At 43.0% G+C, this 72089-nt stretch overlaps 2 protein-coding genes across 2 annotated transcripts in view; one reads left to right on the top strand and one right to left on the bottom strand.

Moving 5' to 3' along the window:
- The window catches only part of LOC114556733 (uncharacterized), a 3740-nt gene extending 3319 nt beyond the window's left edge, over window positions 1-421 (top strand). The window contains exons 7-9 of the mRNA XM_028579766.1: window positions 1-5; window positions 110-241; window positions 329-421. The exon at window positions 1-5 is cut by the window's left edge and continues 105 nt beyond it. Of these exons, the coding sequence (XP_028435567.1) occupies window positions 1-5; window positions 110-241; window positions 329-421 (230 nt within the window). The remainder of the gene's footprint in view (window positions 6-109; window positions 242-328) is intronic.
- A 27546-nt stretch (window positions 422-27967) lies between these two features.
- Window positions 27968-53489, bottom strand: LOC114556707 (complement C3). Its single transcript, XM_028579744.1, has 20 exons — window positions 53414-53489; window positions 48294-48500; window positions 47006-47081; window positions 46703-46862; window positions 46012-46098; window positions 41121-41271; window positions 38762-38847; window positions 36440-36517; window positions 36176-36331; window positions 35916-35978; window positions 35684-35765; window positions 35503-35551; window positions 35288-35378; window positions 34950-35039; window positions 34761-34863; window positions 34520-34609; window positions 32343-32435; window positions 32147-32230; window positions 28395-28536; window positions 27968-28196 (listed from the first exon to the last, which is right to left on the bottom strand). Exons 2-20 carry the CDS (start codon window positions 48448-48450, stop codon window positions 28166-28168), a joined length of 1869 nt encoding a protein of 622 aa, XP_028435545.1. The 5' UTR covers window positions 48451-48500; window positions 53414-53489; the 3' UTR covers window positions 27968-28165.
- Between the last annotated feature and the right edge of the window lie 18600 nt (window positions 53490-72089).

Below are 72089 nucleotides of genomic sequence, written 5' to 3'. Positions count from 1 at the left end.
TTAAGGTAAGAAATGTATTCATGTACTGTATTTTTCATATTACTTGATCATATTCTCTTAACAGTGAATTGTTTAAGTGATCATTTTTGTTTTTTTATTTTTGTTTCAGTCAGCAGAAGACCCCAACACCTTTCTTCAAGTGAGACCACTCTCTAGCCCTGTTGTGATTGTCTGTGAAACCAACTGCATACTGGCCATTGGAACCATGCCTGTGTTGATCTTCCCAAAGGAAGACCTCTCTGTCAGTGTGATGTACATCCTTGCATGTTACTACACCTTTCATCTTACATATCCCAAGTGTATTGCCACACTCCTCTCTGTGCTGCAGACAGAAGTCCTCATGGACTCCATCCATGACCGAGACATGACTTCGTCATATAAAAAAGCTATGGCTGAGTGGAAGAAGTTCATTACTGAATAGGCCTGGACATTAATAATATGACCGGCCCCAATACATGTGTGTTTTGGAGGAGCTGTTGTTTTTTCAGCCTCTTGGAAAGTCAGACACGTTGTTTGTCAGATGCTTATAGTTTAATTTTGCCCATTCAGCTTTTCAGCCTTGACCAGTGGTCTTCATGTATACTCTGCTGAAGTGCACATACACACACACACACACACACACACAGGACATCCATCCATGACCGAGATATGACTTTGTCATATAAAAAAGCTATGGCTGAGTGGAAGAAGTTCATTACTGAATAGGCCTGGACATTAATAATATGCCCCGATACACATGTGTTTTGGAGGAGCTGTTGTTTTTTCATCCTCTTGGAAAGTCAGACAGTTGTTCTGTCAGAAAGTTGTTCTGTCAGATGCTTATAGTTTAATTTTGCCCATTCAGCTTTTCAGCCTTGACTTGACTTCATGTATGCTCTGCTGACGTGCACCTAAAAGAATAATAAAGAGGTGATGAGATATTTGACTCATATCTTTATTTTTTAGGCAAGCCTTTCACATTTTCTATTACTGTCAGGATTACTGATTTTAAGCATTAATATGAAATGTAAATTTCAGGGATTTTGCCTTATTTCAAGAATTTTGTAAAGAAGTAGATGCTAAATTCAAGCAAATTATGCTCCATATTGAGAAAAAAACACCTTAACTGCTTTTATTGTATCAATAAAATAATGCCTAATGTGTAGCTTTATGACAAGATTATGGCACTAGCATTTACTCAATTTTAGAAAATTTTCCAACATATTGAGAAAATAATTCTTATATATTTTAATTGTATTAAGGCAAATGCACTTGTTATCAGTGAGAACACACTAGTTTTAAGGTATCTGTGAGTTTGTTGAGGTTAGATATTTTTTCTTGTTTTAGAAAATCTTGGCAAGTCAAATGTTCTAGTTCTGTTGGCAGATAATTTTGCTTATTTTAAGTAATATTCACCTAATTTTTATACTTTTTTTTCTTGTTTTTTTAAGCTGGCTTTTTGCAGTGTGTATTAAGAGAACGGTCACGCCCCAACATTTACATAGGCTACACAACTGACCTGAGATCAGGTAGTCTTCCGAATCTAGGTTGCGCAGATCTCTGCTATTCCATTACAAAATTCACTTTTGAAACTTTTTCATGCTAGAAATCAACTATGTAAAGGATGGCTAACTGCAAATTTTGTCCGACTGTGTGTCAGAGTTCAGCGCCGGTGCTGCCTGTGTTGTTGCCTCGCCGCCCGACCTGCCTTCCTTCACAAACCCTGGCCTGCTGTGAGCTCGAGTGATCTCCATTACAACTGGCAGCCCACAGCACTCCATACCTGCGCAGAGTCACCGGTAACACCGCTAATGTACTACTAAACGCCGCTGCTCTGACAGAGCTCCAGGGCCTGCAGCTCCCCTCTTCCGGCTAGCTAAATGCCGGTGTGTGTGAGTGAGAGCGCGGTCAGCGAGCTTGTTACACCAGCAATCTGTTACCACAGGTTCCAGTTAATCTTTTAATGTGTGTAATTATAATGTGTTGAGTTATTTAAACAAACGATTGGAGAAATAAACGCCGCTTGTCCGTGAGTCTCATTGATAGAGCCTGCGGCTGGATGGAGCTCTATCAATGAGAGCTAGCTAGCCTCCTCTGTAATTCACAAATATTCATCAACTTGAAATCGGACACCGTTGTTAGCTTTATAAGACATTTAGTTAAATGTTGTGTAACTGGCGTGACGAAATTCAAACTGTAAATATACTTGAATTAAGGCAAAAAGGAAGCTAACTATCCGTGATTTGTAGCTAAGATTGAAGGGACAGTCACAGCTAACAAAACACTTTGTCTTCACAAATATTCATTAACTTGAAATCAGACACCGTTGTTAGCTTAATAAAACATTTAGTTAGATGTTGTATAAGTGGCGTGACGAAATTCAAACTGTAAATATACTCGAATAACGACCCAAAATGAGGCTAACTATCCGTGATTTGTAGCTACATACAGCTAGGATTGAAGGGACAGTTGCATCTAACGAAACCCTTACAGCTCACAAATATTCATTAACTTGAAATCGGACACCGTTGTTAGCTTTATAAGACCTTTAGGTATGTTGTATAGCTAAGTGGCGTGACATGTGTGTAACATGTGGTAAGATATTGCTGGTGTAACAAGCTCGCTGACCTCGCTCTCACTCTCACACAACGGGCCATTTAGCTAGCAGGAAGAGGGGAGTTACAGGACATGGAGCTCTGTCAGGGCAGCGGCGTTTGGTAGTCCATTAGCCCAAACGGTGACTTTGCGCGGGTATGAGGTGCTGTGGGCTGCAGCAGCGGTGCCGGAGCTCAATCGAGCTCACAGCAGGCCGGGATCTGTGGAGGAAATCAGGCCGGGCGGCGAGGCAGCAACACAGGCAGCTGAAGTCCGACACACAGTTTTACCAAATTTGCAATCCATTTTCGTAAAACGGCCCATATTTGAGCTTTATATAGTTCTCGCATAAAAAAAGTCTCAGAAGTGAATTTGGCTTTGGAATTTGGTAAGGAAACATTAATATGAGATTCTGTTGCGTTTCTAATGTGTGTGTATTGGCGATTCGCTCAACCAATCAGCGCGCGTCTCTACATGTGTGTACGGGGATAAGGCTCAACCAAGCAGCGCGCAGCTCATCTAAATATTCATGACCATACCATATTTGGAAGAAAAGTTCTTGTTACAAATAGGGCCAAAACACAGGGATGCATAAGGGCCAATAAAATATCAACCAGGCCACTTTCAGCCCAACTAATGTTACATACCCCATTAGGAGACCATAAGGAACAGTGTGAAATACCCTATATAATCATTCTATCACCCCTTTAAGAGAAAGGTTTTATTCTAAATTTCCAACCAGAATATGTTGTTAACATGTATCACATTCAGAGTAATAGAGGAATATAAAGTACATGTAAACTCAGTGTAGCTCCTGACTCACAACAACACAGCATGAGTCTACTATTATCCTAACTTTTCTTCTGATTAAATGTGTACGTGTCAGAAACTTTGACCTGTAACCAGTGAACTGTTTATTCTAATGTTGGTATTTGATCTGTGGGGATGTAACGCCTGAACCTGTTTCAAATTTTACCATATATGGAGATGATATTGAGCTGTTTGTTTCAGAGACAACCCCCTCTCTTTCGGAGGATATAAGACTGCAGATTATTTAGTTTCTCTGTCTGAACATTCTTCTGATTTGCATCGTGTCAGAGTTCTGCTTTTCTTCTTCTTCATCTTCAGACTTTGTGCAGTTTAGATTTTACATTTCTACATTTTTGGACCTTCGTACCTAAAACTTTCTCCACCAACTCTTCGGTAAGACGAACTCTGACTCTTCCCCAACTTTTATTATTTTGTGATAAAACATTTTCGACAGTTTTGGTGGCATTTTAAATTTTGTATCTGTTTTTGTTGTTGGTATTTGGACAATATTTGTTTACATTTTCTCCAACATTTTAGTCATTTTTTTGGGCACTTTTTTGTTGATAATTTATGTTACAAACATAAAACAAACACAGTTTATAGTCATTTTTTTGACAATTTCATTCTTTCTTTCTACATTTTAGGCACTTTTTTTGACTTTTTTGTTTTTTGCAAAACAAAAAAAAACTTGTGGTTAGGGTTACAACAGTCAAAAAAATGTCAGAAAAAACGACAGAAACGTTGAAATAAATTGTACAAACTAAAGTCATATGTTAGATATGTCAGAGTAAAGTCTCTAACAGCTTTTATATGATAATATAAAGAGATGTTAGATATGTCAGAGTAAAGTCTCTAACAGCTTTTATATGATAATATAAAGAGATGTTAGATATGTCAGAGTAAAGTCTCTAACAGCTTTTATATGATAATATAAAGTAGGGCTGTCAAAATAACTCGTTAAAAAAATAACGCAGATTAATCCATTCCATATTGACGTTTGACCCGGAGCCGTTCTAGCCACCATTCGACTGTAAAATGAAGGAGGGAGACGAGGAGGTGCTGCCTGGATCATTGATTGGAACATTTAGCTACTTGTTCCTTCTTCCTGCCAACCCTGGCTACCGAAATCTGGTGCACCTGATATGTCTGCTCTTCTCTCTGATGCTCTGAAACAGACGATACAGGCAACACAAACACCGCTGCACGTGACGCTAGTTAACACTATACTCGACAGCAGCTAACATTAGCCTACCGCTAGCTACTAGCTGGATTAAACACTGTTAAAATGCTAACAGCTAACGCTAAACGGTGTAAAGTTTGACTGTGTTTTACTGTAGAGGATTCAACACCGGTATGTAACAATCTGCTAGCCTGACAAGCCAGCTGCCACTAGTGTGCGTCTAGATTTCAAGGCTAACAATCTGCAGCTGCTGTCGGAAAAACAACACAGACGGTGCGTTCAATGAAACTGGTAAACTACAGCCTCGTGGTGCATTTTAAGTTATTGTAAATGTCCTTTTCCCATCTGGTGGTTGTTTTTGTCGTTCAACAGCAATTTACTAGTGAAATAAGTTATTGTTATAGATTATTATCAAATCATTTAATTTTGACCATATGGCCTTAGCAATAAACAAGCCCTTCTTTAGTGTCACCGACTGTTGTTTAGTACCCTTCTTTTTTCTTTTCTTTTTTTACTTTCTTAAAAAGTATCGGTTCAGGCACCGTTAATTATGTATGCGATTAATTTCGATTAATTAATCACAGAGTATGTAATTAATTTGATTACATTTTTTAATCGATTGACAGCCCTAATATAAAGATATGTTAGATATGTCAGAGTAAAGTCTCTAACAGCTTTTATATGATAATATAAAGAGATGGTAGATATGTCAGAGTAAAGTCTCTAACAGCTTTTATATGATGATGTAGGCAACGCGCACGCTTAGTCGGTATGGTAGCTAGTTCCTGTGTTAGCTCTGTCCGAACGTAAGCAGATTCCACGTGTGAAGCTAGCCTGCAGCGTTAGCTCGGGAGCTACGCGGCTAGCCTGTGGGTGTGTGTGTGTGTTAGAGAGAGAAGAAAGAGAAGAAGAATAAAGAAAAAGGGCACTCTGATCTTTAGTTATCGATAATGACCCAGTTCCCCTCAGCCACTCAGGTCTGGGCTAACGTGTAGTTTAGGACAGACTGAGACTTTTGACTTACTGAGGGAAACTTTTGTCATTATAACTAATTCAGTGACTAACAGTTGATTTTCGCGATTCTATCGCAGACAGTAACTAAACTCCTGAAAGGAGTGATTTAAGCAGGTAGCGATTACAGTTATACCCAGCTACTTAACACAACATAAATCAACGAGTATAGTGATCAATTTATACATTCACAGACAAGATTAATAATCACAAATGGACCAGTACATGATTAAATCAGATCACATTAATGGCAACAATGGTAGCGAACCCCTTTTGCTCATTAATAAACACACTACTTATCTCTGCCCAGACGTAAGCCTTCTTACGGTGTGTTCAGTACGTTTGTTTCTGTCCAGAAATGAAACGGAACGGGTCCCTGGCGCTCGTCAGCGGCCACAGAGAAACTTCCCTCCAAAAAAGCAGCAAGGGGCAAGTTTAGTCGACTTTGAGAAGAAAAACGTTGTTTCCTTCTCACTGCAGATATGAAAACACTGGTGTGTTTTCAAGGATCCACCGAAATAAAATCCACATTCTCCAGAAAATGGAAGTTTAGCACAAGCGCTTGCGCGCCTCCTTCAGCAACTGAGTTGCAACGGAAGACGGGGGAGTTTCCTAGGGTCAGGTTATTTATAGGTTAAAACCCACCTGCTGTGTTTATGGTCCCGCTGAACCAATAGGAAGACTCAAAACTCTTGAAAGGGTGAAAACTACACTTTTGTAGTCATTTGACTTCCTGCCAGTTGTGAGGAGTTTCCCTTCTGGCTGGCATTTCGCATAGAGGTGTGAATTGTCCCGGCTTTGGGGTTTACATGGAGGCCAAGATTCCTTTGTCTTGGTCACATGTTCCTTTGTCTCTGAGCACATGTGTGTCCTGTATCCAGAGGTCAGTTTAATCTGAGGCCTTTTGGTTAAAATCAGATTTAACCAAACTCTTGGTCCCCAACAATAATATAAAGAGATGTTAGATATGCATGGGGCTCCAGTGGGGGACTCCATTGTTCTGCTGGGGGACTTCAACGCACACGTGGGCAATGATGGAGACACCTGGAGAGGCGTGATTGGGAGGAACGGCCTCCCTGATCTAAACCAGAGTGGTTGTTTGTTGTTGGACTTCTGTGCTAGTCATGGATTGTCTATAACGAACACCATGTTCGAACATAGGGATGCTCATAAGTGTACCTGGTACCAGAGCACCCTAGGCCGAAGGTCAATGATCGATTTCATAATCGTTTCATCTGATCTGAGGCCGTATGTTTTGGACACTCGGGTGAAGAGAGGGGCGGAGCTGTCAACCGATCACCATCTGGTGGTGAGTTGGGTCAGAGGGTGGGGGAAGACTCTGGACAGACCTGGTAAGCCCAAACGTGTAGTGCGGGTAAATTGGGAACGTCTGGAGGAGGCCCCTGTCCAACAGACTTTCAACTCACACCTCCGGCGGAGCTTTTCGTGCATCCCTGTGGAGGCTGGGGGCATTGAACCCGAGTGGACAATGTTCAAAGTTTCCATTGCTGAAGCTGCAGCAAGGAGCTGTGGTCTTAGGGTCTTAGGTGCCTCAAGGGGCGGTAACCCACGAACACCGTGGTGGACACCGGTGGTCAGGGAAGCCGTCCGACTGAAGAAGGAGTCTTTCCAGGATATGTTATCCCGGAGGACTCCGGAGGCAGTTGCAGGGTACCGAAGGGCCCGAAGGGCTGCAGCCTCTGCCGTGAAAGTAGGCAAAGCAGCGGGTGTGGGAGAAGTTTGGAGAAGACATGGAGAAGGACTTTTGGTCGGCACCAAAGTGCTTCTGGAAAACTGTTCGCCACCTCAGGAGGGGGAAGCGGGGAACCATCCAAGCTGTGTACAGTAAGGATGGGACACTGTTGACCTCAACTGAGGAGGTAATAGGGCGGTGGAAGGAGCACTTTGAGGAACTCCTGAATCCGACTAATACGCCCTCTATGTTAGAGGCAGAGCTGGAGGATAATGGGGGATTGTCGTCGATTTCCCAGGCGGAAGTCACTGATGTAGTCAAACAACTCCACAGTGGCAAAGCCCCGGGGATTGATGAGATCCGTCCAGAAATGCTCAAGGCTCTGGGTGTGGAGGGGCTGTCCTGGTTGACACGCCTCTTCAACATTGCGTGGAAGTCTGGGACGGTGCCAAAGGAGTGGCAGACTGGGGTGGTGGTTCCCCTTTTTAAAAAGGGGGACCAGAGGGTTTGTGCCAATTACAGGGGTATCACACTTCTCAGCCTCCCTGGTAAAGTCTACTCCAAGGTGCTGGAAAGGAGGGTTTGGCCGATAGTCGAACCTCGGGTTGAGGAGGAACAATGCGGATTTCGTCCTGGTCGTGGAACAACGGACCAGCTCTTCACTCGCAAGGATCCTGGAGGGAGCCTGGGAGTATGCCCAACCGGTCTACATGTGTTTTGTGGATTTGGAGAAGGCGTATGACCGGGTCCCCGGGAGATACTGTGGGAGGTGCTGCGGGAGTATGGGGTGAGGGGTCTCTACTCAGAGCCATCCAATCTCTGTATGACCAAAGTGAGAGCTGTGTCCGGGTTCTCGGTAGTAAGTCGGACTCGTTTCAGGTGAGGGTTGGCCTCCGCCAGGGCTGCGCTTTGTCACCAATCCTGTTTGTAATATTTATGGACAGGATATCGAGGCGTAGTCGGGGTGGGGAGGGGTTGCAGTTTGGTGGGCTGGGGATCTCATCGCTGCTCTTTGCAGATGATGTGGTCCTGATGGCATCATCGGCCTGCGACCTTCAGCACTCACTGGATCGGTTCGCAACCGAGTGTGAAGCGGTTGGGATGAGGATCAGCACCTCTAAATCGGAGGCCATGGTTCTCAGCAGGAAACCGATGGAATGCCTTCTCCAGGTAGGGAATGAGTCCTTACCCCAAGTGAAGGAGTTCAAGTACCTTGGGGTTGTGTTCGCGAGTGAGGGGACAATGGAGCGGGAGATTGGTCGGAGAATCGGCGGTATTGCATTCAATCTATCGCACCGTTGTGACGAAAAGAGAGCTTAGCCGGAAGGCAAAGCTCTCAATCTACCGGTCAGTTTTCGTTCCTACCCTCACCTATGGTCATGAAGGCTGGGTCATGACCGAAAGAACGAGATCCAGGGTACAAGCGGCTGAAATGGGTTTCCTCAGGAGGGTGGCTGGCGTCTCCCTTAGAGATAGGGTGAGAAGCTCAGTCATCCGTGAGGAGCTCGGAGTAGAGCCGCTGCTCCTTTGCGTCGAAAGGAGCCAGTTGAGGTGGTTCGGGCATCTGGTAAGGATGCCCCCTGGGCGCCTCCCTAGGGAGGTGTTCCAGGCACGTCCAGCTGGGAGGAGGCCTCGGGGAAGACCCAGGACTAGGTGGAGGGATTATATCTCCAACCTGGCCTGGGAACGCCTCGGGATCCCCCAGTCGGAGCTGGTTAATGTTGCTCGGGAAAGGGAAGTTTGGGGTCCCCTGCTGGAGCTGCTCCCCCCGCGACCCGACACCGGATAAGCGGACGAAGATGGATGGATGGATGGATGGATGTTAGATATGTCAGAGTAAAGTCTCTAACAGCTTTTATATGATAATATAAAGAGATGGTAGATATGTCAGAGTAAAGTCTCTAACAGCTTTTATATGATAATATAAAGAGATGTTAGATATGTCAGAGTAAAGTCTCTAACAGCTTTTATATAATAATATAAAGAGATGGTAGATATGTCAGAGTAAAGTCTCTAACAGCTTTTATAACTCTGTGTTCTCCAGATCAACATGAAGATCTCTATCTTTGCTGGTGTTCTGCTGCTCTCTGCTGCTGTCATGTTCCTGGGACCAGAATCTGCAGATGCAGCATATATATTTATATCATTTGAACATAAACATATTGTCTTGGCGATGATTCCTGATGAATGTACCGGTGTGATGAGAAGGATTAACAACAACAACAACTGTAAGCCCTTCAATACCTTCATCATAGGGGATTTCAAGAACATCAAAGCCGCCTGTAAGAATAATATAGTGAATGGAACTAAAAGAACAACCAGAAAGCGTTTCAATGTTGTTGATTGCACCCTTGACCAAACCAGGCCTTTGTGTAATTATACTGGTGCGACTCACAACGGGACAATTGAAGTCCTTTGTAACAACCGTGGCATTCCTTATCACCTTGTTAAGGTTATTCCTCAGTAATTATCACCTGATGAACCAGAGTAACTTGTGTCTCTTGTTGAATAAAACACAGTTTAACTCTGGGTCTGTTTTTAATGTCGTCATGTCATTTTAATGTAAGTCCGGCTATGTATCAAAAAAGAGAATTTGTGAAATGGAGTAAAAGTAGAAAAGTTTATAAAAAGAAAAAGACTAATTTATACAAAAACAAAACAAGACACTTTCCTGTGAGTTAACCCTCCTGTTGACCCCTTTTCTGTTGTAGTTTTTCTATTTCAGTAATTGCCCAAAAATAACACGGATGGTTCAATGCAGCGCTATTCACATTTAAAATGAATGTCGACAAAAATGACAAAAGTGACAAAATCAGAGTAATCTATTGCTAGCTGATATTTCAGAGTAATCTATTACTACCCGATGAATCAGATTAATCTGTTACTATGCCATGAATCAGAGTAATCTATTACTACTTGATGAGTAACTTGTGTCTCCTGTTGAATAAAACATGTGACAGTTTAACTCTGGGTCTGTTTTTAATGTTGTGATGTTCACTCATTCATAAAGTAGATGTAGGTAAAACTACAGAGCAAAATAATAATAACTGTTTTAGTTTTAACTGTAAGAAACCATCTGATTCTCTGAAGACAAGAAGTTTGAAAAATGCTGATGTTAAACATACAATATGTAACTTTCTGCCACTAGAGGTCTCTCAACCTAAACACTGGATGGTAATTCAGACTTCTGATGATGTTGGGAAGTTGAGTGGAATTATGGGAGTTGTAGTTTTTATTGTTAAACACCGTCGCTGATTAGAATCTGTTCACGGACAAGTTTACCCTTTCAAGTTTTTTCATGTTATGTTTAGTAACGTTTACTCACGTTATTCTAATAAAATAGCTGCAGTTTGCGAAAATAATTATAATTTTCTTGATTTGAGTCGTATTCACACACACACACACACACACACACACACACACACACACACACACACATACACACAAACACACACACACCTTGTAGAAAAAGGAAACAATGAAGAGTGACAATTCTGTGGACACATAGACTTCGTCTACACACACAGACACACATATACACACACACACAGACACACTCACACTCTTACAGACACACACACATACACAGACACACTCACTCACCGTAAAGCTCACTTTTTCTTGCCTAAACTTAACAGTAATTTTGGGCTTCTTTGTTGTAAGCCCTCTTCTTTAATACATCTTCTAATCTTCCACTAATCTTCTGCACTTTTGGGTCCAAGCCTGCGTCCTAGTCCTAGTCCCTAGACCAGTGCTCTGCTCTGAAGCCCCGGCTAAAAGTTCAAGCACTTTATTGTCATTGTGTAGCTCGACAAGATTACTTTGTGACAGCCCAATGGTGTGCTAAAAGTGATAAAATACATGTACGATAGTACTGAAACTATTTAAATAAATCTAATAATTATCAAATTAATGTAAGTTTATCTAGAATACCCAACCCAGTCTCACATCAGTTCGTGGTGGCATTACGAAATTAAATCTATTAGAACGTGATACCCTCACGTTATTGTGAAGATTTACGTGTTGGGGTCACGTTTTTTAAACTAATGTATTTCAAATACAAAATTTTACTATTTCGGCCAGGGAAGCTGGATTGCTATTGATTATTGTTGATTTTTAAAACTATAACGCTACATCTGTCAACATGTATTTAGCTGTTATCATGGTATGCATTTCTTTATTTTAATTATATTTTTTTCGGTCTTATTACCGGTGAAATATTACTGTAAATAAGACAGAACAGTAAGCTACGATATGAGTAAAGCTGAGCGCATTGAAAGCCGATGTCCCACGATGCAATGCGGGCATTCATTCACAGAATCAGACAGCGATCAGCGGGTCTATAACGCCAGTATCGCTTCAAGAAAACAACAGACCACATTCTACATTAGAATATAGGCAAGCCATGTAATAAATAGTGGTTTAGTCACCAGTGTGTTCCCCATCCTAAAAAAACCCAGGCTGTATCCAGAATTCTACACTACCACCTTCTACTTATGAGAAATATACCAATATATTTAAAAACTACAACTCCCACTATAGACGCGGCCCAGAATCTGTTACAAAGCTTGAGCCCTTGTAGTTCTTCCGGGGTGGGTGGGAGGACGTGTTCGGCTTCATTCTGTTTCAGATTGATGCCGCCCGCCGGCCGGCCGAGCACACAATACATGAGACAAATACATGAAACTGTATTTTATTATTGATGCTATCTTTATTGTTTAACTCCTCAAATACAACGTTAGAAAAAACATCAATGTTACGAATATTATGTATTTGTATCTTTCCTATTTCACTTCGGAGTCTTCAGCTGATTTTTTTTAAATGTTATTACGATGCATAACTTACTGGAACAAAACTGAGCAACGTGTTGTTGCTGGGGACAAAACTACTGATTATATATATTTATTCTACTTTGTTTAAGAATGCTTGATTCTGATTGAATGCTGGGAGGAGGGAATTAACCCGGCATATTGCCTGCTGACTGAGCACAGCGTCATCAAATAGTAGATCATTACGCCGCTTGTATTTTTTTTCCAATCACAGAAATTTCAAACATGAGGTCCATTGTAAAAATAAACCTTGTTTAAAAAAGTTTCTAAAACGTGTCTGAAATCTATTGGAGGGTCAGTCGATACATAGTTTTGCAAGCGAGATACAATGTAGCAACTACCTTATTAAACTAACGTTAGTGATCAGATGCAGCCTTGTGTGGTTGCTATAGAAACTATTAACGTAAGCTACAGTTGAGCTAACATTATTCACTGTAGGCTAGTTCTAAATATTACAGTGTCTTTAAAATGGACAAAGTCATTGTCAATTTTAATATATTTGGAGTAGGGAAGACATTTGAGGACTGGTTGAAGAGTGACGAGGATGACATGACAAAAGAAAAAGACAAGGCCCAGGGTAGATCTGACAGATGAGGAGCTGCTTACAACTGAAGACGGGGCCCTGGAATCAAACACAAAAAAGGCAACTGCCTTTGCTATGAAGGTTTTCACCGAGTAGAAGAGCCAGCAGAAAGATAGACTGACAGTGACAACTGACCCGGACACCTGCAGCGCCGAAGAACTAAACCATTTGTTAAGAGGTTTTTATGCAACAGTTCAAAGCGCAGTAGGCAAGCCGTACAGTGTGGCAACGATGACCGGCATCAGAGCCTCACTGAACCGTCATTTCTCAAGGTTCAATTTCTATGCGGACAGTGAGTTTACCACCAGCAACAGGGTGTTCAAATCCATAATAAAAACACATCGAAAGAATGGCCAAGACAAGGCGAAACACCATCCCCACGTCACCGAGGCTGAGCTGAAATTGCTGCGTGAATCCACAGCTCTCTCCCGGGACACCCCGTTAGGTCTAGTCTCCAAAGTTTGGTTTGACCTCCAGCTTTGCTTGGCGAGGCGAGGCAGGGAGGGCACTCGGGAACTGACTGCCTCCTCATTCGCCATAAAAGTGGATGACGCCGGGGATGAAGACGTTAGTTTGTCGTTCAATCCGGAGACGAAGAACCACAAACGTTCAAATGACCCAAACAAGGAAAACCTCCGAGGCGCAATGTATGCGGAGCCAGGCTACCCCAGATGTCCAGTCCTTCTACCTCCATCCACTGAAGGACCCCAAACCACATCTCCGGTACTCCACACAGCCGATGGGGACGAACTACCTGGGGGACATGCTTCCACGATTGTCCAAAGCAGCTGGTCTGACCACCAGATACACCAACCACAGTGTAGAAGCACGGCTGGAGTCCAGACAGATCAGGTCTGTTACGGGACACAGGTGAGCCTAAGTCTAGGTTATGAATTCATTGTGGTAATAATAACCTGAAGCCTAGGCATACTGCAAATGTAAGTTTTTATTTTTTTTTTTTGAAAAGCCTTTTTCCAGCCTCAAAAGCTACTGGGCCCCATCCAACACGGAAAAAAAGTTTGGAGTCGGGTGTTGTCCTCCGCAGCATCTCTCCCCCCCAATCCTCTCAGCCTAACTCGTCCGATTCATCTTTCCCTATGCCCTTCAATATGTCCCATTTTACAATCAGTGGGAATGTCCAGTTTATTACACATAAATGAAACAATAATTTTGTTATACATTTACTGCAAATAAAAATTATTTGGAATAAGGAATGCATGTTTGATGTGTGGTTGCTATAGAAACTGAGCTGAGCTAACGTTATTCACCGTAGTTCTAAAGGGGACTACTTTTTTTTTTTTTGAGGGAGATGAACTCAAAAGCATGCAACACGAATAAGAAAAAGCATAATTATTAAAGTATTTGAATTGTTTTATTATGTTGGCAAGCAAGAAGTAGAATAAACGGGATAATCACCGAGAGACAGGGCAATAAACAGTTTGATCTGCCCGGCTTGTGGACGGCTTACCACCCGAGACGAAGTCGAGGCATATCAAACTGTTTATTGCCCTGTCTCTCGGTGATTATCCCTTACTTATTACATGGCTTGCTTATATTCTAATGTAGAATGCGGTCTGTTATTTTCTTGATAACACACCGTTGCCATGCATAGCAGAGCGTTGCCATGGACGCAGTTCTGTTCCCTCTGGAGGAGAGCTATCAATAAACCCGCTAGAAGAAGATTGGCGTCGGGGTCCTGATCCCCCCGTCGTTGTTGTATTCGCTATAACAACGCTCTACATGATCCCTTACAATACTGCCGTTATAGACCCGCTGATCTCCGTCTGAATGCCCGCATTGCATCGTGGGACATCGGCTTTGAATGCGCCCAGCTCGGCTCATATCGTAGCTTACTGTTCTGTCTTATTTACTGTAATATTTCACCGGTAATAAGACCGAAATAATATAATTAAAATAAAGAAATGCATACCATAATAACAGCTAAATACATGTTGAAAGATGTAGCGTTATAGTTTTAAAAATATCAATAAACAACAAAGCAATCCAGCTTCCCTTGCCGAAATAGACCGAAATAATAACATTAAAAGAAATACATATAAACCATGATAAGATCTGGTGAATAAATGTTGATTAAAACAGCGATTATTGGGCTAAAAATACCAATAATATCAAAGCTGTATCCAGCTTCTCTGCTGCAGCCGAGTGGCAGAAAGTTTTGTGATGTGATTACGTAAGATGCTTCTCATTGAAATATATTAGTTTAAAAAACGTGACCCCAACACGTAAATCTTCACAATAACGTGATGGTATCACGTTCTAATAGATTTAATTTGACGTGAGACTGGGTTGAGGTTTGGGTTGAGCTTTCTCCCATACAGTTTGGTCGACATAAAACCGCAAAAAGTTTCTTAGCCATCGTAGAATTTACCAAGTCATGAAAAATTAACCATTTCCACATACATTTCTAAAAGCATCTGCTAGCCAGCTGACTCCCCACAACCTGTTTCACATCCTTCTCGGGAGGCGGGGGGGTTCAGAGACTCAAAGTCAGCAAATCTGTCAAATTCTGCACGGAAGTGTCTCATAATTACAGAATGAAAAACAGCTTCCTGTTTTTTTTGGTGTGGTGCAAATAGTTGGGACAAAATGTGCTGTGAACCTAAATTGATATGCGAGCCAGATCAAAATTTTAGCTTTTAGCGTGTATAGAGCCAGCATATCTCCACCAGACTCCATGTAAATAATCAGGACTTTTAGCGTGTATAGAGCCAGCATATCTCCATCAGACTCCATGTAAATAATCAGGACTTTTAGCGTGTATAGAGCCAGCATATCTCCACCAGACTCCATGTAAATAATCAGGACTTTTAGTGTGTATAGAGCCAGCATATCTCCACCAGACTCCATGTAAATAATCAGGACTTTTAGCGTGTATAGAGCCAGCATATCTCCACCAGACTCCATGTAAATAATCAGGACTTTTAGCGTGTATAGAGCCAGCATATCTCCACCAGACTCCATGTAAATAATCAGGACTTTTAGCGTGTATAGAGCCAGCATATCTCCACCAGACTCCATGTAAATAATCAGGAATTTTAGCTGTGGTGTGTGTGTGTGTGTGTGTGTGTGTCCCCTGCATTCCCTCCCAAATCTACGCCTACGATGTGTTTACTGACAGTTTGTACGTTGTATGTCTCAGATGATTTTGTGTTGTGACGGACGATAAAGTTTTGTGAATCTGAATCAATAACGTGTCAGAGCAGCAGACTGTTTGGGTCAAAACCATTTATTACAAACAGCTGATCAGATCAGCCAATCAGACACCGTAGGGATCATGTCAGACAGGAAGTGATGTCAGCGGCCTGCGGGAGGAGACACAGTGTAATCAAACAACAGTCATGTTCACAGTTACACACACAGACACACACACAGACACACACACAGAAAGACAACCAAAAGGTTTTTAATAAGAGACTAATATTGCTCACACTAGAGGAGTTTTAGGCCGATTTATGCCCGATTTACCCCTCTGAGAAAAAATCTTGTTGAGGACCTTGATCGGTTCCGATGTTCGGCGCAGATTATCTGGTAATGTGAAATAGACTGAAAAAATAACATTAAAAGAAATACATATAAACCGTGATGAGATCTGGTGAATAAATGTTGATTAAAACAGTGATTATTGGGCTAAAAATACCAATAATATCAAAGCTGTATCCAGCTTCTCTGCTGCAGCCGAGTGGCAGAAAGTTTCGTGCTGTGATTACGTAAAATGCTTCTCATTGAAATACATTAGTATAAAAAACGTGACCCCAACACGTAAATAACTGACCTCAGATCAGTTAGTGGCCTATGTACAGGCATGAAAATGGGTCAGGGGTGAAAAAGGTGAGAAGGATATTACCCCTCTGGGGGGGTCCGGGGGCATGCTCCCACGGAAGAAAATTTTAAATATTCCATATTTTAAAGCATCAATCTGATGCATTTTGAGATGCATTTTTTGCCAACCAACAGTGTAATATTTCAATATGCACTCATTACAGTTAAAGTCCTTCTGACATTACACAATTATAAAAGTCATAATTTTTAAAGACTAAAAAGTTTTGGATCAATTTTTACTTTTTCCAACCATATGTTAAATAAAGGGTCAATGTGGATTTAGGCTACATATTGCAATAATATCATAATCCTACAATGAATCATTGTGAAAACTAAAATGTACTACTTTGGCCAGGTCATCATCAAATAAGAGAATTAGTACATTCATGAGTTTGTCCATGTTGATATTAGCTGCTTTATTTACATTTATTAAAAACGTGGCATTGTTTATCTTTTCATATAGCTAGACGTCTAGACTCTGGGACAAGGCCGTTATGTTTAAATACCTGCCATGCTGACTCCAAACAGACAGCTTTGTCAAGGCAGTTTGGGCTTCACATAGCTTTTACAAATCATGTTCCGCTATGAACGTGCACACACGTATTGTTTATATCACAGTCGGTCAGTAAAGTTGCAGTCTTAACGGTAGCCGCCGTTGCCGGTAACGTACTCATATGACAGAGAGCACGGACCGAAGCTTTGTTACTAGCATCTAATGACTAGCAAGCACCGTCTTACCACTGCTGGCGTCCGAAACATGCGCTGCAGAAGCACCCGGCTCCCTCAGTTTGAGACACCAAGTGCTGATAACAGCTTCCCGTCTCCATCCTTCTCCTCTTGTCCTCTATTCATGCCCAGCGCCATTTGTTTTAACTCCTTTCTCAACTAAAGCTTCCTGTAGCTACATGTTCCAAGTTTGATAAACTTTGCCTCCATTTTTTTTAGCCACGTTACCACGGAGACCACACCGGCACCGCACTGACATTTGTTAAATCCATAGACAGTATGGTTAAATCCAACGCATCAAAACAAATCCCATGTGGACTTTTTAATTAATTTATATTTCTAAAATAGTCATACGCCAGAAATCGGGCACCAGGCCCAAGTATTTACATGATTAAACATTTAATTTAATGATTAAATAAGGTAATGTCTCCAAACTTACCTCAATTACAACTTGTCTCCTGCTAGTTATACTACAGCACTTACTTAAAAAAAAAAGTTAAATAAAAAAATATTGTTGTTGCATCTCTTTTCGGTGTTTGTTGTAATTTGTAGACGTCCCTAAGCACTCGTCTTACAGCAACAACAACAGCAGAGAGCAGAAGCCAGCAGGCAAGTGTTATTAACATAAACTTCTGGTGTACTTACAAACTTTACAATCCATCGTTTTATGAGTACATAACCTATTTGTACTACTGTAGACGTTTGGTATCATTTCGGGCATTATTAGTGGGGTAATGTTAAGAGACACTTCGGATCCATTAGCCCCTGCGCTAAGCTATTCAGCTGATAGCACTACTCTACGCTAACTCTCCCAATGTTAGACCCAGGTGAAAAAAGCTTCTGGGGGGGTGTTTGGCTCGAGGTCATGGTGCAAAGGACCCTAGGGTGAAATTACTCCCAACCATCACTTTAAACATTTTCTCATCGAATCTACACGATTCACGTAGGTCACCTATTTTGGTTTCAAAGCGGCAAATTTCACCGAAAGGTGAGTGATTTTCATGTCTGTATGTAAATTTTGTGGTGTTACAAAGATAGAAGGTTTAGGCTGAATCCGAATCCTCCCCTTATCCCTTACACTTTGTCTTATTCCTAACCCTAGGCCCTACACGCAGAGTGCTAAGGGCTAGGGGAGGAAACCTATCCCTAAGAAATCGGACACTACTTGGTTACGGTTACGTCATCAAGCATTGTCGCTAGCTGATTGTTACGTCACCAGAGGCGACAAGTTGATCACAAACACACAAGATGCCGTCTGCAAGTGTGCGCATGTCGATTGCATTGGTTATAGTGATTCTTTTGCGATTGTCTGCAACAAATAGAAGAAATCATGCGAGGAGAAGAAGACGTCTACAACGCCTACGAATGCTGGTGGATCAGTTTATGGTATATATGGATTCGCTGCAAACAACGTTATGGTGTAGCTAGCCGAGATGGACTCGTGTACCTTACATTTTATTGTATTATATTGTAATACGAACCCATTACATATCTATGTGTATAAGTATTATTTTCTCGATTATTTTTCTGTACCAGTCCAGCCCTAATATGTGCTTTGTTCTGGGGGGAGACAACTCTAGTCACGATGTGTTTTATTTTAGGGGGGGCGTGTAGCCACTAGCTAGCTAGCTATGTACTTTGTTGTGGGGAAGGGGGGACGTTATTTTGTCGGGTTTTTTTGTCGGGTTTTTTTGTACAAGTCCAGTCCTGCTACGTGCTTTGTTCTGGGGGAGACAACTGTAGTCACGATGTGTTTTATTTTTGGGTGGAGACGTAATTGTAGCCACTATGTGCTTTGTTCTGGTCACAATGTTGTTGTTTTTTGGGGTGGGGGGGGTGGGACGTAACTGTAGCCACTATGTGCTATTGTTGTGGCAAAGGGGAGACGGTTTAAAAGTAGTTTGAAGGTTTTGAAAGTTAGATTTTTCCAACTCAGCCCATTAATGGTGTGAAATGGTTTTCTTTTCCAGACTGGTGAGCCAACAACATACTGTGCCATACACCACAACATGCCTTTACTGCGCCTGTGGTTCGATGTGGAGACTGAGCTGAGGCAGGATTTCCGCCTCACCAGAAGAGCGATGCACAGCTTACAGAGACTTTTGCACAGGGAGCAGGACCATGGCTGGGGTAATGAGCTTGAGGTACTCATATACACCTATTGGCTGGCACATGGACTCTCTAATTGGCTAGTGGCCCGTGTCTTTAATGTGCCAAAGGCCACAGTTCATGACATCATCCACAGAGTGGCCCAGAACATATGGGACAATCTGAGGAGAGCAATCGACTTCCCTCAAACCGTGGACCTGCCTGCAGTGGGTCAGGGATTTGTCAACATTTCTGGAACCCCTGCATTCCACAATGTGGTTGGAGCAATCGATGGCAGCCACATACGGATAAAACCACCACAGCGTCACAGATTGGACTATTTGAATTATAAAGGCTTTTACTCAGTCAACATGCAGGCAATATGTGACTCAAATGGCAGGTTTATGGACATTTTTGTGGGGTATCCGGGGTCTGTCCATGACACACGGATACTGAAAAACAGCAGTTTTTACACCACAAGACGGTATCCCCCAACAGGCTACATCCTCCTGGGTGATGGTGGGTATCAGGGGCAGATCTACAGGGGGGCAAAGGAGGGCAGCTGACCCCCCACTGTAGGGCCTTGCCCCCCCAGCTGCCCCCCTAGCTTTGGTGCTCAAAAAACTTTGCTTGTAAAAACAAACTGCCACTATGTGCACAGGCTTCTTAAAACATTGAAACAAACAATTAATTTATATTAATTCATAATAAATAATAACTGTAGATGTAATCTTAGCCCCCTGCCCCTCAAATACTCAGCTACGTCCCTGCATCAAACGTGCAGAGCAGCGTTCGCACATTCTGGCTCGCACACAGCGAGTCTGCTGCGGTGTGGTGGCCCTGCATCCCTGCAAAGACTGGAGCGACCGAGCTCAGTTTCCCCAGGTGAAGTTAAAACACAGGTTTCATCTAAAGTTAAATTAGTAATAAATGTAATGTCTGCTAAAGGCGAGTCAGCATCAACAACAGCGCGTCCATCACGTTAGCCAAAAGTCAAATCGCTCCCTCCTGGTTTGTAAGCGCATTCTGCTGTTTGATTGGTTTGATTTCAGTAAAGACAAGAAGAGCATAATACAAAATATTACAAACTGGCATGTTTGAATTCATAACGTTTACAGAGCGTTTCGGTGGCGTTACGTTACAACACACTACACAGTGCTTGCTGAGACCGATCATTTGTATATGATTAGTTAAGGAGTATTATAAAATCCACTTCCTCTCACATATCACGACAATAACGCTGCACAAATTAAACCAGGCAACATCATTTAGTTTAAAACTGGGAAAACAACAAATACAACGGGGTTAAGAAGGCTAGTCTAAACATCATGATGTGTGCATGTAATAAATCTCGTCTGATGTTATGTATTTTAGGCTACTTATATTAGCTACAGGGCCATACAGTGTAATGTAATAGAAGAATAACAAGAGCTTTTCACATCTTGACTTTTGCAGGCCAGAGTAGCTGGAGATATTAGCTGAAGACTAAAAGTGGGGATATTGCCAGCCATGAAAATCCTGAGATGTGCACAGGAGGAAGAGGAGGAGGGAAATGAAGAAGGAGAAGACAGGAAACTGGAGAGACCAGGCAGGTCAGAGCAGGAGAAGACCACAGAAGGAGATGCAGAAATGAGTGAAAGAGAAGAGGGAAAGAAAGAATTGACAGTAAGGGATGAAGAGGAGGCTGCAGGTTCAGAGAGAGGGACAGAGGCAGAGAGAGATCAGGAGGAGGCAGATGAAGATGACAGAGAGGAAGAGGAGGCTGCAGTTACCCCTGGACCATATGGTTGGTTTATATTCTCCTTACATATACATTGCAGTACAGTAACATAACATGTCGTGACATGACGTGTTTTCAGTTTTTGGCTATTTCCATTCTCTATTGTATATGTTATAGGGTTAGATATGTAAATATTTACATATACAGAAACAGTTCACTCTTCTCAAGACACTTTACAGATAGAGTAGGTCTAGACCACACTCTTTAAGTTACAAAGACCCAACAATTCTCCAAAGAGCAAGCATTTGGTGCAACAGTGGCGAGGAAAAACTTCCTTTTGGGCAGAAACATCAGACAGATCCAGGGTCTTGGTGGCCACTGCCAGTTAGATACAGATTGATACAGATATACAGATATAGAGAATTATGATTCATAATAATGGCAATTATAGTAACAAAAAAGATAATGGAACTATGACTAGAAATAATAGTTGTAGCAGTTTAGGGCGTAGCAGGGCGTCGCGGAGCGTAGTAGGGCATAGCAGTTTACATATGGGGGTTCCCATGTACCGTCTTCCCCTGGTGCAACCGTTGTCCCCTGCCACCCTACCAAGATCTCTCGCTACCCCTTTGCCCCCCCATGTAAAATTTTCTAGATCCGCCACTGGTGGGTATCCCTGTTTGGAAATTCCGATTTGCCTCATCACCCCATTCAAGGAGCCAGTGCATGGAGAAGTACAACAGCGATTCAACTACTACCAGTCAAGGGGGCGCAGCATAATTGAAAGGGCGTTCGGCATGATGAAGACCAGATGGAGGTCAACGCTTTTCAGAGCTTTGGAGGTGAAGCCCACATTTGCACCCCAAGTAATTGCTTCATGTGCCTTTTTGCACAATGTGTGTATGGACAATGGTGACACACTGGTTCCGGATGAAGACATTTTAATGGATGACGCCTAACCTCCCCGTGGACACATGGCATACAATGAAACCTCTGGGAGTGATGCAAGAAACAGACTGGCTGCCTTAGTTTCAGGCAATGTGCAAGCCCCATGATCATGAACAGTGTATACATTTTATAGTTTATGTTCTTTTATGTATGTGTACTACTTATTTCTGTTTGCAATAAACATTTGTATACACAATGCATGGTGTTTTGTATATCTGTGTCAGTTATCATGGTTTTGAATGTTACACGTTGAGAAGACATTGATTTATTTGACTATTGACTCAGATTTATTCAACTACTAAGTTATGGTTAGTCTCTGTGGTTGTTGTAACCACTGCTTCATTTAAATGTGCTTAAGTAATAAGAAAAAACGTGTTCTGTTGGCATGATTCTATTGAATGCTTTTATGAAAGGCTCATGATACGCCTTCACACAATATGATTGAAAAGATTCACAAGTTTTTTGGTTCCCTAGCTCAACACAAGCTCAGGTATTTTTATTTTATTTGAAGCAGAAAAAAAAAAAAAAGCTAAATCGAAACAAAATGAAAATGAAGTCCCGAACCAAGTAGGTTCGATGAATAATTCCTATGAATGCTGAGGTACTGAGATCCTTGCGTCCGAAGCACTAGGTGCCCTAACTCTATTTCCTCCCCTATTTATGTACTGTTTTTGGTTCACTCCTCAGGCGCAGCAAGGTTCATTTCACCATTTTTATGTCCTTATAGGGTGACACAAGCTAATGCAAATACAAGTCAGGAGGCACGTACAGGAAATTTCACATGTGACCATGTTCCGTCTCTATGCATTACACAAGCTAACAGCCCAGTTCAGGGTCAGGTTAAGGTGAGACACAGCAGGCAAACATTTTTTTTATTAGACCCATTATCTTCACACTGTCAGAGATATGAAGAAGAGACGGATCCTGACTAAACACAGGCTCAGTGACCACCAATTGGGTCAGACAGAGATCCACTTCCTCCTCCACTTGGAAAAGTATCTTCACTAAGAGATTTACACCTTGGAAAAATAGCCAAAACACCAGAAAAGAAGCTGGTAGTTCTCCTAGGAGAGGGGACAGCAGCTCTACTGACAGCTAAACATGGATCTGTCTGCCACAGCCTGAGGGACTCACAACCACTTAGGATCCCAGAATTACAGATTTGTTTAGCATCTTATTATAATTATAGTAGAAGAGTATATATGTGACACCTACATATTTAATATGACAGGTAGGCTATGACTTTCTGAAAACTGCTTTGAGAGAGAGAGACAGAGAGAGAGAGAGAGAGAGAGAGTCTGATTTCTGAACGACAGTTGACACATCAACGTACTATAATCCCCTGGGTCTTCTTGCTAAGGACAATTGGTTTTGTCTTCTCTGAGGTGACATTGGACCGTTTTCGATGCACTTCTTTCGACCATAGACAGTATGCTTTCGACATTCTGAACTACTGCAGAAATGTCAGAGCGCGTCACGTGATGATTCTAAGCGAATCACGTCAGAAATTGCAATCCGCCAATGAGATTGCGTATTTAGAGTTAAATTCCCCCCTTTTACTTTCACGATTGGTTGCTTATAAAAAGGAAATGACCATATTTGGATCCAACAGCATTGTACAGGAGAGAGGGAGCTTTCTAATGGTATATGTGATGACAGGGTGCAGACAGCGATTGCGGAGCAGCGCGATAATTTATAACGCCAACTTTTGTTGAATTTAGGTGAAATCTACCAACGCAAACAAAGTGTAGTAAAATAAAGACCTAAATGTGTATTTTTGACTTTTTTTTCACCACAATTCTGAAAGAATACATGTTATTGAAGACAAATAGCCCAAAATCTCAAAATTGACCAGTGAAAAAAAAACGATGTTTTTGCCTGGCGTGTCTTGCCTTAATGTAAGTAATCAACTGGGAGAGTTTCATGGTGATATCTGCTAGTTAAAATTGTTACCCTGTTCACCTGTAGTGTCTCGCCTTAATACAAATACATCTCTACGCATTACACAAACTAACGATAATACAGCTCAATCATGTATGACTGCCCGACTCCCTTTTCCAAGCTAATGCAAATACAAGTCAGTTTTACAACTGCACATGTTTACATTCGGCCTCATCCTCCTTTCTCAGTGCTCCACACATGAACTCTCCTCTTCCAGCAGCAGTCTCCTACTCTGGCAGACCAATACACACCAATACATGTCCATCCATCCATCCATCCATCCATCCATCCATCCATCTTCGTCCGCTTATCCGGTGTCGGGTCGCGGGGGGAGCAGCTCCAGCAGGGGACCCCAAACTTCCCTTTCCCGAGCAACATTAACCAGCTCCGACTGGGGATCGGCGTTCCCAGGCCAGGTTGGAGATATAATCCCTCCACCTAGTCCTGGGTCTTCCCGAGGCCTCCTCCCAGCTGGGCGTGCCTGGAACACCTCCCAGGGGGAGGCGCCCAGGGGGCATCCTTACCAGATGCCCGAACCACCTCAACTGGCTCCTTTCGACGCAAAGGAGCAGCGGCTCTCCGAGCTCCTCACGGATGAGTGAGCTTCTCACCCTATCTCTAAGGGAGACGCCAGCCACCCTCCTGAGGAAACCCATTTCAGCCGCTTGTACCCTGGATCTCGTTCTTTCGGTCATGACCCAGCCTTCATGACCATAGGTGAGGGTAGGAACGAAAACTGACGGTAGATCGAGAGCTTTGCCTTCTGGCTAAGCTCTCTTTTCGTCCAACGGTGCGATAGATTGAATGCAATACCGCACCGCTGCGCCCGATTCTCCGACCAATCTCCCGCTCCATTGTCCCCTCACTCGCGAACACAACCCCAAGATACTTGAACTCCTTCACTTGGGGTAAGGACTCATTCCCTACCTGGAGAAGGCATTCCATCGGTTTCCTGCTGAGAACCATGGCCTCAGATTTAGAGGTGCTGATCCTCATCCCAACCGCTTCACACTCGGTTGCGAACCGATCCAGTGAGTGCTGAAGGTCGCAGGCCGATGATGCCATCAGGACCACATCATCTGCAAAGAGCAGCGATGAGATCCCCAGCCCACCAAACTGCAACCCCTCCCACCCCGACTACGCCTCGATATCCTGTCCATAAATACTACAAACAGGATTGGTGACAAAGCGCAGCCCTGGCGGAGGCCAACCCTCACCTGAAAAGAGTCCGACTTACTACCGAGAACCCGGACACAGCTCTCGCTTTGGTTGTACAGAGATTGGATGGCCCTGAGAAGAGACCCCTCACCCCATACTCCCGCAGCACCTCCCACAGTATCTCCCGGGGGACCCGGTCATACGCCTTCTCCAAATCCACAAAACACATGTAGACCCGGTTGGGCATACTCCCAGGCTCCCTCCAGGATCCTTGCGAGAGTGAAGAGCTGGTCCGTTGTTCCGACCAGGACGGAATCCGCATTGTTCCTCCTCAACCAGAGGTTCGACTATTGGCGAACCCTCCTTTCCAGCACCTTGGAGTAGACTTTACCAGGAGGCTGAGAAGTGTGATACCCTATAATTGGCACACCCTCTGGTCCCCCTTTTAAAAAAGGGGAACCACCACCCCAGTCTGCCACTCCTTTGGCACCGTCCCAGACTTCCACGCAATGTTGAAAAGGCGTGTCAACCAGGACAGCCCCTCCACACCCAGAGCCTTGAGCATTTCTGGACGGATCTCATCAATCCCGGGGCTTTGCCACTGTGTAGTTGTTTGACTACATCAGTGACTTCCGCCTGGGAAATCGACGACAATCCCCCATTATCCTCCAGCTCTGCCTCTAACATAGAGGGCGTATTAGTCGGATTCAGGAGTTCTGCAAAGTGCTCCTTCCACCGCCCTATTACCTCCTCAGTTGAGGTCAACAGTGTCCCATCCTTACTGTACACAGCTTGGATGGTTCCCCGCTTCCCCTCCTGAGGTGGCGAACAGTTTTCCAGAAGCACTTGGGTGCCGACCGAAAGTCCTTCTCCATGTCTTCTCCAAACTTCTCCCACACCCGCTGCTTTGCCTCTTTCACGGCAGAGGCTGCAGCCCGCCAGGCCCTTCGGTACCCTGCAACTGCCTCCGGAGTCCTCCGGGATAACATATCCCGGAAAGACTCCTTCTTCAGTCGGACGGCTTCCCTGACCACCGTTGTCCACCACGGTGTTCGTGGGTTACCGCCCCTTGAGGCACCTAAGACCCTAAGACCACAGCTCCTCGCTGCAGCTTCAGCAATGGAAACTTTGAACATTGTCCACTCGGGTTCAATGCCCCCAGCCTCCACAGGGATGCACGAAAAGCTCCGCCGGAGGTGTGAGTTGAAAGTCTGTTGGACAGGGGCCTCCTCCAGACGTTCCCAATTTACCCGCACTACACGTTTGGGCTTACCAGGTCTGTCCAGAGTCTTCCCCCACCCTCTGACCCAACTCACCACCAGATGGTGATCGGTTGACAGCTCTGCCCCTCTCTTCACCCGAGTGTCCAAAACATACGGCCTCAGATCAGATGAAACGATTATGAAATCGATCATTGACCTTCGGCCTAGGGTGCTCTGGTACCAGGTACACTTATGAGCATCCCTATGTTCGAACATGGTGTTCGTTATAGACAATCCATGACTAGCACAGAAGTCCAACAACAAACAACCACTCTGGTTTAGATCAGGAGGCCGTTCCTCCCAATCACGCCTCCAGGTGTCTCCATCATTGCCCACGTGTGCGTTGAAGTCCCCCAGCAGAACAATGGAGTCCCCCACTGGAGCCCCATGCAGGACTCCAGTCAAGGTCTCCAAGAAGGCCGAATACTCCGAACTCCTGTTTGGTGCATATGCACAAACAACAGTCAGAGTTTTCCCCCACAACCCGCAGGCGTAGGGAGGCGACCCTCTCGTCCACTGGGGTAAACTCCAACACAGCGGCGCTCAGCCGGGGACTTGTGAGTATCCCCACACCCGCCCGGCGCCTCACACCCTGGGCAACTCCGGAGAAGAAAAGAGTCCAACCCCTATCCAGGAGTATGGTTCCAGAACCAAGACTGTGCGTGAGAGGTAAGCCCCACCAGATCTAACCGGTAGCGCTCCACCTCCCGCACCAGTTCCGGCTCCTTCCCCACAGAGAGGTGACGTTCCCGTCCCCAGAGCCAGCGTCTGCTGCCCGGGTCTGGTCCGTCGAGGCCCCTGACCTTCACTGCCACCCATGTGGCATCGCACCCGACCCCAACGGTTCCTCCCACAGGTGGTGGGCCCATGGGATGGAGAGGGAGTTGCCACGTAGCTTGTTCGGGCTGTGCCCGGCCGGGCTCCGTGGCAAACCCGGCCACCAGGCGCTCGCCGACGAGCCCACCGTCTGGGCCTGGCTCCAGACGGGGGCCCCGGGCTTCCTCCGGGCAGGGTCACTCCATCTCTGCTTAGCTTTTTCATTGGGGTTTTTGAACCATTCTTTGTCTGGCCCCTCACCTGAGACCACTTTGCCTTGGGAGACCCTACCAGGAGCACAAAGCTCCAGACAACACAGCCCTCAGGTTCACAGAGACACACAAACCTCTCCACCACGATAAGGTGATGGTTCACGGAGAGGCCAATACATGTTTAAGCAGTAATATAGTTTTAGCTGTTTTGGGGTTAATACATTTATAAGCAGTAATATAGTTTTAACTGTTTATGGATTTCCAACTGAACCTCTGTTCAACACCCTCACAAAGGAGAATGAGTGCGAGTGCATGTGCAGTGATTGACACGCAGTTAGACACCTCCCCCGGCCCTGATTAGTGCATCTGAACAAGGAGAGGTGGATTTTTGCAAATCTCACTACAGGCTGTAGATGGTGCCAGAGGAGAGATTTTTTTTTTTTTTAAATGACCTGCTTCATGTAGTTCTACTGGAACACAGGGTCAGTTTCAGCAAATATGACAGAAAGTTAGTTTTATAAAGATTTGCTACTGCACCTTTAAGACCATTACATTTTAATCAATACAGTGCAACATTGTAAGCCATCATAATCCATAGCAGGGAATGTTTTACATAATAAGAATGATGCAAAATCAAAAACAATTTTCTTTTCTTGAGTTTCACTACTGCTGACACCCAAAGATCTCGTACAGTTGAACCATCTCCTCTATGCCCAAACAGGTGATTCTGTGTTCCTCAGTTTGACACTCAGCTTCTGTGGGCCAGTACTCGATCTAGGTTCTCTCTCCAAGCACATACTGATACCTGAGGAGACCACAGTGAAAAATACACATTTGTAACACTGTTACACAACATTAAAAGCCTCTTGATCTCTTCCCACAATCACTATCAATAGTGACAGTAACACTTAAGCTAGAGTACAAGAAAGGCTTTGATTCACAAAAAAACAGTAAAATGTTGAAATGCAAACTCGACACACATCCACACAAAGAACAAACTTACGATTGATGGTCATCTCTGTGAATATCTTTGGACGTGCCCATGATAAGGTAGGTTTTGCCCGTCTCCAGAAGTAAAGACTCCCTGCATTGGGGATACCGGAGGAATGTGCGCTGTTTATTCTTAGGACCCACATCAGTACTTCCTGTAATTCAAGTATAGGAGAACAGAGAAAAGGTAAGGATTAAATGCATAGCTAAAGGTGCAGTACAAAATATTTGTGTTGTATTCTCATATTCCCAGTGAAATCATTCTTAAAGAAATAGTTGGACATTTGGAGAAATACTTATTTGCCTTATTGCCGAGAGTTAGATTGATACCTCTAATGAAACCACTCTTATGACTGTGTAGCTTACATGGAAGTTAGTTTAGCATGAAGACTGCAAACAAGGGAAAATGGCTAGCATGGCTCTGCACAAAGAACAAAATCCAATTACCAATAGATATATAAATATATATATATATATATAGATTAATAGATTAATCGCAATTAATCACACATTTTTATCTATTTTAAATGTCCCTTGACTTCTTTTTGTCCCATTATATTTTCTCATTTTAATGCTCTTATCAACATGGAAAAGTGGATTGGCTTGCTTTGTGCAAATAATTTTTTTATTGAAATGGAAATGGAATGGAAATTGATTTATTTGAAACAGGGACAATGCACAAATATCCCATGACCAAACTGGTTAAACAAGAGAATATGTCTTGGGCCAGGTTATAGCAACAATTGCTAATTTCCACCTGTAGTCCCTGAGCAGGTAAACAACAAGGTAAAACCAGGTAAAACAACATTGGCATTAGTGTTCAATTTCACACTAACATTCACACTTGGAACTAATAATCTGTCACACAGTGTAACACTGTTACCTCCATTTTCCATTGCAGATAGTACTGCCTCATGCCTGAGGTGAGCATGGCTGGTTGTCATAGTGACTGGCGTGGGTGTAGTTTGGTAGCGTTGCATTTCCCCATAGACAGTTTCCCCCGACTCATTTCCTGGTTGTCCTTCTCCATATACTCAAGGAGGGGGGTAAGTTCTCCTGCAGAGGAGACTCTTTGGTTCTCTCACTGACTGTAGTGTCACTACTCGCTCTGAAGCTAATCGCTGTGACCAGCCTACTAGCTACGCGGCTCACAAGCCCAAACAAGTGTGTGCGGGCGCGGCGTGTGTCTGTTTTGTTTCCGGTCTGCGAAATACCGGCCCTTCAATCACTACTATTGGCCAGGCGTCCAAGGTAACGTAACCCCATTGGTTCAGGTCCTGTCCCCTGACCAATCGGCTATCCTAGCCTTAACCACTCAAGGTGAAATGCCTAATTGCAACCAATCGAGCTGCTTCGTATGGCAGGTCTTGGCGTGGCCATAGTGGGATTCGTAATTTTGCTTCTGGTCTAGCTAGATCCGAAAGAACGTTAATCTCGCGATAAAAAAATTGACGGCGTTAAAATTAGTTTTTTGGTTAACGCTGTTAATAACGCGTTAAACTGACAGCCCTGATATATATATATATATATATATATATATATATATATATATATAAATATATATGTATGTATATGTGTTTATATATATATATATATATATATATATATATGTATATATATATATATATATATATATATATATATATATATATATATATATATATATATATGTATATATGTATGTGTATATATATATATATATGTGTATATATGTGTGTATATATATATATATATATATATGTGTATATATATGTATATATGTATATATGTATATATATGTATATATGTATGTGTATGTATGTACAGTGAGGAAAATAAGTATTTGAATACCCTGCTATTTTGCAAGTTCTCCCACTTGGAAGTCATGGAGGGGTCTGAAATTGTCATTGTAGGTGCATGTCCACTGTGAGAGACATAATCTAAAAAGAAAATATCCAGAAATCACAATATATGATTTTTTAACTATTTATTTGTATGATACAGCTGCAAATAAGTATTTGAACACCTGTCTATCAACTAGAATTCTGACCCTCAAAGACCTGTTAGTCTGCCTTTAAAATGTCCACCTCCACTCCATTTATTATCCTAAATTAGATGCACCTGTTTGAGGTTGTTAGCTGCATAAAGACACCTGTCCACCCCATACAATCAGTAAGAATCCAACTACTAACATGGCCAAGACCAAAGAGCTGTCCAAAGACACTAGAGACAAAATTGTACACCTCCACAAGGCTGGAAAGGGCTACGGGGAAATTGCCAAGCAGCTTGGTGAAAAAAGGTCCACTGTTGGAGCAATCATTAGAAAATGGAAGAAGCTAAACATGACTGTTAATCTCCCTCGGACTGGGGCTCCATGCAAGATCTCACCTCATGGGGTCTCAATGATCCTAAGAAAGGTGAGAAATCAGCCCAGAACTACACGGGAGGAGCTGGTCAATGACCTGAAAAGAGCTGGGACCACCGTTTCCAAAGTTACTGTTGGTAATACACTAAGACGTCATGGTTTGAAATCATGCATGTCACGGAAGGTTCCCCTGCTTAAACCAGCACATGTCCAGGCCCGTCTTAAGTATGACCATCTGGATGATCCAGAGGAGTCATGGGAGAAAGTCATGTGGTCAGATGAGACCAAAATAGAACTTTTTGGTCATAATTCCACTAACCGTGTTTGGAGGAAGAAGAATGATGAGTACCATCCCAAGAACACCATCCCTACTGTGAAGCATGGGGGTGGTAGCATCATGCTTTGGGGTGTTTTTCTGCACATGGGACAGGGCGACTACACTGTATTAAGGAGAGGTTGACCGGGGCCATGTATTGCGAGATTTTGGGGAACAACCTCCTTCCCTCAGTTAAAGCATTGAAGATGGGTCGAGGCTGGGTCTTCCAACATGACAATGACCCGAAGCACACAGCCAGAATAACCAAGGAGTGGCTCTGTAAGAAGCATATCAAGGTTCTGGCATGGCCTAGCCAGTCTCCAGACCTAAACCCAATAGAGAATCTTTGGAGGGAGCTCAAACTCCGTGTTTCTCAGCGACAGCCCAGAAACCTGACTGATCTAGAGAAGATCTGTGTGGAGGAGTGGGCCAAAATCCCTCCTGCAGTGTGTGCAAACCTGGTGAAAAACTACAGGAAACGTTTGACCTCTGTACTTGCAAACAAAGGCTACTGTACCAAATATAAATATTGATTTTCTCAGGTGTTCAAATACTTATTTGCAGCTGTATCATACAAATAAATAGTTAAAAAATCATACATTGTGATTTCTGGATTTTTTTTTAGATTATGTCTCTCACAGTGGACATGCACCTACGATGACAATTTCAGACCCGTCCATGATTTCTAAGTGGGAGAATTTGCAAAATAGCAGGGTGTTCAAATACTTATTTTCCTCACTGTATGTATATGTGTATGTATGTATATGTATATGTGTGTAATTTGCATTTTTAAGGGGGTCAACTGGTCAATTTCTTGGCAAGGCCAATAACGTCTGGAGTGTCCGCTGGTTGCTTGACAATACAAGCTAACTTAGCTGGCTGCTAGAGGTAGCTTCATTCTCATCTAACTCTCTGCAAGAAAGCATTTAAGTGCATTTTAAACAATATTTTTTCTGTCTGATTGGAAACACCATTGAGATTCAATATATATTTGTGCCCAAACCATTTCAGAAAGAGGAAAACAAATGATGTCACTATCACCTTTTAAGGGACCTTGGAAAACCATCAGTGTCTTGTACATTTCAGGCAGTTCAAAGATAAATACCTTCTTTGAAGACTTCCAGTACCTTCCCTTTGTAAATGTCAGTGGACAAAGCTTCTTCAAAACTTTCCAGTCTCACTTTGTACGCTGAGGACAGACAAGTTGTTAGCAGATTGTAAGGTCACTTACTCACACTAACATACAATCATTTGTTGGGATAAAAGTGCTTTATAAATACAATCCATTCACACTCTCTTACCAAAATCTATTATGCTGGTCTGTGTACTCTCACAGATCTTAGCTGTTCGCTCCTCATTGGTGATTTTCTCCTTGTTCTGCATACTGCAGTTCTCTGGAAATACACAATAGGCACAACGTAAATACACAACTGATCAAAAAAGCACACGTGGATGTGTGTGGATGGGTTGATGGGTGAGTGCAACTGTATCTGATACACAATTTAAGTACGTTAGTGAGTTGTTTTTTGTTTTAAGTATTATAATGAGCTATTCTTTAGCTAGCCCGCTGACAATACTTGATCCTGCAGGTTCCTTTTGCCTTAATGGAACATTGTGATGATTATTTAACAATTTACAATCTGGTAATTTACTAAAAACCATTTTATTCCACAGCCATCTCCTTCACCTCCTTGAAAAAGGCATTCTACTGGAGTTACAGTATACTGTACCATCTCAAGTAGTACTACTCAGCCTAAGAAAATGCTTATACGTTGTCCTCTGTAGCCCCATTGGTTCAGTACTCTGAAAGAACAATCCTGATGATGTCATCATGGTTTGAGCATCATTTTTAGCAAAGTTTGCAACTAATAGTGACCATGTCTGTCTGTCGGTCAGTGATCCCACAACTTTGGTCCAGATGGAAGAATCTCAACAACTAATGGATTGATTTCCATAATATCCGGTAGAGATACGAAAGGTGCCCAGAGGATAAATTTGAATGACTTTGGTGATTCCCTGACTTTTCTTGTAGGGCCACCAGCAGGTTTACATTTTTAGCTTTTAGTAACACGTCTCAACAACTATTTGATGGATTGCCATTAAATTAGATTCAGACATTTGAATTTTCCTAGGTACATTGTCATCACTTGTGTGATGTTCTGAATTTTTTTTCTTTTATTGAAATGCTTTTTTAAAAATCTTAATTTGTGCAATGTTCATGTTCAAGACCCTACTACTGCAAAATTAATGACATTTCCAACTAACCAACAACCAATATGTGACATCATTGTCATTTTGAGCATATTAGCATTTAGCCCAAAAGTGCTGCTGTTCATAGGTACAGCCCAGTGGTGTAGTCTAATGGCGTAAATTCTTGCAGTAAGACTTCTTAACTTAATCACATTTCTCTCTCTTCTAAAACTGAACAGCTGTTAAAGGCGTTCACTTTTATCTAACCAATCAGAAGCAGCCTTGAATTTCACGAGCCAATCACAGCATGACATCCCTGTTTTAAACCTGTCTCTCTCTGCTGCTCAGTTGTCATTCAGGCTAAGAGCACAACCCTCCTCCCCTCGCTCCTCCGGTCTCCTCTCACACAGCTCCTGGTTCATCCTCCGGCAAGACTGCCATCGGCTCCTTGGTTTGGTATTCGGGTTCCTCACACCACCATCAGTCTCTAGACTCCATCGGGGGATCAGCTTCTGGCTTTCTAACCCCCTAAATATATATCGTTTCATAATGATGGAGTCTAATGTCCAAAGTCTGTACATGTTTTATCACACATTTGTACAACAAATCTTTGCACATCTGCAACAAAGTCTCTCCTGATTGAAATGTATTGTCTTGGGTATACTTTACTGTATATAGAGGCTATATTGGCCAGAATCTGCCTTTGGGGGAGGGAGAGGGGGGCAAATCATAGTGGGGGGTCTGGGTGCCTCCCCAGGGCTATTTTGAGCGTCAAAGACTTCTTTTCCTGCATTCGGATACACTTTTATGCACCAATTTACGGTGGAAATACCTTTATTTAGCCTATGTGAAGAAGAAAAAAGAACATAAACAAAAATGACAATTCAAAATATATCAAACATATAATGGAAAGTATGTTTCTGCGTGTCATTGGGCATGTTTAAGTGGGTATATGGAAATCCTGGAGATTTTTCTTAGTGGGTATACTGCGCATACCTGTGTATCACGTAGACTACACCACTGGTACAGCCTCTAAGAGCCACTAGCATGACTGTAGACTCTTAATCTTGTTAAATCTTCTCTTGGCCTTAAGTCCCCCAACTTTATTGAGGTATAATAATAAATTGCTGCAGTTTACAGACAATGTAGGATGATACGCCCCACATAATCGATCAAAGCTTTATCTATGAAGCACCATGTTAGTGTTAACAAATATATATATATATATATATAACAAATATATGTTTTCAAACAACGGATTAGGTCACTTTGACATCATCCTGGTTACCTTCTGCACATCTGCATGCATCACTTGTACAGAGCTGCAGTAGCTCTCCAGCTTTCCTCTCTGGATGGTAGAATTTGACACAATGTCTTTCTGCAATGGGAAAGAAAGATTTCACAAAATGTACATTACATTTTTTTAAAAGGTAATAATGCTAGCTTATCCCATTGTATCTACTCTGACATCTATTGGCAGCAATACACATGAAGGCATCATATGTGTTCAAAGTGTCTCTGAGACTCACGGTCATAGTAATCATAGATAGACACAGCAGCTGGTTGTGTGAATCCCACTTTCATCTCCTGATGGATCCTAAAAGCAATCTCCTCTGTGTGTGTGTGAGAAACCTGTGGACCAATGGGAGACCGAGATAATGAAAGGAAGAACAAGGCAGAGAGAAAAAGTACAGAGGAAGGAAACAGTGATGTCTCACCTTGTCCAGGTAGATGATGAGTGAGCCTCTTTCTGACAGCAGTGTGTTCATCTCATATTTTGCAATATTGCGGGCTTTTCCTTTAGACAACTACACACACACACACACACACACACACACACACACACACACAGAGTCAGATAACTTTGTAACCTTTCTAAAACATCTTGTTCCTCCCAATATATATATATATACTGTATATATATATATATATATACTATATATATATATATATATATATATATATATATATATATATATATATGTATATATATGTGTGTGTGTATATATGTATGTATGTGGATGTGGATACATAACAAGTATCTGGATGTTCTTACTAAGTCCAGGTCAGCTGTGTTAACGGTGAAGCCAGTTGGTAAGCCAATATCCAGGACTGACATGGTTGCATCCCTCTCTTTGTCCTTATACCTGTAAATAGGATGGATGGAATAATTGAATAACAGCATAAAAAAGATGGAGATAAAAAAATATAAAATCCTTTAAGATTTTAAAATTATGCGAACAACACTCATGACTTCTTGATTATACTCACAAAAACTCTATTTTCAGCTTGTATGTTTTCTTATCCTCCTCCATTTTCTCTGCAAGAGCAAAATAATGTATATAGTAATTGAGTATTTTGTTTATTCGTTTCTCATAAGGTAAGGTACCTTATGTTGTTTGTACCTAAACAACACATAATGATGAATAAAGAAAGAGGGAACCAAAATTACCTGGCAGGAGCTCCACTGACAAGTTAAACTTCTGACAGTCACTTTCCTTTTCTTTAGGCAGAGCGTAATACAGAGACACCATCTGACAGACAGATACAATCTTTATATGTGATGAACTCATAGACATCTGTTTTAAAAATGTATGATTAAACAAATCTTTGGGCTCTTCTGAGATTCAAAAGAGATATCAATAATCAACTGAGGATAAAACTCAGTAATAACGTCTACTTACTTTCATTGTTGCTTCTCCTGTACCCGTGGCAATTACCGTCACATTCCTGTTTATATCATTGATCTGTGGGGGACACACACGTTCACACACACACACACACACACACACACACACAGTCAGGGATCAGTAGCCCGAGGGGGCATGTGAACCGCGTGTTGCAAGGCAACGCGGTTCCCATCCCCAGCGGAGCAGCCAGAGAACATCAGGAATGATGATATTAATGAGCCACTAAGTGCGTGTGTGTTTGTGAGTTTTCTGACTTTAGATGTTCTGGTGGCGTAGTGGTTGTCCCTGTTGAAGTTGAACTTGTCAGGCTTTGACTTGCCCTCGATAAAGATGTCCACACTCAGATTATACTCTGGTTCTTTAGCACTAGTCCAGTACTCTGCTATAGCCTGGTACACCATTATAGTAGCCTAGAGAGAGAGAAAGAGTGAAGGACGGGAACAAGATTTAGAAGAAAAATAGGTTATGAGCTAACATAAGCTGCAGGATAATAAGATGGAGAGAGCAGTCTGTGTTACCTGAGTTGATCCAAAGCCTCCGCCCACCTTCTGCTGCTTGTTGAACCATCTCACAACAGGTCTGGCTTCTTCAAATGCCTTTATTAACAGAAGACAAGTCAATGGTTGAAATTCTCTGTTTGACATTAATGTCTGTGTGTTGAGTTATTTTGAGGGGACAGCACATTTACACTGTTATACAAGCTGGACACTTAATATTTTACATTGCAGCAAAGTGTAATTTCTTCAGTGTCTATCTAAGTAATGTTTATAGATGTTTTAAAAATGGTTTCTTAAAAGGTTTACAAACATTTTTTTAAATAATTAACCGATACCTAATATAGTATATGATGAATATAATGTGTTTAACAATTAACTGTTAATTTACAGCACTGCTAATAGTTAGTAAACATTATTCTTTATAATTTCATTGTTAGTTAACAGTAAAATGACTGTTTGCTAACAGTTAAATGACAAACTTAAGATTAATTAACTATCAATTTACCATCTATTAATGATGGTTATTATAAAGTGTTACCTTAAAAGATACATTCTTTGTTCGTTCATCTCAATTCAACTTTATTGCTGCAATAACAAAGCCAAATCATCAACTATCAGCCTATGAAAAAGCGCAGCAGCGCAAATATCAGACTGAATCTGTGTATCTGTTCAGTGCACCATCTGCTATTGCCTGTTACACGTTGTGGAGTTTGTTTTGTCTTAAGGTGCCAGTAAAAAATTTATTGCAAAAAATGGGATTGGCAAGCAGACAAACTGACCAACACATATATAATAACAGATCCATACTTGGCGTCTTTGTATCGACAGTAACTGTTTTGGCACAGGCAAACCGGGCCGCCGCCTGGGGTGGAATTTTTTCATGTTCACATGGGGGGCGGCACGAGAACTTAAAAAAAAAAAAAATCCTCTGCGCCGCAAAGTGGTTTTCTGTTATCTATCATTTCACTGTGTGGGGAATTGGCAAATTGGCGTCCTGTGCAGCTGCAGGCGCCCTGCTTGCTGAGAGAGGAGAATCTCGCTGCAGCCCGCAGGTAGGCGGGGACAACCGCCTCCTGCGGGCTGCAGCGAGACGTAGCCTACTTGTGCACAGAAGCCGTGTGAAAAAGGAAAAGGGGAGGGGGGCGCAGGGGACAGTTCACCTCAGGGTCTTGCAAATGGAAGAAATGGGGGAACGGGAGACCACAGGGGACCATGAACCTCCTTGAGCTCATCACTTTTCAATTCAATTCAATTCAATTTCAATTCAATTTTATTTATAGTATCAAATCATAACAAGAGTTATCTCGAGACACTTTACAGATAGAGTAGGTCTAGACCACACTCTACTTTTATGCATGATAAGGATCTATTGGAGATCTCCTCCAACTTTTGGACTGCTCTCATGATTGCACTTACTCTGCCAGTCACTGTGGCTCCAGCAGAGAGGAGCTTTTCAAAACTAAAGATGATCAAGTCATACCTGAGGTCACCATGTCCCAGGAACAGCTCACTGGCCTCGCCGTCATCAATATCAATCACTCAATAGGGGAGCAGATTTCATATGATGACATCATTGATGATTTTGCATAAAGGAAGGCCAGAAAGGTCAGGTTTAAGTTTTAGTTTGTGTTTTTTTTATTCTTAGTGCTATAGTGTAATAATTAGATTATCTTTAGTGCATTTTCCCATTTGTGTGATGAAGGATTTGTGCTATTTAGAATAGTTATTCTATATTTTATTTGTATATTATTCTTAATATTTTACATTATTTTTGCTCTCTGCTCTTGTACATTTTTTTATAATTGTATATATTTTTGGCATATTTATGTATATACTGTATATTTATTTTAAGTTCTGATAACTTGTCATATTTTCTGCAGAATTGTGTTCATTGTCTTTTGGCAATGTTGGAGGTGGAGATTGTGCACATTAAAGTATGTTTCATGTTGTAATTGCAGTAGTTAAATAACTGGATTCTCCTAAGTGTGTTTTTCAAATGTTCTAATAAAGGATTTGTGCAACTGAGAAATTTTCTCCAAGATTTCCAAAATCTCCACTCTGGCCACAGTTTTTAGAAAGACTTGTTTTCAGAGGCCAATTCTCTGTTTGCGTGTAAACAAAGGGCACAAAAAAAAGGGAAATGTCTCAGTTTTTCTAAATAACAATGTATGTGTAAACAGGGTCTAAAAGTTACATAGAGTGACATTAAAAAGTGTAAAACTGAGGCAGTATCATTACTTAGAGACCCTTTTTACCCTTTCAGTGAGGTAGCGTGGATGAGGACTCAGTTGTATGTTTGCTGTCAGAGTCCTGATTAGACATACTCAAGTGGGAGATGCTCACCTCGGCCTTGACCAGAGCGAGAAGAGCGTAAGCTGTGGCCTCCAGTGTGTAAATGTGTCCCTGAGGTATTCGCCAGTGGGACCCATCTGAGGAAGACATACACAAATATCTTTATGTTACAATGCTTTACCTGAAACAAGATTAATTCATTAATAATTCCCAATTCCTGATCTTAAAATATTGAATTTTATAGAAAAAAATAAAGTAAATTGTAAGAAATGAACATACAGGCTACATGAGAGCCCGACTGAATGTAGTCAATTGAAGTAATAAATTCCTCAGTGCATGCTACATTGACATCCGTTCAATGTTCATTTTCCTTCCATACTCCGTCTACTTTGCGGTATAGTCTTGGTTTTTTTCTGGCCAATCTTTACCGGTCCAATCAGTGAACAGAGGGAGTGGCTGAGAACGATGACGTTGAGGTTGTGCGCTAGTTTGAGTTGTTGTTCCGTAATGGTGGCGGAGAAAGATGAGAGTGAAACCATTTGGTCCATTGTGGCAAAGCTGCCGTATATCCAGAAGTTAAAGCCCGAGCAAGAACAGTCTTTGCTGAGTTGTGTTGGAGGCCATGATGTTGTGGCCCTCACCCCCCCGTGGGGTTCGGGAACAGTTCCTTCTTCTACCGGAAAATAAACTTTCGTTTTACAACCACGTAGCTCGTGGTCAGTCTACTTCAGATGGTTTAGACATTATGGCTGATAATCTAAATCTTCATGGAGAAAATCAATGGGATTTTAACTTCTGGAACCAGCTGTGGGCGGGACTGTTGAGGTCTATTCCCAAACCTGCGGCTCTGTGTACAAAAAGTTAGAAAGGTGCCTCTTATATTTTACTCTTTGATCAGACAACCGATTACAGAATAAATACACAACAAATACACAAACTGCCTCCATGGTGTTTGGTGCCTGGATGCAGCAGCTACAGGAAGAAGAGAGGACTGAGTAATGACTGTAAGCTACCACCGATTACCAACAGGTATAGAACAGTGCAAACAATGGCTCCATGTCATGTTAAAATCCCCAACTATTACTGGGAATTCTCACCAAAGATGACTACAGCAAGGTCAAGCATTCAGAGATGGTTGGAGGTAATAGCAAGGGTTTGGGGAAACATCTGCTGTGCCCACTCTTTTTAGAAGCAGGAGAGCCACGGGAGAAGTCAGGCCGAATAGAGGTAAACTGTTCTTTGTTTAATATAGTTGGATTCTAGCTAAAATCCCATATGTTGTCGGCTCTATTTAGTATTGAGGTGGTTTAAAAGTACTACTGCTAATCATTGTTATTTTTATTCTGCCATTGCTACATTCAGATTTTACCAATACGTACTAAGCAGGTAGCCTGACCGGGGATTTCCACTAGATGCGTAACGGCTGCGGACCGGCTCCGCTGCGTGCCGGCTGCGTGCTCCGCCGTCCGTCAATCCCCACCAGGTCCGGATTTGTTGTGGCCATGACTGACCGAGAATTCACGTAGAATAGAACCACAAAACCAACAACAGTTAGTTTCCATCCAGAGGAGTAGAGGGGAAACGACTCTGTGCTGTGTTTTCAAGGTGTAGTGCAGGGAAATATGATCCGCCGTGAGCACGGATATTTATTTTGTTTATGCTCCACTTCCTGTCCCGCACTATCTGCCGTGTGCTGAATTGCTGTGGAGCTCTCCATCGTCCGTCAGCAATAGAAGCTCTGCGTATCTTCTGCGGACTGACGGAACTGGGACGGAGTCGGGACGCAGACGTTCTGCAGTCTGTGGAAATACACACACTGACTTTAATGGAAACCTGATGACTCCGTCGACGTTCTGGAGACGTTCCGGAGACGTTCCGCATCCAGTGGAAATTGCCGGTGACAAGCCAGACCCACATCCAGATGTTGGGTCTGGGAACTCACCATTGGCAGGGCTCAATCCGAGGGGCGGGATCAACGGTTGTCTTTCAAATTCCCTCTGCACCAATAGGATAGCGCTACAACCAGGCAGAGCAACGCTGGTTGATAGATTCAACTTTAAACTATGAACACATCTTCCTTTTTTAAGAATGACTTCAGTGCCATTCTTTGTTCTTTTCTCAAAGAAAAGCTGAACTCCAAGTCTTCCAGAGCCGCGGCCAAAGCTGATTCCAAAGATCACTGTTCTCCAGCAGCAGCAGCCATCTTCTTTGTTTTCAAGTAGTGGGGAATTCATGCAGAACTCTCGCAACTCTGCCCTCATTATGTCAACGGAGAGTTGCTAGATTACTAGATTACATTTGCTGCCACTAGGGTGGTCTATATTTCTAGGCTATTAGGCAGGACACTATATGGCTGAAAAATAACATTATCAGTTCTGTTTAGTTTAAGAATGTTGCTGTGTGATGACACCTGGGGAAGCAAACTTGTAGAGGATCTCCTTGTTCAGTTTGTTTTCATTGGCCAGGGCATACGACGTCATGGCAACAGCATAAGGGTTGGTGAGGCGGGGCAGACGCCTTTCCAGATAGTTCACTGCTTTGTCTATACTGCCTGGCAGACTCTGGACAGAAGGAAAAGAAAGGAAGCAGAGTGTAAGCATAAAAGGCTGTCAGATGGGTCAGATAACAATAGTGCATCTATTTCAAATATCTACTTCTGTTCAGGTTACCATAACATTTTAACCTTGGACAATAGCTGAGACTGGATTGAAAGGCAGCAAGATATTTTGGTGCCTCACTTTGACATGTCAACAATCACATTACTGCAAAAACGAGGCCTCATTAAGCACCACTCGTGTCAGAGAGGTGTCTGTGGTGTGAAAATGGGATGTCTTTGTTAATCTGCTACATTATTTAAAAGAGATGTAGACTGTAGAAGAGTCTCCATTTTGAATGTGTCAATTGCTTCAAAAGAATCCTTTTAGCAAAACTGACCATTCACTAGACCCCTCACTCTGGGGAGCCGGGGACCTTTTGATCCAGTATGGGAATGTGGTCGGAGCGAGAGTCTTCATACAAGCAGTTTTTTTTAAACAATTCTAAAACTGAATTAACAAAAGAAAAATGTAAGGAATTGATTAAACCATGTCTTTATCTGCTCTGACTGTGGTGCCCTTGAGCAAGGCCCCTTGACCCCAACCGCTCCAGTGGAGCTGCTCAGTGGCCAGCAGATCAGACTTTGGTGGTACTGGGCAGCTTCCAGTATGAATGTGATCAGATCAGACTGTGGTGGTACTGGGCAGCTTCCAGTATGAATGTGATCAGATCAGACTGTGGTGGTACTGGGCAGCTCCCAGTATGAATGTGGTCAGATCAGACTGTGGTGGTACTGGGCAGCTTCCAGTATGAATGTGATCAGGTCAGACTGTGGTGGTACTGGGCAGCTTCCAGTATGAATGTGATCAGGTCAGACTGTGGTGGTACTGGGCAGCTTCTGATATGAATGTGGAACTGTGTGAATGTGACCGGTCGTCGTTGCAAATGAGAAGTGGTTCTCAATCGACTTTACCTGGATAAATAAAGGTAAAAAAAAAAGTAGGCTGCAATCATTAGCATGTCTGAGAAACATTACCTACAGTGGTAACTAAATGTTAATTCCAAGGCCAAAGAGCACATCATGACAACTACATTAACATAAGTTGCTAATAATAATGTTTAAAAAACAACTAATGGCGCTTTTCCATTACATGGTACATGCTCTACTCGCCTCGACTCTACTCGCCTTTTTTGGTTTTCCATTCTGATAAAAAGTCCCTGGTACCTGCTAACAGGTACTTTTTTTAGTACCACCTCAATCGAGGTTCCAAGCGAGCTGAGGCGATACCAAAAGGTGACGTAAAAACCTGCAGACTAAAGATTGGTCAGAAAGAATCATCACTGATCACTGCATCGTCATTGCTAGAGACAGATGGGGGGGTCCTGAACCAACCCAGCATTTTTAAATAGTTTAGCCAGCGGTGTTTTTTTTGCTGCCTCCAGCTTCTTCTGAAACAAAGGTTTTCTTGGTCCTGCAGAGGCTCCACGCAGAGCTTTCTTTTTTCATACAAGTGGCCTGATGTTTATACTTCTATTCAATTCAATTCAATTCATTTCAATTTTATTTCTAGTATCAAATCATAATTAAAGCTGCGAGCAGCGATGGATGGGCCCTCGCGCCTCTGTGCGTGTCGGGGTTACCGGCAGATGCCGCTCCTTGTGACCGTGCATTTGCGCGGCACTCAGACGCCGCAAATCGTCAACAATGAAAAGGGAACTCCCTGCTGAGTTCAACGATAGCTCACATAAGACTCTACGTTATACGGTTCATTAGCTGTGAAAAGGAGCGTGGCTAAAGTATAGGGGGCGGGTCAAACCATCACCAATTAAAAATTAAGTCTCTGCTGAGTTCAATGATACCTCACACAAGGGTCTACATCAAACGGGTTATTAGTTATAAAAGGGGCGTGGCTTAAACATAGGGGGCGGGCCAAACCATCACCAATCAATAAGGAAGTCTCTGCTGAGTTCAGGGATACCTCACAAAAGGGTCTACATCAAATGGGTCATTAGTTATGAAAGGGGGCGTGGCTAAAGCTTAGGGGGCGGGTCAAACCATCACCAATTAAAAAGGAAGTCTGTGCTGAGTTCAATGACACCTCAGACAAGACTCTACCTTAAACGGTTCAAATGTTATGAAAGGGGGTGTGGCCTGAGTAAGTGAGCGTGGTCATATTATAGGGGGCGGATCAGTATCACACGTAGACCACACATTCTGAGTATTATGTAAATCGGATGAAGTTTTTCATATAAGGCAGATTTCCTGTTGCCAGCGGGGGGCGCTATGACCAAAAGTTAATCTTGGCCTGTAGGTGTCCTCAGGCCTGGACCCTTGTCCATCATGAGAAATTTCGGGCAGATACGACAACGTACACACAAGTTACAAGAACTTCTTTGTTCATCGCTAAACACTCAAAATGGCCACCACGCCACGCCCACACCGTCTGACGAAAAGTTTTTCTTTTAATAACTTTTCATCGTTAAGGTGTTGGGATGGTACAGACCAAGTTTGAAGTCCATCGGATGAAATCTCTAGGAGGAGTTCGTTAAAGTATAGCACCTTGACTTTTAGGCCTACTTCCTGTTGCCACTAGGGGGCGCTATGACTTTAAGTAAATATCGGCCTTTATTTGTCCTCAGGGTTGGACTCTTATGAATCCTGAAAAGTTTCGAGGTAATCGGACAACGTACACTCGAGTTACACCCACTTCCTGTTTCGGCGGCAAAATGCCCAAAATGGCCGCCCCGCCACGGCCACGCCCTTTGACGAAAAGTTTTTCTTTTAACAACTTTTCATCTTTAACATCTTAAGATGGCTCAGACCGAGTTTGAAGTTGATCGGATGAAATCTCTAGGAGGAGTTCGTTAAAGTACGACATGTGGAAATCGCAATAATTTCGAACTTTGAAATCAAAATGGCGGACTTCCTGTTGGGTTTAGGGTATGGCTCTAATGAAGTTTTTTGTACATGTTGACATGTAACATATGTCTACCAAGTTTCGTGAGTCTACATTAAACGCACTTCAGGGGCTCAATTTTTTTAACTTTCTAGGGGGCGCTAGCGAGCCATTTTTGGTGCGCCTATTCCCGAAACCCTTAAAATACGTAAATTTTCACCAGACTTGATGCGACCGCCAAATTTGGTGAGTTTTTGAATATATTAAGCCCCTCAAAAAGCCAATTCATTTGACGGGAAAAATTCCTTCAGTTTCAATAAGGCCTTCGCCGCTGTCGGCGCTCGGGCCCTAACACTTTACAGATAGTGTAGGTCTAGACCACACTCTATAATTTACAGAGCCCCAACAATTCTAATAATTCCCCCAAGAGCAAGCAGAGCGACAGCAGCGAGGAAGAACTCCCTATTAGGAAGAAACCTCGGACAGACTCAGACTCTTGGTAGGAAGTGTCTGACGGTGCCGGTTGGGGATGTGATCAACAGTGACAATAGTAGTCACTTTAAAGATAATGGAACAGTGACTTCAAATGATAGTCGTATTAGTTCATGTCATATCAGGGCACTGCAGGGCGTTATAGGATGTAGCATGGCACGGCAGAGCATGGATGGACGTAGCAGGAAGCAGCAGGGTTCAGCAGGACACAGCAGGGTTCAGCAGGACACAGCAGGGTTCAGCAGGACACAGCAGGGTTCAGCAGGACACAGCAGGGTTCAGCAGGAAGCAGCAGGGTTCAGCAGGAAGCAGCAGGGTTCAGCAGGATGCAGCAGGGTTCAGCAGGAAGCAGCAGGGTTCAGCAGGAAGCAGCAGGGTTCAGCAGGAAGCAGCAGGGTTCAGCAGGACACAGCAGGGTTCAGCAGGAAGCAGCAGGGTTCAGCAGGATGCAGCAGGGTTCAGCAGGAAGCAGCAGGGTTCAGCAGGAAGCAGCAGGGTTCAGCAGGAAGCAGCAGGGTTCAGCAGGATGCAGCAGGGTTCAGCAGGAAGCAGCAGGAAGCAGCAGGGTTCAGCAGGAAGCAGCAGGGTTCAGCAGGATGCAGCAGGGTTCAGCAGGAAGCAGCAGGGTTCAGCAGGAAGCAGCAGGGTTCAGCAGGAAGCAGCAGGAAGCAGCAGGGTTCAGCAGGAAGCAGCAGGGTTCAGCAGGAAGCAGCAGGAAGCAGCAGGATGCAGCAGGAAGCAGCAGGGTTCAGCAGGAAGCAGCAGGAAGCAGCAGGATGCAGCAGGGTTCAGCAGGAAGCAGCAGGAAGCAGCAGGGTTCAGCAGGAAGCAGCGTTTCACTTTAATAGTCAATAATAGTCACTTTAAAGATAATGGAATAGTGACTTCAAATGATAGTTGTAGTAGGTCATGTCATATCATGGTGCCTTTCTTTTTGTTCTCTGCTGGTGTGTGTGACGAGCCAGTGTGTGTGTGTGTGTGTCTGTGTGTGTGTGTGTGTGGGGGGAGTGGGCGATAGAGCAAGGGATCAGTGAGAGAGTGACGGCGATTATCTCTGGAGTGAGTAGTGACTCTAGAGTCAAATAGTGAGAGAAACAAAGTGTCTCCCCTGTTCTTTCTGACCACGGTGGGAAATCTGGAACAGGAGAAGTTAACTCTCTCCTTGATTTCATGTTGTTTATGGAGAAGGAGAACCAGGAAATGAGTCGGGGGGATGCAACGCCACGCCCACGGCAGTCGCTTTTGACGACCAGCCACGCTGAGGCGGTACTAAAATCTTCAATGGAAAGCGGACGCACAGTGTGTTGAGTTGTCCGTAAATGAAATGAAAGAGGTGAGGGAAAAAGAAAAACCATTGTTTGCAGATGAAGTACTCACATTAACAGAGGCAGCACATTGTGTGCGAGACTCCTGCATGGCAATGAGGCAGAAGGCTGTCATGGAGGCATCTGAATCTGCTGCGCCCTACACACACACACACACACACACACACACACACACACACACACACACACACACACACACATATTTTTTCATATTCAAATATGGGTAACACTTTACAATAAGGGTACATCAATTAGCATTACTTAATGCATTAATACGCATTAATCAACCATTAATTAAGGTGTCTAATAAACATTTATTAACAATGCTCATGTTTGCTCATGTTAACTAAGGTATTAATTGATGCATTATTTACCATTAGTTAATGCCTTAACTAACTGTTAATAACAGTTGATAAAGGTGTCTATTAAATCATTATCAATATTAAGCCTTGACTAACAGTTAATAACATGGTAAAAAATAGACACCTTAGTTAACTGTGATTAACAGTTATTTAAGGCATTAACTAATGATACATAATACATAAATGAATACCTTAGTTAACATGAGCAAACATGAGCATTGTTATTAAATGTTTATTAGACACCTTAATTAACAGTTAATTAATGCTTATTAATGCATTAAGTAATGCAATTGATGTACCCTTATTGTAAAGTGTTTCCCATATATGTAATTGTATTCATCGTATATTAAGATTGGATGTCAATGAAATCAGTATACGCACAATCATCCCTCCAAGGATAACCGTTCCAACTTCTTGAAACAAGCCATCAGGTTGCTGTGCCCTGAGAATCAGAAACTTGATGGCTTCACAGATGTGTTCTTTTGGCACTGCCACCAGATTGTCAGCCATGGCAAACACCTTGGCAACATACGCTGTCAGCCTTAGAGAGGAGAGGAGAGGAGAATGTGTAATACTTTAGTTTCATGTACATGCAGATGTAATACACCATTGTCACATAGTCAGGATCTAAGTTAGAGGAGAATGTGTAAACAATTATGTATCATGGATGTTTAGATGCCTCACCAGGTGCTGCTCTCGCTCCACTCCCAAACAGCAAAAGACCCATCCTTTTTACGGTAGTTAAGCTCATTCTGGTAGCCTGGACACAAACAGCACACACAACCAGTTTGGGAAGTCTTGTTACATTTTTTTCTCTGTGATTATAGCATATTTGGCATAGGTTTTTGTTTTTACTGACAATCTAGGTTAAGACATGGTTGTCTATGAGTCTATGTGATGCTTTGAGACTATTAATTCTCAGTGTCCCTAGCTTGTACATGTGGGTCAGGGATGGCATGCATTACTGTCTACCACACTTTTTGATACCAAGTCTACAAATCAGAAACTTTAAAATCCCACACAGAGGGGAATCAACCAACTACACGTATCACAAAAAGTAAGGAAATTTGTGTTTGGTAGATTATTTCTCTGTGGTAACGATGCTTTTTGGCAATAAATCTTATACCGTTGGAAAGCCTGGAAAGTGTTCAATGGGGTTGAGGTCAGGCCTGCCAGCAGTCCTGACCTCAACCCCATTGAACACTTGTGGGATCAGCTTTGGCCTGCTCTCCGTGCCAGAGTGACCAACACAACCACGTTGGCTGATTTATGACATCCCACAGCAGTGTGTGACCAGGCTGGTGACCAGCACGAGGAGGAGATGCTAGGCTGTTGTGGCTATGTATGGTTCTTCCACATGCTACTTAGGCTTCTGTTTGTGAAATGAATAAATTATTAAATTGCCAATATGTTATGTTATGTTTCTTCAAACTTCAATCATCCAATCCACCAAACAAGTCAATGGCAGAATGAGCTGTTTGGCATTGGCAGAGAACATTTGACAAATTATTCATGGGCGTAACCCACATACCCAGGAATGCTGCTCATCCCAAAAATGCATGTTCCTTACAATGGGGCACCATTTGAAAGGGAACTAAACAGGTTTTCTAACAGTATAAGCTGTATTGCCAAAAAGCATTGTTACCACAGAGAAATAATCTACCAAACACAAATCTCCTTACTTTTTGTGCTAAGTTTATAACAAACACAGACATCTCTTCTCATCTCATCTACATTTCTACACGCTTTGACAAAAACATTCGCAGCTTTAAATATTCATGTAGTTTAAACGCAGACATACATTTCATATCTTTACAGCATTTCCGAGACTTAATTAAGGAATTATAATACCTTAAAGCATGGATTTATGAATATGAAATTTCATACACAAACACACAAATTTCCTTACTTTTTGTGCTAAGTTTATTAAGATTTTTGGTATCTGTGCAAATAAATACATCTTTGAGCCCACCGGTCTTGATGTGTTGGAGGGCTTCGTTACGTTTCTGAAAGCCCGCAGTTTCCCACTGGTTGGTTTTGTCCAAATATGTGACTGCAATGACTGGTAGGGTCATCCTAGCAATGTTTTGCTCTCCACACCCCCAGGGCTGGACGATCAGAGTACCCATAGAGTTCCCACTAACGGCGTTCTCCACCAGCGTAGAAACTTGTTCTCTCCCTGCACACACATACACACGCACAATATATATATATATATATATATATATATATATATATATATATATATCCATCCATCCATCTTCGTCCGCTTATCCGTGTCGGGTCATTGGGGGGAGCAGCTCAGCAGGGGACCCCAAACTTCCCTTTCCCGAGCAACATTAACCAGCTCCGACTGGGGATCCGGAGTTCCCAGGCCAGGTTGGAGATATAATCCCTCCACCTAGTCCTGGGTCTTCCCCGAGGCCTCCTCCCAGCTGGGCGTGCCTGGAACACCTCCCTAGGGAGGCGCCCAGGGGCATCCTTACCAGATGCCCGAACCACCTCAACTGGCTCCTTTCGACGCAAGGAGCAGCGGCTCTCTCCGAGCTCCTCACGGATGACTGAGCTTCTCACCCTATCTCTAAGGGAGACGCCAGCCACCCTCCTGAGGAAACCCATTTCGCCGCTTGTACCCTGGATCTCGTCCTTTCGGTCATGACCCAGCCTTCATGACCATAGGTGAGGTAGGAACGAAAACTGACCGGTAGATCGAGAGCTTTGCCTTCTGGCTCAGCTCTCTTTTTCGTCACAACGGTGCGATAGATTGAATGCAATACCGCACCCGCTGCGCCCGATTCTCCGACCAATCTCCCGCTCCATTGTCCCTCACTCGCGAACAAAACCCCAAGGTACTTGAACTCCTTCACTTGGGGTAAGGACTCATTCCCTACCTGGAGAAGGCATTCCATCGGTTTCCTGCTGAGAACCATGGCCTCCGATTTAGAGGTGCTGATCCTCATCCCAACCGCTTGACACTCGGTTGCGAACCGATCCAGTGAGTGCTGAAGGTCGCAGGCCGATGATGCCATCAGGACCACATCATCTGCAAAGAGCAGCGATGAGATCCCCAGCCCACCAAACTGCAACCCCTCCCCACCCCGACTACGCCTCGATATCCTGTCCATAAATATTACAAACAGGATTGGTGACAAAGCGCAGCCCTGGCGGAGGCCAACCCTCACCTGAAACGAGTCCGACTTACTACCGAGAACCCGGACACAGCTCTCACTTTGGTCATACAGAGATTGGATGGCCCTGAGTAGAGACCCCCTCACCCCATACTCCCGCAGCACCTCCCACAGTATCTCCCGGGGGACCCGGTCATACGCCTTCTCCAAATCCACAAAACACATGTAGACCCGGTTGGGCATACTCCCAGGCTCCCTCCAGGATCCTTGCGAGTGAAGAGCTGGTCCGTTGTTCCACGACCAGGACGGAATCCGCATTGTTCCTCCTCAACCCGAGGTTCGACTATCGGCCGAACCCTCCTTTCCAGCACCTTGGAGTAGACTTTACCAGGGAGGCTGAGAAGTGTGATACCCCTATAATTGGCACACACCCTCTGGTCCCCTTTTAAAAAGAGGAACCACCACCCCAGTCTGCCACTCCTTTGGCACCGTCCCAGACTTCCACGCAATGTTGAAGAGGCGTGTCAACCAGGACAACCCCTCCACACCCAGAGCCTTGAGCATTTCTGGACGGATCTCATCAATCCCCGGGCTTTGCCACTGTGTAGTTGTTTGACTACATCAGTGACTTCCGCCTGGGAAATCGGCGACAATCCCCGTTATCCTCCAGCTCTGCCTCTAACATAGAGGGCGATTAGTCGGATTCAGGAGTTCCTCAAAGTGCTCCCTCCACCGCCCTATTACCTCCTCAGTGGAGGTCAACAGTGTCCCATCCTTACTGTACACAGCTTGGATGGTTCCCCCTCCCCCCCTCCTGAGGTGGCGAACAGTTTTCCAGAAACACTTTGGTGCCGACCGAAAGTCCTTCTCCATGTCTTCTCCAAACTTCTCCCACACCCGCTGCTTTGCCTCTTTCACGGCAGAGGCTGCAGCCCTTCGGCCCTTCGGTACCCTGCAACTGCCTCCGGAGTCCTCCGAGATAACATATCCCGGAAGGACTCCTTCTTCAGTCGGACGGCTTTCCTGACCACTGGTGTCCACCACGGTGTTCGTGGGTTACCGCCCCTTGAGGCACCTAGATCCTAAGACCACAGCTCCTCGCCGCAGCTTCAGCAATGGAAACTTTGAACATTGTCCACTCGGGTTCAATGCCCCCAGCCTCCACAGGGATGCACGAAAAGCTCCGCGGAGGTGTGAGTTGAAAGTCTGTCGGACAGGGGCCTCCTCCAGACGTTCCCAATTTACCCGCAAGACTACACGTTTGGGCTTACCAGGTCTGTCCAGAGTCTTCCCCACCCCTGACCCAACTCACCACCAGATGGTGATCGGTTGACAGCTCTGCCCCTCTCTTCACCCGAGTGTCCAAAACATACGGCCTCAGATCAGATGAAACGATTATGAAATCGATCATTGACCTTCGGCCTAGGGTGCTCTGGTACCAGGTACACTTATGAGCATCCCTATGTTCGAACATGGTGTTCGTTATAGACAATCCATGACTAGCACAGAAGTCCAACAACAAACAACCACTCTGGTTTAGATCAGGGAGGCCGTTCCTCCCAATCACGCCTCTCCAGGTGTCTCCATCATTGCCCACGTGTGCGTTGAAGTCCCCCAGCATAACAATGGAGTCCCCCACTGGAGCCCCATGCAGGACTCCAGTCAAGGTCTCCAAGAAGGCCGAATACTCCGAACTCCTGTTTGGTGCATATGCACAAACAACAGTCAGAGTTTTCCCCACAACCCCAGGCAGGCGTGGGAGGCGACCCTCTCGTCCACGGGGTAAACTCCAACACAGGTTGTATATATATATATATATATATATATATATATATATATATATATATATATATATATATATATTCAATGGAACAAGGAACCCAAGGAACAATTAAACCAAACTAAAATGCAACCAGTAGAGGTGGTCATATCCCTAATAACAACATTAAAGGTCCCATGACATGGTGCTCTTTGGATTCTTTTATATAGACCTTAGTGGTCCCCTAATACTGTATCTGAATTCTCTTTCATATAGGCCTTAGTGGTCCTCTAATACTGTATCTGAAGTCTCTTTTATATAGACATTAGTGGTCCCCTAATACTGTATCTGATGTCTCTTTTATATAGACCTTAGTGGTCCCCTAATACTGTATCTGAAGTCTCTTTTATATAGACCTTAGTGGTCCCCTAATACTGTATCTGAAGTCTCTTTTATATAGACCTTAGTGGTCCCCTAATACTGTATCTGAAGTCTCTTTTATATAGACATTAGTGGTCCCCTAATACTGTATCTGATGTCTCTTTTATATAGACCTTAGTGGTCCCCTAATACTGTATCTGAAGTCTCTTTTATATAGACCTTAGTGGTCCCCTAATACTGTATCTGAAGTCTCTTTTATATAGACCTTAGTGGTCCCCTAATACTGTATCTGAAGTCTCTTTTATATAGACCTTAGTGGTCCCCTAATACTGTATCTGAAGTCTCTTTTATATAGACCTTAGTGGTCCCTAATACTGTATCTGAAGTCTCTTTTATATAGACCTTAGTGGTCCCCTAATACTGTATCTGAAGTCTCTTTTATATAGACCTTAGTGGTCCCCTAATACTGTATCTGAAGTCTCTTTTATATAGACCTTAGTGGTCCTCTAATACTGTATCTGAAGTCTCTTTTATATAGACCTTAGTGGTCCCCTAATACTGTATCTGAAGTCTCTTTTATATAGGCCTTAGTGGTCTCCTAATACTGTATCAGAAGTCTCTTTTATATAGGCCTTAGTGGTCCCCTAATACTGTATCTTAAGTCTCTTTTATATAGACCTTAGTGGTCCCCTAATACTGTATCTGAAGTCTCTTTTATATAGACCTTAGTGGTCCCTAATACTGTATCTGAAGTCTCTTTTATATAGACCTTGGTGGTCCCCTAATACTGTATCTGAAGTCTCTTTTATATAGACCTTAGTGGTCCCCTAATACTGTATCTGAAGTCTCTTTTATATAGACCTTAGTGGTCCCCTAATACTGCATCTGAAGTCTATTTTATATAGACCTTAGTGGTCCTCTAATACTGTATCTGAAGTCTCTTTTATATAGACCTTAGTGGTCCCCTGCTACTGTATCTGAAGTCTCTTTTATATAGACCTTAGTGGTCCTCTAATACTGTATCTGAAGTCTCTTTTATATAGACCTTAGTGGTCCCCTAATACTGTATCTGAAGTCTCTTTTATATAGACCTTAGTGGTCCCCTAATACTGTATCTGAAGTCTCTTTTATATAGGCCTTAGTGGTCTCCTAATACTGTATCAGAAGTCTCTTTTATATAGGCCTTAGTGGTCTCCTAATACTGTATCTGAAGTCTCTTTTATATAGACCTTAGTGGTCCCCTAATACTGTATCTGAAGTCTCTTTTATATAGACCTTAGTGGTCTCCTAATACTGTATCTGAAGTCTCTTTTCCATAATTCAGCCTTGGTGCAGAATTCCAGCCACTAGAGCCAGTCCCACAATGAGCTTTCCTTATTATGTGCCATTTCTGTGTCTGTAGCTTTAAATGCTATTGAGGAGGAGAGAGGGGGGCAAGGTGAAGGGTGGGGGTGTGGCCAACTGCCACTTTGCTTGTTTGAAAACGATGATCTCTCTCTTTCTCATGGGTGGGCCAAATTCTCTGGGTGGGCAAAGCAGAGAAAGGGGAGGTAACCTTTCCACTTATGACGCCATCTGAGCTTTAGTTTTCTCAAAAGCAGAGCAGGATACCCAGGGTCGGTTTACACCTATCACCATTTCTAGCCACTGGGGGGGGGGCCATAGACAGGCTGGGAGAACTCATATTAATGTTAAAAAACATAAAGTGAAATGTTCATGCCATGGGACCTTTAAGAACAATACAGTACCAACAAGCACCTACGCAGAGTTCATTGTACAGGCACTGTATTCCATAACATGCAAGAATATAACATAATATCTGACCTGTCACTGAGATCTGTGTGCTAGTAGGTGCATTTCGGACCAAATCTTTTTCAGGAATTCCACTGTTGAGAGTTACTTGTTGTTTACCACCTAAAGGGAGAAACAGTGGGCAAGTTGGAAGATCAGGTAGCAAATGGTGAAAATATTATATTACATAATTACTGCATAATGTGGCTATTTAATGGGTAAACTCACCTACACCTTTAGTAATGGGGTCTAGATTTATAATCTGAGGAGATTTAACCAGTACGCCTTCAGGCTGGAAAAGCAACAGTGAGGACAAACATTACAAATTACAACCATTGGAACAATATCAGCTGGTGTGTAAAAAAATACAATTATGGCCTTAATTTGATTTAAATATTATAGTTTGTTATTCTGTTTGTCTTTCATATTTACAGTTAATTTTTAAAACACTGATACAGTTTTTTAATTAATTCTAAAAAGATATTTGTTTTCCTTCTACGACTGTGTATTGGCAAGAATCTGCCGATACGATACATATCACAATACATGGGTCATGATTCAATATATTGCAATGTATTTCAATACTGTGTGTAAGGCGATATATTGGGATTTAAAATATAATTTTAGAAAAAATAATATTTAAAACCTCTCCGTGAACCATCACCTTATCGTGGTGGAGAGGTTTGTGTGTCTCTGTGAACCTGAGGGCTGTGTTGTCTGGAGCTTTGTGCTCCTGGTAGGGTCTCCCAGCCCGGGGCCCCCGTCTGGAGCCAGGCCCAGACGGCGGGCTCGTCGGCGAGTGGTTTGCCACGGAGCCCGGCCGGGCACAGCCCGAACAAGCTACGTAGCTCCCATCTCTCCAGCCCATGGGCCCACCACCTGTGGGAGGAACCGCTGGGGTTGGGTGCGCTGCCACATGGGTGGCAGTGAAGGTCAGGGGCCTCGACGGACCAGACCCGGGCAGCAGACGTTGGCTCTGGGGACGTGGAACGTCACCTCTCTGTGGGGGAAGGAGCCGGAACTGGTGCGGGAGGTGGAGCGCTACCGGTTAGATCTGGTGGGGCTTACCTCTACGCACAGTCTCTTCGGTTCTGGAACCGTACTCCTGGATAGGGGTTGGACTCTTTTCTTCTCCGGAGTTGCCCAGGGTGTGAGGCGCCGGGCGGGTGTGGGGATACTCACAAGCCCCCGGCTGAGCGCCGCTACGTTGGAGTTTTCCCCAGGGGACGAGAGGGTCGCCTCCCTACGCCTGCGGGTTGTGGGGGGGAAAACTCTGACTGTTGTTTGTGCATATGCACCAAACAGGAGTTCGGAGTATTCAGCCTTCTTGGAGACCTTGAGTGGAGTCCTGCATGGGGCACCAGTGGGGGACTCCATTGTTCTGCTGGGGGACTTCAACGCACATGTGGGCAATGATGGAGACACCTGGAGAGGCGTGATTGGGAGGAACGGCCTCCCTAATCTAAACCAGAGTGGTTGTTTGTTGTTGGACTTCTCTGCTAGTCATGGATTGTCTATAACGAACACCATGTTCAAACATAGGGATGCTCATAAGTGTACCTGGTACCAGAGCACCCTAGGCCGAAGGTCAATGATCGATTTCATAATCGTTTCATCTGATCTGAGGCCGTATGTTTTGGACACTCGGGTGAAGAGAGGGGCAGAGCTGTCAACCGATCACCATCTGGTGGTGAGTTGGGTCAGGGGTGGGGAAGACTCTGGACAGACCTGGTAAGCCCAAGCGTGTAGTGCGGGTAAATTGGGAACGTCTGGAGGAGGCCCCTGTCCGACAGACTTTCAACTCACACCTCCGGCGGAGCTTTTTCGTGCATCCCTGTGGAGGCTGGGGGCATTGAACCCGAGTGGACAATGTTCAAAGTTTCCATTGCCGAAGCTGCGGCGAGGAGCTGTGGTCTTAGGGTCTTAGGTGCCTCAAGGGGCGGTAACCCACGAACACCGTGGTGGACACCGGTGGTCAGGAAGCTGTCCGACTGAAGAAGGAGTCTTTCCGGGATATGTTATCCCGGAGGACTCGGAGGCAGTTGCAGGGTACCGAAGGGCCCGAAGGGCTGCAGCCTCTGCCGTGAAAGAGGCAAAGCAGCGGGTGTGGGAGAAGTTTGAAGAAGACATGGAGAAGGACTTTCGGTCGGCACCAAAGTGCTTCTGGAAAACTGTTCGCCACCTCAGGAGGGGGCGGGGAACCATCCAAGCTGTGTACAGTAAGGATGGGACACTGTTGACCTCAACTGAGGAGGTAATAGGGCGGTGGAAGGAGCACTTTGAGGAACTCCTGAATCCGACTAATACGCCCTCTATGTTAGAGGCAGAGCTGGAGGATAACGGGGGATTGTCGTCGATTTCCCAGGCGGAAGTCACTGATGTAGTCAAACAACTACACAGTGGCAAAGCCCCGGGGATTGATGAGATCCGTCCAGAAAGGCTCTGGGTGTGGAGGGGCTGTCCTGGTTGACACGCCTCTTCAACATTGCGTGGAAGTCTGGGACGGTGCCAAAGGAGTGGCAGACTGGGGTGGTGGTTCCCCTTTTTAAAAAGGGGGACCAGAGGGTGTGTGCCAATTACAGGGGTATCACACTTCTCAGCCTCCCTGGTAAAGTCTACTCCAAGGTGCTGGAAAGGAGGGTTCGGCCGATAGTCGAACCTCGGGTTGAGGAGGAACAATGCGGATTCCGTCCTGGTCGTGGAACAACGGACCAGCTCTTCACTCTCGCAAGGATCCTGGAGGGAGCCTGGAGGGAGCCTGGGAGTATGCCCAACCGGTCTACATGTGTTTTGTGGATTTGGAGAAGGCGTATGACCGGGTCCCCGGGGAGATACTGTGGGAGGTGCTGCGGGAGTATGGGGAGTATGTCTCTACTCAGGGCCATCCAATCTCTGTACGACCAAAGCGAGAGCTGTGTCCAGGTTCTCGGCAGTAAGTCAGACTCGTTTCAGGTGAGGGTTGGCCTCCACCAGGGCTGCGCTTTGTACCAATCCTGTTTGTAATATTTATGGACAGGATATCGAGGCGTAGTCGGGGTGGGGAGGGGTTGCAGTTCGGTGGGCTGGGGATTTCATCGCTGCTCTTTGCAGATGATGTGGTCCTGATGGCATCATCGGCCTGTGACCTTCAGCACTCACTGGATCGGTTCGCAACCGAGTGTGAAGTGGTTGGGATGAGGATCAGCACCTCTAAATCGGAGGCCATGGTTCTCAGCAGGAAACCGATGGAATGCCGTTTTGTTTGCGAGTGAGGGGACAATGGAGCAGGAGATTGGTCGGAGAATCGGCGCAGCGGGTGTGGTATTACATTCAATCTATCGCACCGTTGTGACGAAAAGAGAGCTGAGCCAGAAGGCAAAGCTCTCGATCTACCGGTCAGTTTTCGTTCCTACCCTCACCTATGGTCATGAAGGCTGGGTCATGACCGAAAGAACGAGATCCAGGGTACAAGCGGCCAAAATGGATTTCCTCAGGAGGGTGGCTGGCGTCTCCCTTAGAGATAGGGTGAGAAGCTCAGTCATCCGTGAGGAGCTCGGAGTAGAGCCGCTGCTCCTTTGCGTCGAAAGGAGCCAGTTGAGGTGGTTTGGGCATCTGGTAAAGATGCCCCCCCTGGGCGCCTCCCTAGGGAGGTGTTCCAGGCACGTCCAGCTGGGAGGAGGCCTCGGGGAAGACCCAGGACTAGGTGGAGGGATTATATCTCCAACCTGGCCTGGGAACGCCTCGGGATCCCCCAGTCGGAGCTGGTTAATGTTGCTCGGGAAAGGGAAGTTTGGGGTCCCCTGCTGGAGCTGCTCCCCCCGCGACCCGACACCGGATAAGCGGACGAAGATGGATGGATGGATGGATGGATGATGTAGCAATGACAAAATAAAAAAAAATAAAAAACTGAACTGAACTAAAGGCATACTATGCAGGTTTAGTTTTTTGTCAAACAGCGATCCCTAGAGTAGCTGTGGAGTATTTAACGTTACTCTCGTATGCAGAGCCGTCTCTGCACTCACGGCCTGATCCCCTCCCCCGCTTCTTGCGAGATTTGGCGGGGCGCCACCTCTCAAACCTGAATTGCTGGTTTTGCCAGCTGCGTTCCCCCCCTGTTTTGCTATCGGGATGATTTGCCCTACTACGAGTTTGTTTACCATCAAAATGATTTTGAAGCTATTATACAAATCTTACATAGTGTGCCTTTAACCTGTTATCCATGGTAAAATGTAAATTAACCAATAAAACTAAATTATTAAAATACAATGTGGAAAATTTTATTTGAACAAGATAACATACTAACCTCACAATTTCAGTGAGTTGGTAAACACCAGAGTGGATCCCCGATTCCAAAGAGAATGTATCCAATGGTAAAATTATGTCCTCAGGGGTCTAAAAATAAACAATATTGTAAAGTTTTTATATAGCACTTTTCTAGTCTTAACGACTACTCAAAGCGCTTTTGCATAGTACAGGAACCATTCACACATATTCATACGCTGTGGCCGAGGTTGCTGTACAAGGTGCCACCTGCTCATCAGATAAACACTCACACACATTTACATTCTGATGCGCAGCATCGGGGGCAACTCGGGGTTCAGTGTCAAAATAGGACTGCAGGGTCAAGGATCAAACCACCAACCTTCCGATTGGCAGGCAATCACTCTACCACTGACCCACAGCCTCTCATGTTGAACAACCATAAACAGAGAGCCGTGCCAGTTTACAAATTGATTTAGTAAATACATGCTATATTGAAAGGTGCCCTGCCACACGTATTTAATCACTTTGTGGTAATGTCTGAAGGTCTACCATGGACTCTGTAACCTTGGTTACCCAACCCAGTCTCACGCCAGGTAGTGTAATATTTTGATTCATAAATTTGTGTACAGGTTACGATTTTGACGTTTTTTTCGTGTATATGCAACGACTTATTTTGACGTTTTTTTCGTGTATATGCAACGACTTTTGAACGTGTACAGGTCACACTTTTGAACCTGCTCTGGGGGACGCAACAACGGGGAAATGAGGCGCCACACGCCAGCCGAAACAACGGGACGGGCCGCCACTCGCAATCCACCGACAAAGGTACTGCCACACGTGGGGTGCCATCCCCGGTCTCCGGGGGTGAAAGTCCTGTGTTTTCTGACCCATCCAGCACTCTGACCAACCTCCCTACGCGGACTTTCGCCTTATCAACTACTCGCTACCGTCAGCGTTCTGGGATCACGAAATATGCTTCCCATTAAAATGCATTGCTTTCAATTTCGTAATCGCCACACAAAAAAAACGGCATTTACGTAACCTGTCCACGATAGATTACAATAACGTGACTATATAACGACCTGGCATGAGACTGGGCTCGGTTAGCTTGTTTCAAGCCATTCTAGCGTGGTATAGAAAGCCTGCAGGAAGACTTGATTTCTGCCAGTTCTCATTAATATTCAAAAAGCTAAGCTAGTTGACTCTGATTGGCTAACAGCTAGCCAATGAGAGCCTGGCTATCAGCATCCTTTATACCCAGTGCAACTGGGTGAGCTCATGAATAGTAAAGAGCTCAGGCAGTATGATGTCAGACTGACCAGCTGTTGTGATTGGTCTGATTTCTCTGCTTATTTCTGTTCAGTGGCTAGAGCTGACAGCGGAGCTAGCAGTTCATTTTCACATTCACCACATAACACAAACACATATGCACCTAACAGATTTAAAAAAAAATACAAGTAAAAACTGTTTTGTGTGGCAGGCAGGGCATGAAATTAACACCCGCCCACCCGCCAAATGTGGGTGAATTTTGCAATTGGAGGGTAACACTGTCAATCTACCTGCCACTTTGGCGGGTAGCCAATGAGAATTCAGTGATTCAGATGCGTAACTATCGGTTAACAGGATACACGGTTGCTTACGGGCCTGGTCCAATCAGGGGCCCGCATCACCGGAAGACATTGATTGACAGCCGGGGCTCCCTATTGCGCAGCAACTGACCAAGCAGGAGGGAGAACGGGTCAAATTCATTTCCTTGTATCTGTTATGAAGACGAGACGTGTGTGTGACTTGAACATCTCACATTTACCAACAAAACGTAGAGCGAAAGGCCTTCAAAACACCAGACCGTCCTGCCAACATGTAGACATCGTAACATCAATGTACGCTGGAAAGCTTTTTCACTCTTAAGTCTCTGAACGTTGCTGTTGTTTCATCTTGTCAGCTGTCTGCAGCGGGCCGACCTGTTGCTCCGTTTCCCCCGCGACTGACGCGCACACACACACACACACACACACACAAACACACACACACACACACACACACACACACAACACACACACACACACACACACACACACACACACACAATCACACACAAACACACACACAAACACACACAATCACACAAAAACGCAGATGAGACCAACACGATGACCTAAATTGAGGACAACTACTTTATTGTAAGTGCAATGATAAGTTAAAGTCCAATATGTACTTTATTAAACTGTATGAATGTGAGTCCCAGGCCAGGATAGGAAATTAACTAACAATGTAAAGATCAACAAGCCACTGACACATATGTTCATATTTGATTCATTCAATAAATTATTATTTTGTGTCTCCACCAGTTGTTTTTATATTATACCAACATCATCATCCTGAGCCTTTTAAGGTTCCTAGAAAATCTCAGCCCAGAGTAATTAATTAATAGTAGTAATTTTTATTCTCCCCAAAACAAGTTTCCTTTTTATTTATTTTATTAATTTTAAGAACTATACAATAAAAGTTGCAACTTTTTTCAACAACTCATGTGTTATGGTCCACATTCACCAGGGTTTTTGTTGTTGTTGTGGAGCGCATAGGCTACTCCTGATTTTGTCAGTCCTCTCATCTCTTATATGCAGTGGCGTAACGAGCCAACACCGGACCCCTATGCAGGATTATCAAGGCTGGACCCCCTACTACAGCACGTGATGACAGCGCAATGTCCATGATTAGGCTACCATGAGTAGAACAGGATAGGATCATAGAGACACAGCAAGTCCTGTTTTTCACCTTTATGAGGCAATAAAAAAAACTGGCTGGTAAAAAGTCACTTTGGCAAGTGACTTTTTACCAGTTTTTTACCAGCCACAGTGGCTGGTGGTCAAAAAAGTTAACTTCATGCCCTGGTGGCAGTGCACCTTTAATGTTGCATTTTTTTCTACAATCCATGACCCTGATCAATGTCTATATTGACTCTTTGTTCGGTAGTTTCGGTCACTGAAGACAGAGGCTGTGTTCAATGTGCAACTTGGCCACTAGATTTACTTTTTACAGTAAGTAAAGTAAAGTAGCAGGATAGGTTTTACTAAAAACATAATAAAGACACAACTTTAACTGTGTTTTTGTTATTTGGTCATTAGTATGAACATTATCTGCTGTTAAGCATTTGTAATATCACCTCATTAAGAGGTTTCATGCTCTCAGTTACAGTTGACTATACAACATTACAGTACAATCTGTGCTTATCAAAGACAAAATACAATACCACAATCTCGATGGCAATAGAAGCATCAGTTTGAGTTTCGGCATTCCTCTCTACAGGCTCCATACGGGGCGTCACTGCAAACATCCTGTAATGAACTGACAGAGACAGAACGAGGTTGATTTTGCTGCTGAAGGTTGGAGGAAGGTGTCTCAAATTTGTGTCAAAAATTTCAAAAGAGGGATTTGTTGTACTGTAATTTACAGTACAATCATGTAATTTGGGAAAAACACAGAAGTAAGTGTGTTTCTTAACAGTTATGCAGCTCAGTATTGAACTGACCTTTGCTGTTGGGGGTGTAGAGGGTCTTGTCAGTCTGGATGAAGATGTACCCGGACTGGAAGGACACTAAGACGACTTTCTCCAGCCGGTGGTCAGGGAACTGAGCTTGCAGGTAGACATACTGCTTCATGGTAGGATCCTTACTGAAGCTGTCAGCAGGGATCTGAAACCAGTATGATGAGCAGTATGTGCATCAGGATGTACATTTCTGGATTCATTTCTAGATTATTTCTGGTCGTGTTAGTAATTGAAGTCAAGTTACAGTAACATGCATATACAGCATGACAGTATTTCATTTACCGTTATTTGTCCGAGCTCCTGGAAGTTTCTTGCACTGGTAAGGGTCACAGATGTGGATGTCAGCGTTGTGCTTTTGGCTGGATGGTTCACCACGTTGATTTGGACCGGGATGTTTCCCCCGGTGCAGTCTTGACACTCCACAAAGATGTTTTCTGCTGTTCCTACCCGCAACAAGTTAGGGGCAGACATCACCTTCCTGCAGAACAGCGGCGAGAGAGAGAAAGATATTGATGTGAATATGCTGTTTATAATATACTGACAAACATTACCAACCTTTTTTTGTGTTTGACCCCTTAAAAAGAAATTGACAATGGCCTGTCACATTCACACATATCTGGAAGCTGCCCAGTACCACCACAGTCTGACCTGCTGGCCTCTGAGCAGCTCCACTGGAGCGGTTAGGGTTAAGGGCCTTGCTCAAGGGCACCTCAGTGGTGGTAATGAGGGAGGGACAAGCGGTGCTCTTTCACTTTCCCCACCCAGATTTGATCTTGTCGGTCTGGGGATTGAACCGGTGCCAAGCTCGTTTCCTTAACCTCTAGGCATCCACTGCTTTACTTACTAAGTGTGACTTTTTACCGTGCTAGATGATAGGAATATTTTAGTATTTCACAAGAACAAAAAGAAAATTTTTTATAAAAGTCTAAACATTTGAACATAATAACGTAAATGTACCCCCTTCCCTTACTTATGCCTCTTGGCCCCTCAGGTTTATGTTGAGAACCACTGTCTTAGAGTCTGTGAGTTAAAGTTTCAATTCAACCAAATTACAGCAGAAAACAAACCTATTTGCTTAGATTACGATCATAAGCTCCAGCATGGACTTCACACACAATGAGTGATCTATTGATTACCTTGATGAAGATCCTGTATTGGATCAACAAATCATTTCATCATGCCTCTAGATTTTTGCTCTGTCTGGCTTAATGCATCGTTGTGTAAACTCTGAACAAGAATGAGGCCAACTCATCATTACCTTGACTTGTGTGACACAAACTGCAGACTGGACTCAACTTCTTATTACTTAAGACACAAGTTAAACTAATATTTCCATCCATACACTATTTTAATTGAATATACATGCAGAGGACCCTACATATTTGTGTTGCTCCTATTGCAGATTAACCGATAATAATTTGATCAGGAAGAGGAACGAACAAACAAAGTATATATTTTAGCTCTGTGTGAATTAACTAAAGCACATGGGGGGGGGGTGTAAAGGTAATGCAGGCAGGGGCAGTTCTACATTGAATAACACCCAGAGCGAGACCCCCTTCGAGTGTCCTCCCGCTCCCCAACAACATAAGTGAAAGAGAAAATTATATTTTTCAATTGCACAAATCCTTCATTAGAGCATTTGAAAAACACACTTAATTTAACTATTATTACAACTATTATTAATCTATTGCAATTACAATAGGAAACACACTTTTTAAGGTGAACAATCTCCACCTTAAACATTGCCAATAGACAATGAAAACAATTCTGCACAAAATATGACAGTATAGGTTATCAGAACTTAAAATAAATATACACTATATACATAAATGTGCCAACAATATATACAATCATAAAAAAATTAACAAGAGCAGAGAGCAACAATAATATAAAATATTAAGAATAATATACAAATAAAATATAGAAATATTCTAAATACCACAAATCCTTCATCACACAAATGTGAAAACACACTAAAGAGTATCTAATTATTACATTATAGCACTAAGAACAGAAAACCCAAACTAAAACTTAAACCTGAACTTTCTGGCCTTCCTTGATTCAAAATCATCAATGATGTCATCATATGAAATCTGCTCCCCTATTGAGTGATTGCTATTGATGACGGCAAGGCCAGTGATCCTTGGGACATGGTGACCTCAGGTATGACTTGATCATCTTTAGTTTGGAAAAGCTCCTCTCTCCTTACGCCACATTGACTGACAGGGACGGACTGGGACCAGACATCAGCCCTGGCATTTTGGCCCACACCGGCCCACCACATAAGATCACAGATACCACCCGTTCTTGCTCTCCCTTGAATGTGTATAGCAACTCCTACTCCTTCAAACTATTAACGCCATGTAATGTGTAAGCAAGAATCAGTGAGAGTTGACATTCTTGAGAAAAAGTGCCATTTATTAATACAATAAAATGGTATACTCCTCATGAATCATAAAAAAAGCTATATATATGTGACAGGATGAGGTTTGCCCCTCCCCCTTACCTGTGCACGAGAGTGCGCACCAGCACACCTGGGGCTCATCCCCTTTTGATTGGGAGCAGGTGGGAGCTCTATTTAAGCCTGTAGCCATTTCTCAATGTCAAGGATCCTTCCTTGGTAGGACTAGTCCTTCCAAGGAAGGATCCTTCAGAGGCTAGGCCAGACTCCTCCTGAGCATTCGGAGAGCATGTACATTGGAACATGCTAGCAAGTGCACGTCGTTGTGTGCTTGCGTCATTGAAAATGTTTCGCCGCCTTCACTTCCGCGCTGCATTTCAAAACACTGGACAAAATGTCAATGCGAAATGGATGTGGAACTGTGAAGTTCAATTTTTTTGTTGAGAAGCTGAATCAGCGTCAGTCTGCTTGCAGGAGGAGAATATTCTGTCGGCAACTTTGCCGCAACGTGTCAAGGTAGGTAACGTTACCGACACTGATAGGCTTTAATGTAAGCAATAGTTGTTTTCTCTTATTTATCCCATGTCAATAAAATTAAAAATTCGTGGGAGTTCATGTTTGTAGTTGTCATAACACTTAACTGGTAAGGAGAATTGCATTAATTAATCTTAATTACATTAAGCTTACAGTAGTTGTTTACAATAGCTTGTAGTTTACTGCATGTAACATTAGCTCATCGTCCAGTAGCTTCTAGCTTTCAAACAAATGCAGTGCAAAATATGATCAGCAACTACAAGGTAAACACTACCAGCTAATGAGCTACCACAGGCAGTATGATATGCAGTAAACTGCAAGTGAGAAAGGTTAAATAGTACTATAGACACACAAGCTACAAGGCTACAACCAACATATGAAAAGTCATAACACCATTGATAAACACCCACTAACACAGTAAAGGTAGCTAGGTGTAAGTGTGTTAAATGGTCAACAGTTGTCAGTTAAGACTATAATGGAGACCACTACACAGTTACATTAAGTACCTTAATGTTACAGTATGCTTACATATATTTGTGATTGTTAGGTTTAAAAAAGTTAAAACCAGGCTATGTTTGGAAAACAATGTTTAATGGGGCCTGCAGCTAAATTTAATAATAATAATACTAATCAGCATTTGACTGCCTCACCCAAAACCTAGCTTGTGAAGAATTAATTAGGTCATGGCTGTTATTTAGCATACTGTGGGGGACTCATTGTCCCCACAGGAAAGGTGACTGTTGTCTCTTTTTGGGGAGCCACTCCCTGCAGGGCCAGACGTGATTAGAACAAAGGAAATGCAAACTCTGTAAACTTGAACAGAATCGGCACTAACATGTGAAACGACCTTTGTCTGTGACCTGGAGTAAACCTGAAATCAGAGGTGTGTCTTTAACCTGGGACAGTTTCCATTCAGGGAAACACCCACAATTCCACAGAAATATAATTCTGATTCTGAGTAAGATTCGGAACTACAGCCTGTGACCCCGCAGGGGGAAACTGCTGCAGTCCGCTGGTTACAGTGTATTTGTTTGTCATGTCGCATGGCTGCTAACTGTGACCCGACAGGGGAAGCATGTTTAGTAGTCTGCTGCTGGCAGTGTTTTATGTTTTATGTTTGATTGTGTTTTGACATATAATAAAAGATACACGTTTCGGTAATGTCTTTTTAGAGCTTCTATACCTTACAAGTTATTGAAACAGGTACCATCTGAATATTATTATTCAGTTAGAAATAGACATTGAAAAACAGTTTATATTATATACACACCCAAAAACGTAATGACACAGACAAACCAGTTCATTTAATGCATTTATTTTCAGAATGCCAATCTCTAAAAGGCTTTAGCAAATAATCTAGCTATTCATCTCTCTTTGGCCTCTGTCTCCCTGCTTGTCTTTTGCTTTCCCATCCTCAGTGACCTCCTCAGTTTGTCCCTGTTAAAAGACAGCAAAACACAAGAAAAATATGTTTACCATTATGAATGCTATAACGTAACGTTATATTGAACGTTATACTTTTTACATGGGAAACTACTCATACATTTTAGCCTTCATGTTGATAGTGAAGTAAATAAGGTGCAGCGTTACCTAGCTACCACCCTGCAGCTACAACTGATAAACACACACATTTCTAAATCTCTGCTAACGTTACGCATATAGAGTAACAACATATAAAAGAGATGAAAATGCCACCGGACATTAAACTTTAAAAACACAAATGGCACAAAAAGACTGCCAAAACAGCCTAATGTTAATGATAGGTTCAGTTAGCTTAACGTTAGCTCGGGTGTATCTACCTAATTACTATAGCAATCCGTACCAACATTAAAGCGTTAAGCTTTACATTGATTTAAAACATTAACGGTGAAGACACATGTACGACAAACGCTAAAGATACTTACGTTTAAATGATTATTTCGCCGTCAGCGATGCCGCTCCAACTCCTGCTTAGGTCCGCCATTTAATTTTTTTAAACAAGCCGGCAAAGCCGCGCGCAAAGGATTGTGGTTGATATGGGAGCGCGAAGGATACACATATGCATCCTTTGCCGTCTATGGGGATTTCTCCGAACGTAGGACCCACAAATTAACAACATTCACCACTGGCCGACCCTGTCTTGGCTGGGGATGTCCCCGTGTGGGTAGATGCATACCTACCTGTGTTGCTGGCGTTGGGTGTCTCGGTAAGCTGCATGCCTCCCTGTTTCGACCCATTTGGGCGTTATCAAGCTCTGACATAGGATAGGTCTTGTTATAGTGTGGGCCGCTGCATGCGTGCGCGGAGTGGTTGCCTCTGCCGGGGTCTGAGGGCGGCATGTCCTGTATATCGGTAAGTTGCTGTGTCTGCCTGCTTGCTTTGAATTCATTGCAGTCCTGTTTTAACGGTGTGTTTCACAACACAGCTGGACTGCTGCAGTCTCACACATGCTGCTGTGGGGCTATCGTGGTGCCACAACCGATTAAAGGGCCAGTACTACCCCGGCGCGTTCTTCAACCCACTGGTGCTGTTCTGGATAACGGCAAAACTGTTCTGGACTCTGGTAACCCTCGTCTGAATACTAGTGCAAGAAGTGGTTTGGATATATTATATTAACTGTTGTACATATTGCATGTGGGTTTTTCTTGTTATATTGTTTGATTTTGTTTACTCTTTTCTCATTATGCATGACTGTTTATTGATTTGAATTGTGTTTATTATTGTTTTCTAATATTACTTATCGATTCACTTTTAACTGAGAACATATTGCCATTTTAAAAATAAATATTTAAATAAATAAAACTGTATACTTTTATAATCCCTTTATTGTCTCTGACCCCTGACTTTGGTGAACGGATCTGTGTGTGGGGCGCCGATTTTCCAATTCCCCACACAGTTTTTTTTTTGTTTTTTTTTGTAAGTTCTCATTCCGCCCCCCATGTGACATGAACTGGCTGCCCAGTTCGCCCGTGCCAAAAACTACCACTGAATGCAGGTCTACTTACAATGGAGCTCCATCAGCCAGAGAAGTCAGAGAGGCAAAGGCCAGAGAGGCCATCAGCCACAGCAGAGTCCTACTCATCCTTCAGCCTGATCCTGATCCACTGTAGACTGTCGCTCTGCAGCACCCTCCTTCATCCACTACAAAAGTTCTCCAACGGAAAGTTCCCAGATGGATATACCGAGCAAATGGGAAGCGATCCATCTGGTGGAGTCAGGTTACCCCCCCCCCCCTCACCTTCCAAAGTGTAAATGTACTCTTTGCGTAACATAAGCACACACCCACACACGATTTCCCAGCAGCAGTTGAGAAACTGTTGAAATTAATCGCCCCCCATCTAAGATCCATTTTGGTCATTCAATTTTCATAATTTTCAAAAAAGTGATGGCCAGTGATCCTTGGGATATGGTGACCTCAGGTATGACTTGATCATCTTTAGTTTGGAAAAGCTCCTCTCTGCTTGAGCCACAGTGACCGACAGGGACGGACTGGGACCAGACATCAGCCCTGGCATTTTGGCCCACACCGGCCCACCACATAAGATCACAGATACCAACCGTCCTTGCTCTCCCCTGAATGTGTATAGCAACTCCTACTCCTACAAACTATTAACGCCATGTAATGAGTATGCAGGAATCAGTGAGAGTTGACATATTAAATAATCAAAAAAAGTGCCATTTGTTAATACAATAAAACGGTATACTCCTCATGAATCATAAAACAAGTTTATATATATATATATATATATATATATATATATATATATATATATATATATATATACGTAGATAGATAGATATATAGATATGTATATTTTTTATTTATCATTTCAAGAGGCCCAGTGCTTTAATTTGAAGAGGTCTATCATGAGTTTTGTCTGCCTAAGCAGAGAGAAAAGCTACAATTCTCATTAAGAACGGTTGCATGATGTGCAACGTTTATAGGCTACTAATGCAATCACATCTTTATCCACTACACCCCCCCTCCTCCCAAAGTGTATATGTACACTTTGCACACATTGTGTAACATAAGCACACACCCACACGTGATTTCCCAGCAGCAGCTGAGAAACTGTTGAACTAATCGCCCCCCCTCTAAGGTCAGTGTATATTTTGGTCATTCGATTTTCATTTCATAAACAGGTATTCAAAAAAAATGGTTATGTGATTTTCGTTTTAAAATACAAAATTTAAAAACAAGGCTTTTTTTCCATTTCATGGTCAAAAGGGGATGGGAGAAATTTAAAACATGCTTTGATTTTGATTTTCTATTTCATATAAGAAAAAAAGGCCTGATTTTTCATATTCTGAGACCGGATGTTGTCATTTCCAAGGCAACAGCACCAGTGTACCAGTGTTGCTGTTGCCTATATTGGAAACCTAGCTATACTCTTGATAATGCTTGGAGGGACTTTTATTTCATAATGTCACATGTATTTATTACCCTCTCTCCCTGCCTCCCTCTGACTCTCTGTCTCTACCCACCGCAAACAACTTCACCTGAAGAGAGTCAAACCAGCTGAGGAAATAGACTTTTAGTTCACGGTTGTAACGTTACCGTTACAATTACGTTACAATCACAGCACCAAAGTCTGATTCCAGCAAACTTTCTGTTGCTGCTGTTAAGCTTGGTGATCTGGCAGAAAGTCACCGGCGGTTCGGGATCAGATCATGGGGATCAAACCTCCGGTGCTGGGTCTAATATTATAATGTTCGCTGCTGCCACTGCAGCTAGCCACCAGCCCTGTGACCTGGGTTCCCCCCCTGTGGTGACTTACTCTGTTCCGTCTGCAGAGCTGGCGTTACTCGCTTTAGCTAAGCTGGGAATCAGACGAATCTGCCGCGCTCGTGTTTTATAATGTACAAATAAATAGATGGAAATAAATAAAAGTCCCCTGAAATGAATAAACGTAAAACATAATGTATTTATCTATTGAACTATAATGACTAATGCATACAGTACAGGCCAAAAGTTTGGACACACTTTCTCATTCAATGCGTTTCCTTTTTATTTTCATGAATATTTACATTGTAGATTCTCACTGAAGGCATCAAAACTATGAATGAACACATATGGAATTATGTACTTAACAAAAAAGTGTGAAATAACTGAAAACATGTCTTATATTTTAGATTCTTCAAAGTAGCCACCCTTTGCTTTTTTATTAATAAGGGAAATAATTCCACTAATTAACCCTGACAAGGCACACCTGTGAAGGTAAAACCATTTCAGGTGACTACCTCATGAAGCTCATTGAGAGAACACCAAGGGTTTGCAGAGTTATCAAAAAAAGCAAAGGGTGGCTACTTTGAAGAATCTAAAAGTCATGAAAATAAAGAAACACATTGAATGAGAAGGTGTGTCCAAACTTTTGGCCTGTACTGTATATATATATATATATATATATATATATATATATATATATATATATATATATATATACGTATATATATATACATATATATATATACGTATATATATATATATATATATATATATATATATATATTTTGTATTTCTTTTTCTTAAACTTAATGAATTGATGCACTGACTGGAGAGCACTTTAAATTTTGTTGTACTTCAATAACAATGACAATAAAGACTATTCTATTCTATTCTATCCACCTCATCCTATTACCAGCCCCAGAGATAGATCACTCTAAAGGGTGTTTACCTTTCATTTGATCGTGTTTGCGTGCTACGTATAATAGTTCATGAGTGGTTTCATCTGCCCTGCTTAACGTGTTGAAGCTCCCTGGCGTCGTCCTCACGCTGCTGCTGCCGTAAAACTGGCCGCTGCCGTGACATCGGGTCCTCTTCCAGCATTGCTGGGGGACAACAGGCAACTTGCATCGCAAGAGTGCTGTACAAAAATGTAATTATAGTGCTGTCACAAAATCAATCAAAAATTAATACCAGGAGAAACACTGTGCCATGAATGAACAAGTTATGGAAGGATTTAAGTCCACAAATTAACAACATTCACCATGGATTTAGTGTAGTAACACTAACCGGAACCATGGTATTGTTGCAGAAGTATTCAAAATGCTTACAAGTACTACACATATTTTTCCAGCACTTCAAAACTCTATTACCATATTTAAATTTTATTTTTAATGCAATGACCAAAACATTTTTGTTCATCCTTCAAAGATTGTCTCCATTTATAAAATGTTCTGCTTGTGCTACTAAACAATTTCAGTAAGGGGCTACAACACTCCTAGTAATAAAGTTAGTCTGGAGCCCTGAGCTAGTTTTAGAGCTTAAATGCTTTCTGAAATCTTTGAGCTAACATTTAGGAGTCCTAAAATTTGTACTGACACGCCCAATCCTAAATCAGCAAGTTAAGAGCTACTTTTAGCCTGAATATGTTTTGTGAATACGGCCCTTGAACTGTATATTTCTGTATATGGTATAGTTTTGTAATTTGGAATATTCTTTTATCTCTGTCAGGTTGAAGCAATAAAGATAAAAAAGAGGTAAGTTTCTGTTCAAGCAAAACACGTTTTTTATGTTGTTTCTTAAACTAAATTAAATGTACTAGGAACTAGTTTGGTTTGAGCACAAACCCATCTTAATCATTACACCAAAAAGTACTGATGACATTTTTGTTTTTTAACTTGAAATAAAATAGTAAAATCAATTAAATTTATAGCCCGACTACATCACATAAACCATGACTAATGCATGACTCTTTCAGTGACATTCTATTCCTACATAGAGTTAGAGCTTTGAGAACTGTTCATACCAAATCATTTTATTGTGAGGAAGCACATTTCTGAATCGGATTCATGATTAAACTATGTATTACAGATGGCTTATTTAAAAGCATGGTACAAAAGGAAGGCAGAAATGGATCAGTTCCTGCATTCTGACAGGGATGATGACCGTGAAAGTCAGAGATCAGTGACCGATAGATCAACCTGTGGCTGACAGTTCAACAACCGATGAATCAGACTTTGACACTGATGTGGAGTATGTGTCTTCTGAGTCAGAAAAATAAGTTCTAAATGGTGATGCTGAATTGGATGTTCCCAATTTAGAAGAGAACTTAAGACAATGGTCTACAAAGAACAAAACCACACAAAGATTCTTAACTTAATTATTGGCAATATTAAGAAAGCAAGAACATCTGCTACCAAAGGATGCAAGAACACTCCTCGTTACACCACGAGCTGTAGGATCTGAGCCAAAATGTGGTGGGCAATACATTTATTATGGGTTATAAAAGGGGATTTGTCATTTACTAAGTCAGACAATGTCTTTCAGACATGATCATGACTCGATAAACCTCAGCATCAATATTGATGGTGTCCCACTCTTCAAAAGCAGCAAAGTCCAGTTCTGGCCAATATTGGTGAAGTTTCACAACCTTGAGCCATTTGTGTTTGCTCTCTTTTGTGGGGAGAAGAAACTGTATTGTAATGGCAAAAATTACATTTAAGCATGATTCCTTATATTGTTATGTTTTATTTGTGCTGTGGGAGAACAGGAAGAGCTCTAGACTTGAATTGACTTTTATATTTCATAAATGGGCAAATTGATAAAAAAATCTCAAATCTAAGTGAACCTCCACTGTCATTCGCCCATAAAGAGCAGCTTGAGATGATGGGGAAGATTATAAATTCAATTTAATTATCTGAAATGTAATCATGAAACGCATAGAAACTTGACATGGATGGTAAAGGGTTCTACAGGTGCAGGGAAAGTATGTCATTGTAGCTATCAAATGGTCAACTCTCAAAGGTTTGTTTAATCGATTCCAGAAAACAGTGTCCCAAAACCACTTCTCTTTAGTCCACTCTTGGCACGCTCACCCATGCAACAGTTCCTGTAGATTATCACACGCATGTAAATTATAAACGGTGAATTTGTTTCTTCAGGCTCTTTACCAACCAGCTAATGGAAAATTCAATATGAAGGGGAAGGGGAAGAAGCAGAAACTGCCTCTGGAGAAGACTACAACTTTTGAAGCAATTAAAGGTACACAACATTCCCATTTGTT

This window comes from Perca flavescens, chromosome 6 (genome assembly GCF_004354835.1).
Source record: "Perca flavescens isolate YP-PL-M2 chromosome 6, PFLA_1.0, whole genome shotgun sequence".
Taxonomy (NCBI): domain Eukaryota; kingdom Metazoa; phylum Chordata; class Actinopteri; order Perciformes; family Percidae; genus Perca; species Perca flavescens.
The sequence above is the reverse complement of the archived record's forward strand: the minus strand, read 5'-3'. Positions and strand labels throughout refer to the sequence as shown.

Coding starts and splice junctions, on each gene's coding strand:
- LOC114556707 (XM_028579744.1), bottom strand. CDS start 48,450: ATGGGTACTCTGATCGTCCAGCCCTGGGGGTGTGGAGAGCAAAACATT. Junction 35,979..36,175: donor ACGCCACCAGAACATCTAAA/GTCAGAAAACTC, acceptor TGTCCCCCACAG/ATCAATGATATAAACAGGAA. Junction 35,379..35,502: donor AAGCTGAAAATAGAGTTTTT/GTGAGTATAATC, acceptor TCCTATTTACAG/GTATAAGGACAAAGAGAGGG.